Raw genomic sequence first — 72,089 nt, forward strand, 5'->3', positions numbered from 1 at the left:
GTCGATGTGGAGTGATTGTGATTGTGATTGTGTTGTGAGGTCGCACGTGTCGTAGAAGTAGCCAACGTGTTGATGACCCCATATGTGGTCGGTGCGCCCGACGTATGGGGAGACATGTGATATTGTGTTGAGGTCGCACGTGTCGAGGAGTAGCCGGCGTGTTGAGACCCCACGTGGCCGGGTGCGTCCTGACGTATGGGGAGACATGTGATATTGTGTTGAGGTCGCACGTGTCGTAGGAGTAGCCGGCGTGTTGCAGACCCCATCGTGGCGGGTGCATCCCGACGTATGAGGGGAGCTATGTGATTGTGTTTGGTGAGTTATGATGGATAAATCGTAGAATGTATGAATTTGTATGGCTGTAATGGTTTATTTGATATTAGGAGCCAGGATTGATATGAAACTACGTGTGGCTTGATCCCTTAGTAGGGTACGTAGGCAGCCTGAAGTTATTAGGTGCAGCCACAGATTAGACTCCACTTAGGTGGTTTTATTGAGATTGGTTCGGACATCGTTGTTGGTCCTGAAACTTGGTTGAATTGAGGCTTGTTCAGTGGACTAAGTGAGCGGATTAGATTTAGTTAGGTTTGAAATCCTTGTCGGATTGTTGCACGGTTTAGGCCTAGGCCCCAAACTATTTGTGATAGTGATAGGAGGTTAAAACCTCGCGGGTTGGATTTTTGGGAAGTTAATTTATGTTATGTGAAGGCCAGAGGCCGATTATTTTGGAATTGTGTGAAATTATATTGTGCATGCTGCCCGCTGGGATATTAAAATGTGTTTCATGCAGGTGGAAATTTTGGGGAATATTCAATTTACAGGAGAGACTCTGAAATTTGGGCAGAAAGTCTCGTGCCCTTAATCCTTCTTGGTAAAAGAGGACATAGTTTTAAGGAGTGAATCCGGCATGGGTGTGATGCCGAGGTCTCCGCAGGATTCGTCTTGGGTTCTGTGAAATTCGGGGTGGGTCCTGTCAGTGTTCCCATCAGAATATAAAGTATCTGAATCTGCCCCGTCATCAGAAATCTCTCCTGGCCCTTGTGTTTCAGTCTCAACATTCAATTCTTCATCACAAGGCATATTGATGTCTACATTACAATCTTTGTTTGCCTCATCATCTTCACTAAACTCATAATCACTATCCACAAACTCTAACTCTTCTTCTTCTGCATCAACTACAGCTTCACAATCTCTAAGCGAAACAACATGCTCAACAATATCTAAAGCCTCATTAACCTCCTTCATTTGGTCTTCATTAAACCTCCCATAGTTGTATTCTTCACTCTGCAAACTAGGCCATTCTACAGATGTTTGAGTCCATGTCTTTTCACTTGTTTTTTTTGTTAGTTTATAACACTAACACTCTGTTACTTGTTATGCAGCCAACCATGTCACATATAACACTGTCATTGTTAATGAGCTTTATATTAGTTCAAGCATTACTGTCATACATCTTACAATATATTTGCAAACCAATCTTCTTCTTAGTTAGGTCCACTTCATATCCTAACGCTATACTTATTTTCCTTAAATCCAAGAGTGATAGATAATCATCCACACAGTTGTCCAAATAGCACAATGTCCCCCCCTTATACACCCCATCTTGTACAACACCCCTATTGTGAATTTCCAAAGTGCAGAACTCACCCTTATTTGCAAATGAAACAGTAATCTCAGTTTAATATATTCAACACCAATTTTTAAAATCTTTGCTCACCTAAATAAGGACAAATCACACTAAACCCTATCAAATGTGTGCAACTGTGCAATTAATTGACACAAATCATATCAGTAGGACCACAAACCCTTAAATTCAACAATGGATAGTAGGACCAAGTATGCATTCAATGTCTGACCAAAACACAAGGTATGCGTTCAATGTTGTTGAGTTGACCAAAAAGTCAACAACCAGTCAAAAACTGAACTGGACTGGTTTGGATCAATTCTGGTTCCCGTTCTATGCCTTCAAAAACCAGACTGGATCGAATCAGACTGGTCAAAGTAAAAAATATATAATTTTAATATATAATTATATTGTTAGACCTTTCCATACCAAGCCCAAGTCCAAAAGTCAAATAAATAAATAGGCCCAACTCCATTTCTTAACCATCTCTGCAGGCCCAACTCTATTTCTTAACCAAGCCCAACTCTTTATATTCATTTGTACCACTCCCTCAACCATTTCTCATATACCCTACCCATCCCCTCCATCATCTCTCTTTCCAAAATTCTTCTTCTTCTCTCCTCTGGTTGCCGACTTTTTTTTTTTTCCTTCTTCTTCTTTTATCTCCTTTGTGCTACCGACTCTTTCTTCCTTTTTTTTTTCCTTCTTTCTTCTTCTTTCCGCTCATCACCATCGCTCTTTGCAGTCTCTCAGCCCAACGCCACTGTGTCTGCCTCTCTCTTCTCTCAATCCAAAGCAGGTCAGCGTCTCTTTCTCTCTCTAATCCTTTGTATAGATTCGTATTTTTTTTCTCAACGATTTGTGTTTCTTTTGATGCTTTTATTTTACTTTTTCTTCTCATATAGGTATTGATATTTTCTGTGATTTTGTGCTGATGTTGTTACTCAGATTTGAATTTTTTTTTCGTTTGATTTTTTCTATTTTGTTTTGACAGAAGTGTTCTTTATGCCAGATATCATTCCTCAGTGGCATCTAATTCTTTGGACGTTGTTGTAAACTTTAGGTTGGAGTTCATTCATTCATTATTAGGGTAAATTACTCGAATGATCCTCAAACTTATACCTGATTTACATTTTGGTCCCTCAATTAAATTATTAGTGCAATTGTTCATTAACTCTATATTATTTGCTCCATTTGTCCTAATGTTACATTCTGTCAATATTTCCATTAAATGTGAGGGCAAATTGGCCATTTCGTCCATTAACTCTCTCTCTCTCTCTCTCTCTCTCTTTTCTTCTTCCTCCTTCCAATCTGACAACTGGGTTTCTTCTTCTTCTTCTTTGTCAAATTTCTTCTTCTTCTTTGTCTTCCCAATCTGACAGCTGGGTAGCGTAGGGCATCAACTCCTCTCCACCAAGATGGCTGGGCAGTTTGTATTTGCAAACATTGTCCCATAAATGATCAAATTACTGTCCCATAAATTGTCCCATAAATGATTAAATTGTCCAAACAAACCCACCTGACTCTAATTGCCAACAACATTAACGTCTCACCACAATTTCCATGCTATCAAAAATCAAACACCCCAACTTCCCCAACCACCCATCTACAGCTCCATTCGATTTTCTGCATCAAGGGTTTGGTGTTGGCTTGCTTTGGGTGGCGGCTGCTCTTGTGTTCTAAATCTAGGGTTTTTTGTTTAAGTTTTCTGGGCTTTGTTGCTTTTTTGGTTTTGTATCTTTGGGCCTGCTGTATTTGTTGGTTTTGGGCTGCATTTGGATTGAATTTTTCTCATTTTGTAATGTTTCCCATTATATATGAATAGAGTTTCCCTTGACCAAAAAAAAAAAAACAAAAACAAAAAATCGGCCCAACCCAATAGTTCATCTGTGAAAAAGATCATTGCTTTACGTTGTTGGACAGTCTAATTGACCATGGTGGAGACCTTACCACTCGGGCGGTTCCACCACCAAAGACTGGACTTGAAGCACTGGTTCTTGACCTTCTTATCCTCGCACGAAACGGTCTTCACTGTGCTTTGGATCGGGGCATTTGCATCAGTTTTTGTGTGGCTGAGGAATATTGTAGATGGGTTTTCAATATTTAAGCGAGTTCCAGTGAGACCCATGCCAAAACTGAGACATGTGGCTTTTAATTTGACTGATTTTGGGGCAGTGGGTGATGGGGATACTTTGAACACTGAGGCCTTCGAGAAGGTTGTGTTGGCTATTTCCAAGCTGGGCAAAAAAGGCGGTGGTCAACCTAATATGCCACCTGGGCGCTAGCTTACAACACTATTTAATCTCACCAGTCACATGACTCTATTTCTTGCTGAAGATGCTGAGATTCTTGGGAGAATGGGAGGAGAAATCGCAGAAGGAAAGAGGATGAGAGGGGGGGTGAGTTCTGGGTCTGTTCTTAGTTTCTCCTTTTCTTTAATTTTTTAAATTTTGTATTTATTTTAACCCTATTTTATTTGTTAATTATGAAAAGTCATATTTACCATAAAGTTTGGTTAAATCTAACAGAAAATTAAATGGTAGGACCAATGGAGCGATTAATATATAGTTAATGGACCATTTGGACTAATAATTTAATTGAGGGACCAAAATGTAAATCGGGTACAAGTTTGAGGACAATTTGAGTAATTTAGGAAAAGAAAATGAAATTACAACAGTTGACAATCTGTTGCTCTTTGGAACAAGTACTGAAGCCGCATGGATAAAAAGGAAGACGAAAGCAGAGTTAAAAATGAAGATGTTAAAGAAAATTGAATTGTTCTTTCAATTGAAGCCCTGTAGAAGAAGCAACAAAAGAACAAAAGAATGCAGTTATAATTTTAAATTTGTTTGTAATTTAATTTGTTTTAGTGTGTGTATTTTGTTGTTGGGTTGTAATTTTAAATTCAATATTGGATTGTTTTATTATTTTTGTCAAAGAATAGTGGTTGTTTCAATATGTGAATTGGGCCAATTCTGATGTTTAAGCCCAAATTTTTTTAAAATAAGATGGGCTTGAAGCTTAAATACCCAAAAAACTAAAATAGGCATTACAGCAAGCCCAAAACGTGAGAATCGGGAACCGAACTGGATCCTACAAGTCTGGATTGGTTCGGTTTTACCTGTGGATTTTTGTCAAAACCGGATCAGACCGAATTGGTCTTTATTTTCAGTTCAAGTTCTAATTTACCGTGCCCAGCCCTAATTGCTGCACAATTCGAGCAGATACAAACAGAATTCCAAAACAACAAAAAGCAATTAACATATAAAAAAGCATTTCTTGTATTGCCATTAGCATCGCATACCGTATATTGGGGGGGGGGGGTGTCTCCAGACGTCTTGAATTCAAACTCCATCAAAGTTGTTGACAACACCTATCGACCCCACAATGAGATAACCAACACGTATCGACCTAGACGACCTTATACACAATGACCCAGACAAAATCAACTCAAACTTGTCGGCCAATTCTTCAGCCTTTTGGCTTTTGTCTGAAAGCTTTAGCAGAAACCCTTTTGTCTGAAAGCTTCGTCTTTTTACTCTTCAACTTTTTCGCTCTTCTTTGGTTCGTACCTCTGGTCAATTATACTCGTATCAGATATCTAAAAGAGTAAAAGTCTTTTTTTGTCCCTCAAAACCAACCTGAAAAGACCCATCTACCCCTAAATGTAACGAAAAAATTAACAGAAGTAACGGTGGGACTAGTGATCTAAACGAAACTAAAGTTGAAGGACCGTGGGTACCATTTTGAAATTGAAGTACTCAAATGCAAATTCGGTCAAAGTTGGGGAACTAATAAAACGATTAACCCTATAATAAAACTCTTTCCCCCCTTTTTCCCTTCTTTCTGTCTTGTTTATTATTATTATTTTTTTAATTTTTGAATAAAAGCGATAGTCTAAAAATTACAAGGGAGAGGGGAGTTTCTCAAACATACACTACCAATGTGCCATGCAGATTCGGACCTAAAACCACTAGTCTGCGAATCAAGTCCTTTTCCATTGGGTTAGACCCTGTTGGCTCTCTTGTCTTGTTTTGACATTTTTGTTGTTATTTGTTACATGAATGGACAATAAAGATGCGCATTGTATGACACATGACACATCGCTGAATGCTTGCATTATTCAGTCTTATCTTATTGAGTGGTTGTTTCCTTTCTTCCTTTTGCTATATTGAGCGTGGGACTGTGTAATTTATTAATGGGAACCAATTCTTTTTGTTTTGAACTTTTTATTTGAAAAATGAGTTATTTTTGTAATAATTGATGGTTTATTTAGTAATCTTATGATTTAGGGTTTGGGTTGTCTCCTCTGCAAATTAAAGAAGGAAGAACATCTTCTGTTTTGTTGCTATGGAATATTCACCTTTATTTAGAGTATGTTAAACGAACTCTAAAATTAATTGAGTGCACCATACTACCAAACTATTTATCGAATTACTAATTTATCCTAATATAAAATGACCAAAAAAGATATATTTAACACAACTTTATCTTCTTCATCCCCATATTCGAGCACGTAACCAATCCTGGCAACCAAACACACATCGACATGGCTTCTTCTACCTTCATCGACGACAAATAGTTGGATAAGACCTGCTAGATGAATACCCCGGAAGCACCTGGGTTTATAGTAAAAATTCTTATGTGTTCCTACCAAAAGCATTATTAACAGGGATGAATTACCTGACAAGGAGGGGTGGATCTTTTATATGCCAATAGTTTGTCAAAGTTGGTGGTGTGTGAAATGCATTTTCTATTGGGAATTGGGTTTAAGATTCAATACAATTCAACCAATTTACATTCGGTTCCAAGGCACTAGGTGAAGTTAGTTTTAAACACTTTGAAAGTGGTTTTTGTTCCATGGGGTTAACTCCTTGTGTGCCATGAGAATCATTTGATTGTGAAATGAAACCCGAGCCATGCGAATTTTCAACACAAATTAATCCCCCATTTTGCTACGGGACCATAGCTATCAATTTTGTCCGCTGTGTCGCTCATAATTTAACTCGTTTTTCTTTGCGTGTTTTATTAGCTGGAGGATGGTGTCCTTTTTGGCCGACAAATATTAATTCAGAGGTGATAAATTAATTTTCAAGAAAAAAGCTTGCTAAAAATATGTTGGCCACCAAAAAAAAAAAAAAAAAAAAAAACTTTAGAGGAGCAATTATTTGAGCCCAATAATTGTACCTTGCTGGATGTATATATACAAGTAGGGCTAGGGACTCTACTCAGAACAAGAATAAAAGCCCTAGATAACATTATGATTTAAATATTAAGGTGTACTTAGATCATAGGGTTTACTCAATTAAAATTTAAGGATTCGTTTAACAACACCCTTTATTTATCAGTATATTATTAAAAATTGAACTTAGTTGATTTTTAAGGGGAAAAAAAAACATTTAGAGCATCTGTAATGGTTGTTCAATAGTTCAATGCAATAGTTAAATAAATTGAACTTTTTTGGAATCCATTGAATTGAACTGTAATTTTACTTGCAATGGTACAGTTCAATAACTTTATATCAACAGTTATATCTGCTTACACATTTTTTTACATACTCAAATAAAATAAAAGGGATAAATTTAATAAAACTAAAAATTGTACCATTGCACTTTTCTCAAAGAGATCTTTAAAAAGAGAGCAATTTTTAATATATTTGAAAGAAAAAAAAAGATGTATTTTTTATATTGCATTGAACTAATGAACAACCATTGCGGATGCTCTTAACAACATAATACATAATGCATGATCGTAGGCAAACTTTTCTTAAGTAATTGCATACATAATAATAGTTATAAAGAAAATTCTCTTTATTCAAGTTGATACAGCGATTCATGAATGCACTTCCGTGGGTCAAAGATCGACAACAAACATTAACTTTATAATAACTTTCTGAATTGGGAAAAGCTTCTAAACTGGCATTCAAATCAAACCTCATGCATGTGCACATGGTTTTCCAAGTACTCCACACATTTGTCCATGTATCTATCATGGAGATCTTATCTTTGAATACCTCACTATGTTCTTTGGCTCCATCTCTGTAAGATCCACCACAACCAAATTCAGAGACTCGGCCAACCATTTCCTGGTAAATGATCCATCTTCTTCATTTCTTGGAACTTCAATTCCAATCTTCTTGTCCCAAAACCTAGCAATTAGGGTCATACAAGAAGGGCAACATGATAAGAGGACGTCCATATTGGAGTGCCTCTATGAGTGAACTCCAACCGCAATGAGTCAAAAACCCCCCAATTGAGTCGTGAGCTCTTGGTTTGAGGTGCCCAAGTTGTCCAAACTAGTCCACGACCCTTGGTTCTCCTCGAACCCATCTGGTAGCTTCACTCACTGTCTCTGACCAACTTGGTATCCTCAGGACCCAAAAGAAGGGCAACCCAGATAGCTCCAATCCAAGAGCCAACTCGGTGAAGTCTTCTTGGCTTAAGTTAAGCTCACTTCCAAGGGCAATGTAAACTACAGTTCCATTCTCTTGTTTGTCCAACCACTGATAAATTCTAGACCAATCTTCTTTGTCTTTTCTAGTTTGAACCAAAGGTGGCAATAAGCCTACTGGAACCACAGGTTTTTGTTGAAGCTCTTGTAGCAAATCGAGCCACTCACCCTCAATCTCTCTACAACTTCGAATCAAATAGACTTGACAACCTTGGAGTCGACTGCACACGAAACAAATCCGAAACACCAGAAGCGTTTTGTTTCGTACTCAAACAGTTTCTTGGCCTCAAAAGACCTAAAAACCAAATTTTCCATTCGGGAGGGACAGTGAAGTGCTCTGGTAGTGTTCTAACACCATAGCGATCTAGTTCCGGTGATGTTGGTCCAATGAAACATAGAGTGGATGCGTTGAAAATACTGAAATGTGCTCGTGAAATGCCTAGGCTAGAAGCTATAGGTGGTAGCCAGTGAGGAGCAAAGTCGTGAATAATCCAATCCGGCTTGTGAGTTTGTAGGAAATTGGAAATACTTGTTCGAGTCCATCATGAGCTATTTTGAGGTATGGGATTATGTGGTATGGCACGTCCATAGTGGCCTCTGCATTCTCCGGCAGATTTTCGACATGTGGCAGCGGGATCTGCACTAAATTGATCAAAGGGGTTAAGTGTTGAGGGATTTTGGGGAGGCGTTGGATGTTTCGTGGGGTGGATATGTAGGAAACTTTGTGACCTCTTCGAGCTACGTGCTTGGCAACCTCAAAAAAGGGAATTATGTGACCAAAGGCAAGCCATGGAAACAATGCTATGTGAAGCTTCTTAGGCTCAGTTGTGGAGCTCATGGTGGTGGAGGTGCTCATATGGGAACCTCTCTCTGTGCGTCACAACTTGTAGGACATCATCATGCATTGATGAATTTGTAGGCCTGACCCTGAGAGTCTGTTGTCTTTCGTTACATTTTTTTATATAAAGTTTTTAAATGGATTTTGGTACAACAAAAACTACGATTCTGTGTCCACACCATCTCCCCTCTTACTTTTTATTTATTTATTATTATATATTTTCTCTCAATTTTGTTTGAATATTATGTCTTTTTCCCCCTTGTCTTTGTTCATATATATATTCAACTTCTGGAAGTGGCAAATGACGAAAATAATCAAAACACAATTTAAATACTTTATGTTTGTCCACACAAAAATATTTTATCATCACCTTCATCATCATCATATAATAAAATTCTATTGCCTTTTTATAAAAAAAAATCATCGTATAATATGAGGCCGGGCACCTAAGATGTATTCCATATCATTAATTATTTCTTCACTCATTGATATAGAAGACAAAACTCTACCAATAAAATATATAATTACTGTCACATTGATGAGTCAAGCACATGCCATGAACATTTTATGTCTTTGGTTTTAATTCACAATTTGTCAATATAAAAAGCATTACCGTTTTTATATTTGTTTTCGGGTGTCTACAATTTCCCTTTCTAGCTACCTACCTTTCAAGACCAAGAAACATGTTCCTACCTACCCTTCCTAGCTATTGTCATAAATTGATCCTATGTATCGATGTTCCTACTTTTCCAAATAACCATCGATGTTGCCATACTTTTCCAAATAAAAGCCCTATTAATATTGGCAATGTTCGACATCTCATCCCTAGCTATATGTGTATTGAGAATTATAATGTGTGGTCAAGACAGCAGTTGTCCTCGTGTTGGACCGTTCATCCCCAAAACTAGTCGGTGTGGTTTGTGTCTTTCGATCTATGTACTTATATAAGGAAAAAGTTACCTTGCATGTTTGCATCTGGTGTTGTTCCATAGATGGTATTTGGTTATTATATGAGAATGCTCAAGTTATTCGCAGTATTCTTGGTTTTCATTATATAAACGAGTATACAGTGCTCATGAAGAAACCTCGAAGGGAGCCTGGAATCTCTTGATGCGAGAATTTCATGGAGACAAACAGGTTAGAGGTGTAAAATTACAAAGTCTACGAAGAGATTTTGAATATACTAGGATGAGAGATGTTGAATCTTTGTCTGCTTACCTTGCAAAACTATTTGATCTTATAAACCAAATGAGAAGTTATGGAGAAGATTTATCTAAGGGAAGAGTAGTGCAGAAATTGTTGATTAGCTTGCCTGCTATGTATGATCCTATATGTTCTGTGATTGAGCACTCGAGGGATATAAATACAATTGAAGTCCAAGAGGTTGTTGCCTCATTGAAAGGTTTTGCACAGGGATTGGAGAGACACACTAAGCCTAAAACTGAGAAAGCATTTGCTAGTCTCAGTGTGAATTCTAAAACTGATAAATCTACAGGAAAACAAAGTGGTAAAGATCAAGAGAGTTGAAAGCCAAGAGACAAGAAGTGGGAAAATAAATCCACTGATGGTGCTAAGAATCCATGTAAGCATTGTGGAAAATTGCATTATGGAGAATGTAGATTTAAAGGAAAACCAAAGTGTTACAACTGTGACAAGTTGGGACATATTGCAAAAGACTGCTACAGCAAGAAACACACAACAGCTGAACTATGCAACTCAAGCTCCTACTACACCAACTATGTTTTTTTGTTAACAATGCATCTGATAAAAGGCCTATGGAAGATTTGTGGTACTTAGACAGTGGTTGTAGTAACCACATGACTGGCAGGGAGGATGTTTTGGTTGACATTGATAAAAGCATAACGGCAAAGGTTGCAATGGGAACAGGACAGTTGGTTGATGTCTTGGGAAAAGGAAGTTTGGTAGTTGACACAAAGATGGGAAAAAGATATATAAAGGAAGTGATGCTTGTATCTGGTCTTAAGGAGAACTTGCTCAGTGTTGGACAGATGATGGAGCATGGATATTTTCTGATCTTTGGAGATAGCAAAGCAGATATCTATGATAATGGCTCGCTGTCTAATCTGGTGGCTAGAGTACAGATGAAAGGGCCCTTGAATCTTCATACTGAGTTACAAGTAGCACTAAGAGCAAGTGTATGTCAATCAGCTTTGATTTGGCATAGGAGGTTGGGGCATTTAAACTTCAACAGTTTAAAATTACTGCAAAATGAAGGAATGGTGTTAGGACTGCCAGAGATTAAAGCCACAAGTCATGTGTGTGAAGGGTACACTTTTGGAAAAAATTGCAGGGAACCTTTTCCAAAAGAAGCAACAAGCAGAGCTGCTAGTCCACTTGAATTGGTACACACGGATGTTTGTGGACCAATGCAAACTACTACAATGTTAGGAAATAGGTATTTCCTTACATTCATAGATAATAGCACTAGAATGTGTTGGATCTATTTTTTGAGATACAAGTCTGAAGTATTTAGTGTGTTTAAAAAGTTTAAAGCTATGGTTGAATTGCAAAGTGGCTATAAACTGAAAAAATTAAGAAGTGATAGAGGGGGTGAGTATACTTCTACAAAATTCAGCAAGTTTTGTGATGACATGGGAATGGAAAGGCAGCTGACAGTTGCTCATTCTCCGCAGCAGAATGGTGTAGCTGAAAGGAAGAATAGATCAATTGTTGAAATGACAAAATGTATGATGTTTGAGAAGAAAATGCCTCTGGAATTTTGGGCTGAAGCAGTTAACACTGCTGTATATGTATTGAATAGATGTCCTACTAAAGCTTTAGAGAAGAATACACCCTTTGAAGCTTATAGTGGAAGAAAACCAGGGATCAAGCATCTAAGAGTGTTTGGTTCCTTGTGTTATGCTCAGATTCCAGAGCAGCAGAGACAGAAGCTTGATCAAACTAGCACAAGGTGTGTGTTCCTTGGTTATGGCAGCTGTGAAAAAGGTTACAGGTTATACAGTCTTGAATCAGGCAAAGTGATCATTTCTAGAGATGTTATTTTTAATGAGGAAAGTAGTTGGGATTGGAATGCACAAAAAGAATCCAGCATTTCAATTCCACTCACTGTTGTTGTTGCTGAGAATGGAAAAGAGACTGATGAGGCATATGGAGTTCAAACAGAAATGGCTGAAGAAAATGAAGCCGAACACACTAAAGCTGTCACAGGTCCTCAGGAGTTTGATCATACTCCTAGAAAGTTTAAAAGTATAGCTGAAGTCTATGAAAGATGCAATGTGTGCATCATTGAGCCTGAGTCATTTGAAGAAGCTATCAAAGATGATTCTTGGCAGAAAGCAATGGCAAATGAGATTCACCTGATAGAGAAGAATGACACTTGGGATTTGGTTGATAGACCATCGGATAAACCAGTTATTGGGGTTAAATGGGTGTATAAAACCAAGTTAAACTTGGATGGTTCTGTTCAGAAGAATAAAGCAAGGCTGGTGGCAAAGGGCTACTCTCAAAAGCCTGGGATAGACTTTAATGAGACGTTTGCACCAGTGGCAAGGTTTGACACAATTCGGATTTTGGTAGCTTTGGCTGCACATAAAGGGTGGAAACTGTTTCAGTTGGATGTTAAATCGGCTTTTCTGAATGGAGTGTTACATGAAGAAGTTTATGTTGATCAACCACCTGGTTTTGTGGTTAAGAACAGGGAGGATGGAGTTTACAGACTGAAGAAAGCTTTGTATGGTCTTAAGCAAGCTCCAAGAGCTTGGTATGAAGAGATTAACTTTTATTTTGAGAAGACTGGTTTCAAGAGAAGTCTTAGTGAGGCAACTCTGTATGTGAAGTCTGCAGAGAGTGGAATTCTTATTGTTTCACTTTATGTAGATGACATCATCTATACTGGAAGTTCTAGAGAATTATTGTTGGATTTCAAGACTGAAATGATGAAGCAATATGAAATGACAGATCTTGGTCTGTTACATCATTTTCTGGGGTTAGGAGTGATACAGACTGAATCTTATATTTTCTTGCATCAGAAAAAATATGCAAAGACACTCTTGGATAGGTTTGGTTTCAAGGATTGCAAGTCAATTGCTACTCCTCTTGCATTAAATGAGAAACTGTCTAAACAGGACGGTAGTGAATTGGCAGATGAAAGTTTATACAGGCAGGTAGTGGGAAACTTGTTGTATCTGACGGCAACAAGGATTGATATTATGTTTGCAGCCAGTCTCTTAGCTAGATTCATGCATAGTTCTACCAGAAAACACATGGGAACTGCTAAGAGAGTGGTTAGGTACATTCAAGGTACACTGGATTATGGCATAGTCTATGAAAAAGGAAAGGAAGCTGTGCTAATTGGCTATTATGATAGTGATTGGTCAAGTAGTGAGGATGATATGAAGAGCACCTCGGGATATGCATTTCATCTTGGCTCTGGTGTCTTTTCTTGGGCATCAATCAAGCAAAGCAGTGTAGCTCTCTCTCTGCAGAATATGTGAGTGCAGCTGAAGCAACTGCACAAGCAATGTGGTTAAGGTTTGTTCTCTCAGATTTTGGTGAAGAACAGATCAGTTCAACATCAATTCTATGTGATAATACCTCAGCTATTGCTATAGCAAAGAATCCTGTGCATCATCACAAGACAAGGCATATCAATAGGAGATTTCATTTTATCCGAGATGCCTTGCAGAATGAAGAAATTGATTTAATGTATTGCAAGACAGAAGAGCAGACTGCAGATATATTTACCAAAGCTCTAGCCAGAGATCAGTTCGAGTATTTGAGGAAGAAGCTTGGTGTTATTTCAGCTATACACTTAGAAGGGAGTGTTCAAATATAAGTGCATTTAGCTGAAATGTTCATTTAGGTTCATTAAACTTGCTTAGCTGTGTAATTAACTGTAAGCCATTGGATTATAGTTCAATGGACGGCTAGGATATTAAGTTGTAGTGAAAGTGTGTGTAGTTGCCATGTGTCTCTATCTCATAGGGTAGAGATTGGATGGTTAGATTGAGCTGATGTAAGAGAGGAATATTCTTATTCCTAACGGGTTTTATATCAAGCATGTAGTGTGCGTGTTGTTAATGGTAATGTAAGAGTGAGATAACAGACTCACATCTTGCAGCTGTCAATGTTGCTCTCTTCTCTCAAATTCTCTCTGTGTTCTTCATTCATTTTCAAACCCTGAGCTCCCTATACAAAATCCAAATAAAAGAAAGCAGATTATAGTATGGTATTTCAACATTTATTTGTTTTGAGACCTTAGGCCTTACACAAGCTGCCATCCCTCCGCCGATGTCTTCTCCCTCCGTCCCTCCCTCTCTTCTATTATCAAAAGTAAAATTGTGGAATTTATGGGAAAAACATAACGAAACAAAATTATGAGAAAGAACTCAATTGTGCTTGAACGTAACAATGCACAATATAAAAGCCGCGTTGTCATACAGTAGGTCTAGTTTTCTAGGCGTAACATAAATTTTCAAATAAAATTTTAGAAAAATAATGAGAATGCATATTTCTTTTCTACGCCATGAAGAATAATAGTAAGAATGCACCAGTCGAATTTGCCTTTTTTTCCCTTATCATCGTTTGAAGATTTGTATTTCCCCAAAAGGACTGGGTGCCCAAAATTTTCTGTTCAAAGAATGGATTTTCACACAAATATATCATAATTCCTGTTCATTTCATGCTTCCAACCTGAGTTTTTCCAATGTTAGATTTGATATTAGATAGAAAGGATTCTCCTAATGCAAGGATCAATTCATAGCCGATACAAACCTGTCACTCTTTTTTTCGGCAGACATGGGTCAAATAGGAAGAACATGTCAAGCCTTTCCATCCCACCAAAGTCTCTGTCAAAATTGAATTTCTCAGATTTCATGAATAAACCAGTACTAAGTTGTATTTGGTCTTCACATACAAGACTTCAACTTATACACTACTTCCAAGGTAAAAACATCACATAAGTTACCTGTACAGTTGCAACAGCTTCTATAGCACCAGCTGCTCCTAGCTAGTATAGGTCACCAATCATGGATTTTGTAGAGTTTTACTCTCAACTGTAAACAGTCGAGATGTTATCAAGCATGGCAATGCATGATATTAAAACAGATAATACATGTTATGCATTTTGGCTACCTCAGGAGTATTCTGGCCAAAACAATGAATTAGAGCATTATACTCTTTGAGGTCTCTGAACGGTGTGGATGTAGCATGTGCGTTGATGTAATTAAAATCTCCTCTAGACACCCCAGACTGAGCCAATGCCTTTTCTATGCAGAGAATAACACCAGCACCTGTTTCAGAGGAGACATTAATAATAGATTCATATTCTAGAATGTGATGTGATTCAATGAAACAAAGTGCAAGGTGACTCTGGATTTGAGTACTAATTACAGCCATAAGGATACTTTCAAATTTCTTAAAATCAATTGGCAAAAAATAAAGTAAAAATGAACGATACAAATAGTGGAATTTCTTTGGTTTAAGCGGAACAAAATAATGAAACTAGTAAACCAGCAAAAACAACTTAAAAGAAAATTTTCTTGATTAGCTCAACAAACTGTACTCGCCTTGACCTAGCATACTCAGTTAATGAATTGAGTAGATATACAAGCAATCCTGGAAGAGATCACTGGAAAGCGATTATTAGGGTTCTTAAGTATTTGAGCTATACTAAGAACTATGGATTGCATTACACAAGATATCCATATGTACTAGAAGGTTATAGTGATGCCAATTGGATATCAGATACGAGAGACTCAAACTCCACAAGTGGATATGTCTTTACGTTAGGAGGTGCAGGTGTATCTTGGAAATCTACAAAACAAACGTGTATTACTAGATCCACTATGGAATATGAATTTATTGCTTTGGATAAAGCTGGAGAAGAAGCTGAGTGGCTTTGTAATTTCTTAGAAGATATTCCAAATTGGCCAAAGCCTGTGCCCGCAATATGTATACATTGTGATCGTTAAGCGACGATTATAGAAGGGCACAAAATAATATGTATAAAGTCTCAACACATACGTCGAAGACATAATACTGTAAGACAACTGCTCTCAAGTTGTATAATTACTATTGACTATATAAGGTCAAGAGATAATTTAGCGGATCAGTTTACTAAAGGTTTGACGAGAGAGCTAGTTAACAAATCATCGAGGGGAATGGGGCTAAAGCCTATATCTCAATAGTTGCCATTATAGACACCCAACCTAGCCGATTGGAGATCCTAAGACCTAGGTTCAAAGGGACCTAGCCCGCAATATGTATACATTGTGATCGTTAAGCGACGATTATAGAAGGGCACAAAATAATATGTATAAAGTCTCAACACATACGTCGAAGACATAATACTGTAAGCCAACTGCTCTCAAGTTGTATAATTACTATTGACTATATAAGGTCAAGAGATAATTAGCGGATCAGTTTACTAAAGGTTTGAAGAGAGAGCTAGTTAACAAATCATCGAGGGGAATGAGGCTAAAGCCTATATCTCAATAGTTGCCATTATGGACACCCAACCTAGCCGACTGGAGATCCTAAGACCTAGGTTCAAAGGGACAACTAAGTTATGTTGACTAAAGTGGGAGCATTGTGGGGATTCCATCCCTTGCCCATTCCTATGATGATCCAATGCTCCCTGCATCGTGTATGGTTAAGTTAAGCTTTTAATGATTCTTATGACTTGAAAAACCAAGTGGAGTGTAGCATGATACTCTTTATAGGAAATCACCTATATTAGTACGAAATGAGGCCATTTATATGAGAATTGCAAGGCTCAATTCTCTAAAGTACTGACAAAGACCAGGACTGGTCCATGGCCGAAAGGACACAGCCTAGAACCAAATGTGTATGAAAAGCTATTATTGAGTAATATTGTTTCGATTTACACGACGGCAGAACAGTTCAAGACATCATGCTCACTAATTAGCTAGTAAATCCGATTTTACTTCATTACGGAAGGTTCGAGGCCAAAAGCTACCTATCTTGATGTGGTGCCTTTTCAACTGAATTCTCTCAAGTGTCTGCATTGTACATTTGCATTAACTAATTTCCATTCATGTGGGGAATTGTTAGAAAATTATAATATATATATATAATTTTTCAATAATTGAATGGAAATTGAATTGTGGGACCTGTAACTTTAAATACATGACTTTTATGAATTGGTATGTATCCATTGGGCAGTCCTGATCTCTTGGACTACAGGGGTCCATGAGATTTGTGGTTACTTACCGTTGGATGTAAATTCAACGGTTCACTCACTCTTGCACTCCTTTTACGAAACTTTTTTGAACCATTGGATTAATATCCAACGGTGGATGACCACAATCTCTTGGACTCCTGTGGTCCAAGAGATTGGGACTGTCCATTAGGAATAGTCATGTTCTTAACTGAGGAAAAATAAAATATTATTTATTTTGTTTGTGAATAAATAATAATACTTTATATGAAAAGTTCATTGTTTCATAGAAATTGAAACATTGCACTTCTTGGCTTATGGTTGCAACATGAAAAGACACATTTGTTGATATTTTTCAGTCACATCTTTTCTAAACAGAGACCTTGTTGCCTATAAATAGAGAAGGTCCTACAACATTTTATTCATCCAATTGTCATCCAACAATAGCAGTTTTTAGAGCATTCATAACATTATATTTTAGAAATATAGTGAGTTAGTGAAATTAGTACTTAGGAGACGAGGGGTAAATTTAACGACACAAACAAGACATAACAACATAACAATCTTCACACACTTTAGACCTTGACCAAATACACATATGACTAGTCAACTGCTAGTCATGAACAACCACAATCAAGAGAACACACAAAGTATGCCACAAAGTACCTGCAACCCTAGAAAATTACTAGTGACAACCTAGGCACTAAGAATGACCCGTCAATCTAGGCATCCCCTGTGCTAGCAACAACTATGGTGAAAGTGTGTGAAATCATCATTATCAAGTAAACACCAAACCGCTGATAAAGATGACTAGTCAACTACCAAGAACACAAACCCAGAAAAATTATAGATATGCAAAACAGAGTTTGTTCACCCAGAAACCCACCATTTGGAAAAACTGGGAGTTATCAACCGACCAGACACTCCACTAAGTAGAAAAAGATTCTTACAAAGGAAATACAACCAAGCTCAAGAAACACCTAGATCTATTTAGGAATATGAGCTATACCTTCTTCGTGCAATCTTCTTCTCCAACTTAGCAAAACTTGAAGCTCAGTTCTTCATGGCAATGACAGCTCCTTCTCCAGCTCGTTCATCCCATGACACTAGCTTGCAAGCTCCGACACAGACCGAAACCAAAATTTGGATTCAAAGGAGAATGACCAATTTCTTCAAGAAACCATACTCTTGAAGAAATCAGTCTTGAATTTGACCTAGATATAAATGAGAGAATGATTTAAGTAGCTAGATGCAGATTCGTGTTTCAAATGCATTTTTTCAAGTAAGAAATCAATTGGAAAAACTCATAGATGAAATATTTGGGTCTCTCTTGAGGAAGAAGAAGAGAAAAATAGCAAAACCAATCTTTCCAAAACATCCACACCAAAGAGATGGCTGCCCAAAGAGGAATTTCATAGCCTTTACAGACATAAATTCCCTTAGGTCAGAATCACACTTGGCAGCAGAGAGAGAAAGGTGAATAAGAAAAAGAGGTTGGTTATCCAGCTGGAAATCCAAAATAGCAAGGATGACTAGTCATACGAGAAACAGATGACCAGTCATCATTTTATAAAAACAGTTTAATGCAATGATATGCAATGCACACCTTACCTTTGTCAAATTGCTTGAACCTCCATAGGGTATAAGTTAGATAAGAGCACCAAGAGAAGCTTTTCTTAATCTAAACTTGAGCTTGATAAATAACAATACAAATCCTATTACAAAGTTGTCAAGGGAAGCCAAAAGAAAAACTCAAAAATGCATACATTAAAAGTTAGTAAAAGAGAATTGATACACAAGTTCGAGTTCAATTTTCTTGGGGATTGTAGTGCTACTTCAACAAGAAGGCGATTGTTGTATCCGAAGAGACATTTCCCAGGCAAATCCTAAAAGCACCTGTGAGGAGACAATTTCGTCTTGGGGAGATAGAATCAAGTTCTAGACTCTATCATCTGTAAAGTATTCTTAATTTTCCTAGTCGTTATTTTTTTATATTTATTTTGAATTTATAGTAAAATTTTATTTTCGAAATTCTGTAAATATAACAATTATCTTTATATTTTACTAACACTAGTTATAGGAATCGACACTCAAGTAACAACCTCCAGGTTTAAAATGAATTCTACCTGTGTAGGTAATCAGTGGGTAGTGGCTGATTTTCTAGTAGAATATCTCACCATTTCTTGAAAGCCATAATTAAAAAACTGGAAGAGCAAATAGATGGAAAAAAAATTTCAATATTTTCTCCCCAGAACATGCCAAGACAACAGAGGGAAAATTTTATGAAGTCCGAGAGAAGAAATTTGGATGGAGATGTGTGAGGTGGTCAATGTTTCTTGGAGTGGAGATGATGGATTGACCCTTTTGCACAATGACCTTGGCAAGTTCTAGTTTATGGAGAAATTTTTGTATGTTCTGGGTATACCAATTGGTTAGTATATCATCCAATATACATAGGATATATGGAAATATTTTATTCCTAACTGGCTGGTGTACCCAGAACATACAAAAATTACCATTAATTACTACAATATTACACTATTTTCTTTTGTGCTCTTTGAGCTTGAAGGCACAAATATTTGTGTTTATTTTCAATAACCAGGTGCAACCCCATTTTAATAGTTTTGTTTATAGGAGTTTCCATTGGTTATTGTCAATAAATCTGTTTAACTATTTTTACATGAGGAAAATGAATAATTCTTATCTTACTAAAAGGGTTGAGACAACTCTTGGTGTGTGTAGTATTATTGTCATTCTGTCACCTTGTGCTACTGGGAAAAGACAAGTATTATTGTCATTCTGTCACCTTGTGCTACTAGGTCCAATGGCAAAAGATGTATGCTAAAACACTACAAAGAGTTGGTGGGACTATTCTTCTGACTAGTTGTTAGCAAAATGTCGAGTTGAAAATTCCCTTATGATAAATGGACCCAAAGCAAAAGATATATAATAGTTATAAGGGTTAATGATCTAAATGGTCCCCCAACTATTGCTCTAGTATCATTTTGGTCAATCAATTAAAATTTTCATTTCAAACGTTCTTAAACTTTTTATTTTGTACCAAGACGGTCCATTCGTGACAGATTCCGCGATCACGCGATTGCCACGTGACTAAGTTTTGAAGGGTATATGCGACTTTTTGAGAAGCTCTATCGAAGGGTATGACTGAAATGGTCCCTCAACTATTGCTCCAGTATCATTTTATTCCACCACCTAAAATTTTCATTTGAACCGTCCTTCCACTTTTTTTTTTGGTATCAAGATGGTCCTACCGTCAAAGTCCGTCAATTTTATTGTTATTTATTATTGTATATCTTATTTTAAAATAATTTTTAATTAATTTAAACAATAGAGAAAAAAAATTACTTTTTAAGTCCATGTCATAAATAAAAAAAGCCATGTTGGTGGTGAGATTCAATGTTTTCAATTTTAAAAATAGGTACAAGTTCCTATAATAGTTTCTTTCAATTTTTAATTATTGTTTACTCTTTTAAAATTTGTTATTATTTTTTAATATTTATGTGGTTTTAATTAATTTAAAAAATAGAGAATTTTTTATTATTAATTGTTAGGTCGGTCTCAAAAAATAAAGAAAATTCTCTTTATACAAGTTGATACGGCGATTGAATGCACTTCCAGTAGGTCAACGGCAACATTAACTTTATAATAAAATCTTTAGAAAAGAGCCACGGCATACAGGTTTAGTTAAAGCTCAATTTGCTAATAAAGCATGATACCTGTCAAGCATGCACATGGTTTTCCATATACTCCGCACATTTGTCCATGTATCTATCATGGAGGACGTCCTTATCTTGAAATAGCACACTATATTCTTTGGCTCCATCTCTGTAAGTCAATATCTTGAGTGAACTCCAACCGCAATGAGTCAAAAACCCCCCAATTGAGTTGTGAGTCAATATCTTGGTTTGAGGTGCCCATGTTGTCCAAACCAGTCCACGACCCTTGGTTCGCTCCTCGAACCCATCTGGTAGCTTCACCGAGTCACTGTCTCCTGACCAACTTGGTGTCCTCAGGACCCAAAAGAAGGGCAACCCAGATAGCTCCAATCCAAGAGCCAACTCGGTGAAGTCTTCCTGGCTTAAGTTAAGCTCACTTCCAAGGGCAACGTAAACTACAGATCCATTCTCTTGTTTGTCCAACCACTGATAAATTCTAGACCAATCTTCTTTGTCTTCTCTAGCTTGCACTACAGGTGGCATTAAGCCTGTTGGAACCACAGGTTTTTGTTGAAGCTCTTGTAGCAAATCGAGCCACTCACCCTCAATCTCTCTACAACTTCGAATCAAATAGACTTGACAACCTTGGACCGTCGACTGCACACGAAACAAATCCGAAACACCGGAAGCGTTTTATTTCGTAGCGTCAAACAGTTTCTTGGCCTCAAAAGACCTAAAAAAAAAATCATCGTATAATATGAGGCCGGGCACCTAAGATGTATTCCATATCATTAATTATTTCTTCACTCATTGATATAGAAGACAAAACTCTACCAATAAAATATATAATTACTGTCACATTGATGAGTCAAGCACATGCCATGAACATTTTATATATTCGAAATTTCCTTTATATTATGTAATACGACAATGAAAAAGACTTTTAACGACATGCAATTTATGTTATATTAAAGGATATACATATTATATGCCGCAAGTTGTTATAAGTTTGTTTTTTAATTATAAATATTTTTGACAATATAGTAAAGCTGATTATTATTGATAAAATGTTGGTTTCAATTCACAATTTGTCAATATAAAAAGCATTTTGTTTTTGTCAAAGTTTCTGGCACAATCACAGTAACATTGTGTTTATATATATGTTATCTTATCGATTATATGCGCACTAGGTTAGAGATACTATCATTTGGATTACCTTTTTTTTAAATTTGTTTTCGGGTGTCTACAATTTCCCTTTCTAGCTACCTACCTTTTTATTTGTCTTGTTTATTATTATTATTTTTTTAATTTTTGAATAAAAGCGATAGTCTAAAAATTACAAGGGAGAGGGGAGTTTCTCAAACATACACTACCAATGTGCCATGCAGATTCGGACCTAAAACCACTAGTCTGCGAATCAAGTCATTTTCCATTGGGTTAGACCCTGTTGGCTCTCTGTGTCTTGTTTTGACATTTTTGTTGTTATTTGGCCGACAAATATTAATTCAGAGGTGATAAATTAATTTTCAATAAAAAAGCTTGCTAAAAATATGTTGGCCACCCAAAAAAAAAAAAAAACTTTAGAGGAGCAATTATTTGAGCCCAATAATTGTACCTTGCTGGATGTATATATACAAGTAGGGTTAGGGACTCTACTCACAACAAGAATAAAAGCCCTAGATAACATTATTGATCACCATGGATTCCAGTCATCAAAAGCTTCACATAGCAATGTTTCCATGGCTAGCCTTTGGCCATATGATCCCATACCTAGAGCTCGCCAAGCTCATTGCCCAAGAAGGCCACCAAATCTCCTTCATCTCCACTCCAAGAAACATCGAACGTCTCCCACAGCTCCCTCCGATTCTCTCGTCGTCGTTAATCACCTTCGTCAAGCTCCCGTTGCCCCGCGTAGATGACGACTTCCCAGAAGCCGCGGAGGCCACCACAGACGTATCGCAGAACAAAGTTATGAAGCTTAAGAAGGTATACGATGCTCTCCAACAGCCCCTTACTCATTTCCTAGAATCTTCCAACCCAGATTGGCTACTCTTCGATTTTGCAGCTTACTGGGCCCCAACTACTGCCCGTAACCTTGGCATACCATGTGCCTTCTTTAGCATATTCATCGGAGCATGCTTAGCTTTTGTTGGGCCCACTTCCCCGGAAATATCCCCGGATGATCGTAAGAACCCGGAGGATTACACCGTCCCGCCCAAGTGGGTCCCCTTCCCGTCCAACGTCGTGTTTCATTTGTTCGAAGTTCATCGAGTTTATCTCGACACCATTACCGGCGACGAAAGCAATGTTTCAGATATTTATCGGTTCATGGAGGGGATGAGGGGCTGTGATGTAATTGCAATAAGAGATTGTATGGAATTTGACCCTGAATGGCTGCGCTTATTACAAGATATTCACCGGAAACCGGTTTTACCGGTTGGTCAACTCCCCACTACAAATCATGAGGAGAATGATAGATGGGGGTCAATGAGCGAGTGGTTGGACAGGCAACCGAAAGCATCGGTTGTGTATGTGGCTTTTGGAAGTGAGGCCATGCCGAGCCAAGAGGAAATTACTACAATAGCCCTAGGGTTAGAGCTGTCTGAGCTGCCGTTTATTTGGGTGTTGAGAACCAATGTGGTTAAGTTGCCTCAGGGTTTTGAGGAGAGGATAGGAGGTCGTGGACTGGTTTGCAGGAGCTGGGCCCCGCAGTTGAAGATTTTGGGTCATGACTCGGTTGGGGTGTTCCTGAGTCACTCCGGTTGGAGCTCGGTGGTGGAGGCGTTGAGTTTTGGTAGAGCTCTTGTGTTGTTGACCATGTCCAATGACCAAGGGTTGAATGCAAGGCTTTTGGAGGAGAGGAAGATTGGGTATTGCATTCCGAGGGACGAGGAAGACGGGTCGTTTACCAGTGACTCGGTGGCTGAGTCGCTCAAGTTGGTGATAGAGATGGAGGAAGGGGAAGATTTACAGAGACAAGGCTAAGGAGTTGAAGCCGTTGTTTGGAGATAGAAAGAAGCAAGACACGTACGTGCATAATTTTCTAGAATATCTTAAAGCTCATGCACGAAATGCTTCCAAGAAGGTCTAGACTCTAGACTACCCAATGCTTCCAACAAGGTACATTATATGCATGTGATAATATCTCGTTGAGATGATACAAATATAATTACTCGATGGATAAATTTGTATGAAAATACGTATCTCGTATTGTATTTAATGGATATACTTTCTGGCATGTGTATTTTAAATCATTTATTTAGAAAGTCAGAAATATGAGGATATAAAATAAACTAGTCCTTCCTAATCAATCTAATTCCTTTAAAAAAAAAGAAAAAAAAAAGCAGAATTAGATTAGTTTTTCAGTCATGTGAGTGATGATGAGTCGAATGATTGTAGTTGTCAATTTCCTTTATAGGAGTTGACAAAGCTCATGAGGATTAGTTTTGCAGCGTCAGGCACAAATATTTGTGTTTATTGTAAATAGCCATGATGCAACCACATTTTAATAGTCAGTTTCGTTTATAGGAGTTTCCATTGCTTATTGTCAATAAATCTGTTTAACTATTTTTATACGAGGAAAATGAATAATTCTTATCTTACTAAGGTTTGAGACAACTCGTGGTGTGTATAAGTCCTTGTAGAAAAAAGAAATAAAGAAGACAGGTATTATTGTCATTGTATCCTTGTGCTACTAGGTCCAATGGAAAAAGATGTTAAAACATTACGAAGAGTTGGTGGGACTATTCTTCTTCTGACTAGTTGTTAGCAAAGTGTACGATTCATGAATGCACTTCCACTAGGTCAAAGATCTCGAAAACAACATCAACTTTTTCTGAATTGGGAAAAGCTTCTAAACTAGCATTCAAATCAAACCTCATGCATGTGCACATGGTTTTCCAAATACTCCACACATTTGTCCATGTATCTATCATGGAGGGCCTTATCTTTGAATACCTCACCATGTTCTTTGGCTCCATCTCTGTAAGCCTTCTCCTCCTCATCCACCACATCCAAATACTCCACGCATTTGTCCATGTATGTTAAATTGGAAAAAACTTAAATAGGGTGTAGTTAGTTAATTTTATATTTTGATTTAAATATTAAAGTGTACTTAGATCATAGGGTTTACTCAATTAAAATTTAAGGATTCGTTTAACAGCACCCTTTATTTATCAGTATATCATTAAAAATTGAACTTAGTTGATTTTTAAGGAAAAAAAAACATTTAGAGCATCCGTAATGGTTGTTCAATAGTTCAATGCATAGTTAAATAAATTGAACTTTTTTGGAATCCATTGAATTGAACTGTAATTTTACTTGCAATGGTACAGTTCAATAACTTTAGATCAACAGTTATATCTACTTACACATTTTTTTACATACTCAAATAAAATAAAATGGATAAATTTAATAAAACTAAAAATTGTACCATTGCACTTTTCTCAAAGAGATCTTTAAAAAGAGAGCAATTTTTAATATATTTGAAAGAAAAAAAAATGATGTATTTTTTATATTGCATTGTACTAATGAACAACCATTGTGGATGCTCTTAACAACATAATGCATTAATTGCTGTACTTATTTTATTTTATTTTTTATTGGCATGTGGGTCCCATGATCGGGTTCATCACATAGCACCCTCTATTGCAATTGCATCTATTGAAGTGAACTAAATCTCACCATTGCAAGTGAATTGTATTGTTTTAGTTCAATTTTATGCAATAAAATTGCATTGATCTTAAGCATTACAGATGCTCTTAGTCATATGCTTACCATATAGTGATTATTTCGACTGTTTATTGAAAATAACTAGTTGATTTATAAATTTGAAGAATTCAAACAAAACAAAAAAAGCGATAAATCACTCAATTAATTATGTCTTCTTTGTGTGGTGGTCCGTAATCTTTCCATTTTTAGAAACTACATATTCATACCGTCCCCACCACTGAAAACCATGAGACTCATTTGATTGCGAAATGAAACCAGAGCCATGCGAATTTTCAACACAAATCCCCCATTTTGCTATGGGACCATAGCTATCAATTTTGTCCGCCATGAAACATAAAAAATCTTAATAATTGTACCTTCATAATTCAAAGGACGAAAGACTATACAGATTGATAATTTGTTTCCCAACGACCTATCTTTGTGTGGATGTATATATATTTATAAGTCGGGCCTAGGGATCTGACTTTACTCACAACAAAAAACAAAAGCCCTAGATAACATAGAGCTCGCCAAGCTCATTGCTCAAAAAGGTCACTAAATCTCCTTCATCTTCACTCCAAGAAACATTGAACGTCTCCACACCTCCCTCCATGGCTAGTCAGTTAATGAAGTTATGTTTAATATATTATATAATCAAAATAATTTTTTTATAATATTTTATTTATATTTTACATTTACGTCTATTAATATGTTAGATTACCGCTTGATTAAATGTTTTGCTATAAATAACTCAAACATATGGAAAAATTCAAACAAAACAAAAAAAAGCGATAAATCACACAATTAAGTTTTTTTCTTTTGAGAAAGAGAATTCATTAATAGAATCAAAGTTGTGCATGGTGTTGAACTTGAATTTATGTCATCGGTAGCCTCTACTAATCTTACTAATAAGGTTAAACTTGAATTTAAATGTGTTAACAAATATTGGTGGGTGACTTGAATATTTACAGGGTTTAAATAATAAAACAAATTCTCTAAATATTATGATATGTCTGTAATCTTTGTTTTAAGTACAAACGAAATCTTGTTCTTGACTCATGGGTCCTAGTTATAGGAAGGAGTAATCGACACTCAAGTATCAAGCTCCAGGTTTAAAACGAATTCTACCTATATAGGTAAGCAGTGGGTAGTGGCTGATTTTCTTGTAGATATATCTCACCAATTATTGAAAGCCATAATTTAAAAACTGGAAGCGCATATGGAAAAAAAAATTCCAATATTTTTCTCCCCAGAACATGACAACAGAGGTAAAAGTTTATGATGTGGATTAGAGAGGAGATTTGGAAGGAGATGTGTGAGGCGGTCAATGTTTCTTGGAGTGGAGGATGGATGACCCTTGTGCGCAATGAGCTTGGCAAGTTCTAGCTCATGGATAAAATTTTGTATGTTCTGTTTATACCAACTGGTTAGTGTATCATCCAATATACATAGGATATGTGGAAATATTTTATTCCTAGCCCAGCTGGTGTACCTGGAACTTACAAAAATTACCATTAATTACTACAATATTACACTATTTTCTTTTGTGCTCTTTGAGCTTAAAGGCACAGATATTTGTGTTTATTTTCAATAGCCACGGTGCAACCCCATTTTAATAGTCAGTTTTCTTTATATAGGAGTTTCCATTGCTTATTGTCAATAAATCTGTTTAACTATTTTCACACGGTTGAGACAACTCAATTGGTGTGTATAGTATTTATTAGTCCGTGTAGAAGAAAAAAAAATTGGCAAAAGGAAAAGACAGGTACTATTGTCATTGTATCACTGTCACCTTGTGCTACTAGGTCCAATAATGGCAAAAGATGTATGTTAAAACACTACTAAGAGTTGGTAGGACTATTCTTCTGACCAGTTGTTAGCAAACTGTACAGTTAAAAATTCCCTGATGAGAAATGGACCCAAAGCATGATCGTAGGCAAACTTTTCTTAAGTAATTGCATACATAATAATAGTTATAAAGAAAATTCTCTTTATTCAAGTTGATACAGCGATTCATGAATGCACTTCCAGTGGGTCAAAGATCGACAACAACATTAACTTTATAATAACTTTCTGAATTGGGAAAAGCATCTAAAACTAGCATTCAAATCAAACCTCATGCATGTGCACATGGTTTTCCAAGTACTCCACACATTTGTCCATGTATCTATCATGGAGATCCTTATCTTTGAATACCTCACTATGTGCTTTGGCTCCATCTCTGTAAGCCTTCCCTTCCTCATCCACCACAACCAAATTCAGAGACTCGGCCAACCATTTCCTGGTAAATGATCCATCTTCTTCATTTCTTGGAACTTCAATTCCAATCTTCTTTTCCCAAAACCTAGCAATTAGCCCTTGGTCATACAAGAAGGGCAACATGATAAGAGGACGTCCATATTGGAGTGCCTCTATGAGTGAACTCCAACCGCAATGAATCAAAAACCCCCCAATTGAGTCGTGAGCCAATATCTTGGTTTGAGGTGCCCAAGTTGTCCAAACTAGTCCACGACCCTTGGTTCGCTCCTCGAACCCATCTGGTAGCTTCACCGAGTCACTGTCTCCTGACCAACTAGGTGTCCTCAGGACCCAGAAGAAGGGCAACCCAGATAGCTCCAATCCAAGAGCCAACTCGGTGAAGTCTTCTTGGCTTAAGTTAAGCTCACTTCCAAGGGCAATGTAAACTACAGTTCCATTCTCTTGTTTGTCCAACCACTGATAAATTCTAGACCAATCTTCTTTGTCTTTTCTAGTTTGAACCAAAGGTGGCAATAAGCCTACTGGAACCACAGGTTTTTGTTGAAGCTCTTGTAGCAAATCGAGCCACTCACCCTCAATCTCTCTACAACTTCGAATCAAATAGACTTGACAACCTTGGACCGTCGACTGCACACGAAACAAATCCGAAACACCAGAAGCGTTTTGTTTCGTAGCGTCAAACAGTTTCTTGGCCTCAAAAGACCTAAAAACCAAATTTGAAGGGAAAGGGATCCATTCGGGAGGGACAGTGAAGTGCTCTGGTAGTGTTCTAACACCATAGCGATCTAGTCCCTCCGGTGATGTTGGTCCAATGAAACATAGAGTGGATGCGTTGAAAATACTGAAATGTGCTCGTGAAATGCCTAGGCTAGAAGCTATAGGTGGTAGCCAGTGAGGAGCAAAGTCGTGAATAATCCAATCCGGCTTGTGAGTTTGTAGGAAATTGGAAATACCTTGTTCGAGTCCATCATGAGCTATTTTGAGGTATGGGATTATGTGGTATGGCACGTCCATAGTGGCCTCTGCATTCTCCGGCAGATTTTCGACATGTGGCAGCGGGATCTGCACTAAATTGATCAAAGGGGTTAAGTGTTGAGGGATTTTGGGGAGGCGTTGGATGTTTCGTGGGGTGGATATGTAGGAAACTTTGTGACCTCTTCGAGCTACGTGCTTGGCAACCTCAAAAAAGGGAATTATGTGACCAAAGGCAAGCCATGGAAACAATGCTATGTGAAGCTTCTTAGGCTCAGTTGTGGAGCTCATGGTGGTGGAGGTGCTCATATGGGAACCTCTCTCTCTCTCTCTCTCTCTCTCTCTCTCTCTCTCTCTGCGTATTATGGGCACAACTTGTAGGACATCATCATGCATTGATGAATTTGTAGGCCTGACCCTGAGAGTCGTGTTGTCTTTCGTTACATTTTTTTATATAAAGTTTTTAAATGGATTTTGGTACAACAAAAACTACGATTCTGTGGACCATCTCCCCTCTTACTTTTTAGTTTGATGTCTTTTTCCCCCTTGTCTTTGTTCATTCCAAGTATCATAATAATTAAATTTCTATCACTCATTGCCTTTTTATAAAAAAAAATCATCGTATAGAACCTAAGATGTATTCCATATCATTAATTATTTCTTCACTCATTGACAAAACTCTACCAATAAAATATATAATTACTGTCACATTGATGAGTCAAGCACATGCCATGAACATTTTATGTCTTTGGTTTTAATTCACAATTTGTCAATATAAAAAGCATTTTGTTTTTTTTCAAAGTTTCTGGCACAATCACAGTAGCATTGTGTTTATATATATGTTATCTTATCAATTATATGCGCACTAGGTTAGAGATACTATCATTTGCATTACCGTTTTTTTATTTGTTTTCGGGTGTCTACAATTTCCCTTTCTAGCTACCTACCTTTTAAGACCAAGAAACATGTTCCTACCTACCCTTCCTAGCTATTGTCATAAATTGATCCTATGTATCGATGTTCCTACTTTTCCAAATAACCATCGATGTTGCCATACTTTTCCAAATAAAAGCCCTATTAATATTGGCAATGTTCGACATCTCATCCCTAGCTATATGTGTATTGAGAATTATAATGTGTGGTCAAGACAGCAGTTGTCCTCGTGTTGGACCGTTCATCCCCAAAACTAGTCGGTGTGGTTTGTGTCTTTCGATCTATGTACTTATATGAGGAAAAAGTTACCTTGCATGTTTGCATCTGGTGTTGTTTCATAGATGGTATTTGGTTATTATATGAGAATGCTCAAGTTATTCGCAGTATTCTTGGTTTTCATTATATAAACGAGTATGCAGTGGTTTCTCTTGAAGAATTTCATGGAGACAAACAGGTTAGAGGTGTAAAATTACAAAGTTCTTTTGAATATACTAGGATGAGAGATGATGAATCTTTGTCTGCTTACCTTGCAAAACTATTTGATCTTATAAACCAAATGAGAAGTTATGGAGAAGATTTATCTAAGGGAAGAGTAGTGTTGTTGATTAGCAGTATGATCCTATATGTTCTGTGAAGCACTTTTTTTTTGGCCTCATTGAAAGGTCCATTTACTGGGATTTAGTCTCATGTGAATTCTTATTTGTTTTGAGACCCACTTAGAATCCATGCCTTATGGAGAATGTAGATTTAAAGGAAAACCACAACTGCATATTGCCATCCCTCCGCTCCTTAGCCTTATCGTTATGGTTCTTAACGGAAGGGTTAGTATGTTTGGTGTACTTCAGAACTCCCTCCGTTTTTATTTGTTTTGAGACCCTTACCCTCCATCTCCTGTCTTCTCCCTCCGTCCCTCCCTCTCTCCTATTATCAAAAGTAAAAGAGTAGTGATTTCCCCACTCATTTTTCTCCTATTTTATCCATTACACTCCTTTTTATAACTAAAAAAGGAGTGTAAGTGGATAAAATAAGTGAAAATCACTGCCCAAGAAAATTGTGGAATTTATGGGAAAAACATAACGAAACAAAATTATGAGAAAGAACTCAATTGTGCTTGAACGTAACAACGCACAATATAAAAGCCGCTTTGTCATACAGTAGGTCTAGTTTTCTAGGCGTAACATAAATTTTCAAATAAAATTTCAGAAAAATAATGAGAATGCATATTTCTTTCCTACGCCATGAAGAATAACAGTAAGAATGCACCAGTCAAATTTGCCTTTTTTTCCCTTCTCATCGTTTGAAGATTTGTATTTCCCAAAAAGGGCTGGGTGCCCCAAATTTTTTGTTCAAAGAATGCATTTTCACACAAATATATCATAATTCTTGTTCATTTCATGCTTCCAACCTGAGTTTTTCCAATGTTAGATTTGATATTAGATAGAAAGGAATCTCCTAATGCAAGGATCAATTCATAGCCGATACAAACCTGTCACTCTTTTTTTCGGCAGACATGGGTCAAATGGGAAGAACATGTCAAGCCTTTCCATCCCACCAAAGTCTCTGTCAAAATTGAATTTCTCAGATGTCATGAATAAACCAGCTACTAAGTTGTATTTGGTCTTCACATACAAGACTTCAACTTATACACTACTTCCAAGGTAAAGACATCACATAAGTTACCTGTACTGTTGCAACAGCTTCTACAACACCAGTTGCTCCTAGCTAATATAGGTCACCAATCATGGATTTTATAGAGTTTTACTCTCAACTGTAAACACTCGAGATGTTATCAAGCATGGCAATGCATGATATTAAAACAGATAATACATGTTATGCATTTTGGCTACCTCAGGAGTGTTCCCAAAAAAATGAATAAGAGCATTATACTCTTTGAGGTCTCTGAACGGTGTGGATGTAGCATGTGCGTTGATGTAGTTAACATCTCTAGACACCCCAGACTGAGCTAATGCCTTTTCTATGCAGAGAATAACACCAGCACCTGTTTGGAGGAGACATTAATAACAGATTCATATTCTAGAATGCGATGTGATTCAATGAAACAAAGTGCAAGGTGACTCTGGATTTGAGTACTAATTAAAGCCATAAGGATACTCTCAAATTTCTTAAAATCAATTGGCAAAAAATAAAGTAAAAATAAACGATACAAAGAGTGGAATTTCTTTAGTTTATGCGGAACAAAATAATGAAAATAATAAATCAACTGAAACAATTGTAGAAACAAATTCTTTTCATTTCACAAATAAGCACTGTTACATGGGTTTTATATAGTCCGTTAGTGGTGCAGGAGTTACAAAATGTTTACAACATAATTGTAACGGACAATTATGCAATTATAGGTATTAACAACTATAACGGAAAACTGCATTGATTGGCCTTTACTATCAAGAACGTTGGGGCTGCCTAACACTCCCCCGCAAACTTGGCGACTGAGGAGAGACAAGTTTGGATACCAAGCGGGAAAAGCGATCCATAGGAAGACCTTTGGTAAAGACATTGGTGAGTTGATCAGCAGAGGGGATGAATGAAACTTTGTGGCTGCTAGAGGCAATGCATTCCCGAACAAAGTGATAATCAAGAGCAACGTGTTTCGTGCAAGCATGGAAAATAGGATTGGCAGCCATGTGAGTCGCAGAGAGATTGTCACAATTAAGGAGAACCGGCCGGGAGAGCGGGAAGTGTAATTTGCAAAGAAGACCTTGGATCCAAATGGTGTCAGCACATGCACAGAAGAATGTACAATATTCCACTTCAGCAGTAGAGTGTGAAACCATATGCTGTTTCTTAGCACTCCATGAGATTAAATTTGCCCCTAAGAACATGTAATAGCCAACGGTCGAGCGTCGTGTATCTGAGCAACCCCCCCCAATCAGCATCCGAATAAGCAACAAGAATGGAGGAATCGGTGGATCGACAAAGTGGCAAGCCATGACCAAGAGTGCCTTTTAGGTATCGAAGAATGCATTTTACAGCCTCCATGTGAAGATCAGTAGGGGAGCCCATGAACTGGGACACAGATTGAACCGCATATGCAATGTCAAGGCAAGTGAGAGTCAACTATTGAAGAGTGCCAACCAGTTGCCGATAGATGGAGGGATCAGAGAGAGGAAGACCGGTGGTACGTGATAGGGAGCCTTTGGAGGCCATAGGGGTGAAGCACGGCTTGCATTCCAAGAGGTTACTGCATTTGAGTAAATCAAGCGTGTATTTGTTTTGGGTGAGATGAACACAATCAGACGAATAATTCACCTCCATGCCAAGAAAATAATTGAGTTGCCCAAGATCTGTGAGGTCAAATTCAATACCCAAGATACGGATGAAATCCAAAAGAGAGGAAGTACTACTGCGGTGAGAATAATGTCGTTGATATAAAGAATTAATATCATCATGTGAGAGTTGCTCTGAAAAATAAACATAGAGAAGTCGGCCCGGCTTTGGAGGAATCCATAACGAAGGAGAAAAGAACTTAGCTCAACAAACTGTACTAGCCCTGACCTAGCATACTTAGTTAATAAATTGAGTAGATATACAAGCAATCCTGGAAGAGATCACTGGAAAGCTATTATTAGGGTTCTTAGGTATTTGAACTATATTAAAGGTCAGTTTGGCATTGCTATGCTGTGAAAATAATCGCTGTTAGATTTGTTGTGAGAGAAATCAGCTGTGAGAGAAATCAATTTGGCATTTGGTAAACTTTTTGTTAAAAGTGTTATTGGTATTGATTCCCACATAATCATAAAATTATTGCCGCATAATCATTAAACTCAGCGCCTCTTCGAAACTAATTCCTGCATAATCAGAAAATGAAAGCACCTCATTAGCTGCTTTCCCTTATAGCTTTCTCTCATAGCAATTTTTAACAATAAGTGATTTTCTCATAGTTTACCAAACGGGCTGGGCTTCCTAATTTTTTTTTAAAATCACTTATAACCCTAAATAAGCAATGTCAAATTGGCACTAAGAACTATGGATTGCATTACACAAGATATCCATATGTACTAGAAGGTTATAGTGATGCAAACTGGATATCATTACGAAGGACTCAAACTCCACAAGTGGATATGTCTTTACGTTGAGAGGTGCAGCTGTATCTTGGAAATCTACAAAACAAACACGTATTACTAGATCCACTATGGAATATGAATTTATTGCTTTGGATAAAGCTGGGGAATAAGCTGAGTGGCTTCGTAATTTCTTAGAAGATATTCCAAATTGGTCGAAGCCTGTGCCTGCAATATGTATACATTGTGATCGTCAAGTGATGATTAGAAGGGCACAAAATAATATGTATAATGGTAAGTCTCGACACATACGTCAAAGACATAATATTGTAAGACAACTGCTCTCAAGTTGTATAATTACTATTGACTATATAAGGTCAATAGATAATTTAGCGGATCAGTTTACTAAAGGTTTGACAAGAGAGCTTGTTAACAAATCATCGAGGGGAATAAGGCTAAAGCCTATATCTCAATAGTTTCCATTGGACACCCAACCTAGCTGACTGGAGATCCTAAGACTTAGGTTCAAAGGACAACTAAGTTATGTGTGACTAAAGTGGGAGCATTGTGAGGATTCTATCCCTTGCCCATTCCTATGATGATACAATGCTCCTTGCATCGTTTATGGTTAAGTTAAGCTTTTAATGATTCTTGTGACTTGGAAAACCAAGTGGAGTGTAGCAGGATACTCTTTATAGGAAATCACCTATATCAGTACGAAATGAGTCTGTTTCTATGAGAATTGCAAGGCTCAATTCTCTAAAGTATTGACAAAGACCAGGACTGTTCCATGGCCGAAAGGATCCAACCTAGAACCAAATGTGTATGAAAAGGTATTATGTGAGTAATATTGTTTTGATTTACACGACGGCTGAACAGTTCAAGATATCATGTTTACATGATTAGCTAGTAAATCCGATTTTACTTCACTAATGGAAAGTTCGAGGCCAAAAGCTACCTATCTTGATATGGTGCCTTTTCAACCGAATTCTCTCAAGTGTCTGCATTATACATTTGCATTAACTAATTTCCATTCATGTGGGGAATTGTTAGAAAATTATAATATATATATGTAATTTTTCAATAATTGAATGGAAATTAAATTGTGAGACCCGTGACTTTAAGTACATGACTTTTATGAATTGGTATGTATCCATTGGGAACAGTCATGTTCTTAACCGAGGAAAAATAAAATATTATTTATTTTGTTTGTGAATAAAATAATAATACTTTATGTGAAAAGTTCATTGTTTCATAGAAATTGAAACATTGCACTTCTTGGCTTAAGTTGCATTGTTTCATAATAATTTGAACATTGCATTTCTTGGCTTATGGTTGGAACATGAAAAGACACATTTGTTGATATTTTTCAGTCACATCTTTTCTGAACAGAGGCCTTGTTGCCTATAAATAGAGAAGGTCCTACAACATTTTATTTATCCAATTGTCATCCAACAATAGCAGTTTTTAGAGCATTCATAGCATTATCTTTTAGAAATATAGTGAATTAGTAAGAGAGAATTCATACATAAGTTCGAGTTCACTTTTCTTGGGGATTGTAATGCTATTTCAACAAAAAGTCGATCGTTGTATCCTGAGAGACGTTTGCCAAGCAAATCCTAAAAGCACATGTGAGGAGGCAATTTCATCTTGGGGAGATAGAACCAAGTTCTAGACTCGATCATTTGTAAAGTATTCTTAATTTTCCTTGTGTTATTTTTTTGTATTTATTTTGAATTTATAGTAAAGTTTTATTTTCGAAATTCTGTAAATATAGCAATTGTCTATATTTTACCAACACCTAGTTATAGGAATCGACACTCAAGTAACAACCTCCAGGTTTAAAACGAATTCTACCTGTATAGGTAATCAGTGGGCAGTGGCTGATTTTCTAGTAGAATATCTCACCATTTCTTGAAAGCCATAATTAAAAAACTGGAAGAGCAAATATATGGAAAAAAAATTCCAATATTTTTCTCCCCTTAACATGACAACAGAGGGAAAAGTTTATGAAGTGGATCCGAGAGAAGAAATTTGGATGGAGATGTGTGAGGCGGTCAATGTTTCTTGGAGTGGAGATGATGGATTCACCCTTTTGCGCAATGAGCTTGGCAAGTTCTAGTTTATGGATAAATTTTTGTATGTTCCAGGTATACCAATTGGTTAGTGTATCATCCATTATACATAGGATATATGGAAATATTTTACTCCTAACTAGCTGGTATACCCAGAACATATAAAAGTTACCATTAATTACTACAATATGACACTATTTTCTTTTGTGCTCTTTGAGCTTAAAGGCACAAATATTTGTGTTTATTTTCAATAACCACGGTGCAACCCCATTTTAATAGTTTTGTTTATAGGAGTTTCCATTGGTTATTGTCAATAAATCTGTTTAACTATTTTTACATGAGGAAAATGAAAAGTTCTTATCTTACTAAAAGGGGGTTTTTTTTTGGGTCAAAATCTTACTAAAAGGGTTGAGATAGCTCTTGGTCAAGACAGGTATTATTGTCATTTTGTCACCTTGTGCTACTAGGTCCAATGGCAAAAGATGTATGTTAAAACACACAAAGAGTTGGTGGGACTATTCTTCTGACTAGTTGTTAGCAAAATGTCGAGTTAAAAATTCCCTGATGATAAATGGACCCAAAGCAAAAGATGCATAATAGTTAGAAAGAAAATTCTCTTTATACAAGTTGATACTGCGATTGAATGCACTTCCAGTAGGTCAAAGGCAACATTAACTTTATAATAAAATCTTTCGAAAAGAGCCACGGCAAACAGGTTTAGTTAAAGCTCAATTCGCTAATAAAAGCATGATACCTGTCAAGCATGCACATGGTTTTCCATATACTCCACACATTTGTCCATGTATCTATCATGGAGGTCCTTATCTTGAAATAGCACACTATATTCTTCGGCTCCATCTCTGTAAGCCTTCCCTGCCTCATCCACCACAAGCAAATTCAGAGATTCGGCCAATGATTTCCTGCTAAACGATCCATCTTCTTCATTTCTCGGAACTTCAATCCCAACCTTCTTGTCCCAAAACCTAGCAATTAGCCCTTGGTCATACAAGCAAGGCAGCATGAGAAGAGGACGTCCATATTGAAGTCCCTCTACCAATGAACTTGCCCCGCAATGAGTCAAAAACCCTCCAATTGAGTCGTGAGCCAATATTTGGGTCTGAGGTGCCCAAGTTGTCCAAACCAGGCCACGACCCTTGGTTCGCTCCTCGAACCCATCTGGTAGCTTCCCTGAGCCACCGTTTCCTGACCAACTTGGTTTTCTCAGGACCCAAAAAAAGGGCAACCCAGATAGCTCTAACCCAAGAGCCAACTCTGTGAAGTCTTGTTGGCTGAGATTAAGCTCACTTCCAAGGGCAATGTACACCACTGTCGCTTTCTGTTTTTTGTCCAGCCACTGAGCAATCGTAGACCAATCTTCTTTGTCTTCTCTAGCTTGCACTACAGGTGGCATTAAGCCTGTTGGAACCACAGGTTTTTGTTGAAGCTCTTGTAGCAAATCGAGCCACGCCCCCTCAGTCTCTCTACAACTTCGAATAAAATAGACTTGGCAACCTTGGACTGTTGACTTCACACGAAACCAATCCGAAACGCTGGAAGCGTTTTGTTTCATACTGTCAAACAGGTTCTTTGCCTCAAAAGACTTTAAAACCATATTTGAAGGAAAAGGAATCCATTCAGCAGGGACAGTAAATTGCTCTGGTAGTGTTCTAACACCATAGCGATCTAGTCCCTGCGGTGATGTTGGTCCGTAGAAACATAGGGAGGACGCGTTGAAAACACTGAAATGTGCTCGTGAAATGCCTAGGCTAGAAGCTATAGGTGGTAACCAGTAAGGGGCAAAGTCGTGAATAATCCAATCCGGCTTGTGAGTTCGTAGGAAATTGGAAATACCTTGTTCGAGTCCATCATGAGCTATTTTGAGGTATGGGATTATGTGGTATGGCACGTCCATAGTGGCCTCTGCATTCTCCGGCAGATTTTCGACACGTGGCAGCGGGATCTGCACTAAATTGATCAAAGGGGTTAAGTGTTGAGGGATTTTGGGGAGGCGTTGGATGTTTCGTGGGGTGGATATGAAGGAAACTTTGTGACCTCTTCGAGCTACGTGCTTGGCAACCTCAAAAAATGGAATTATGTGACCAAAGGCCAGCCATGGAAACACGGCTATTTGAAGCTTCTTAGGCTCAGTTGTGGAGCTCATGGTGGTGGAGGTGTTCATATGGGAACCTCTCTCTCTCTCTCTCTCTCTGCGTATTATGGGCACAACTTGTAGGACATCATCATGCATTGATGATTTTGTAGGCCTGACCCCGAGAGTCGTGTTGTCTTTCGTTACCGACTTTTTCCCATCCATTCAGTCCAAAAGAAAAGTCCAATATCAGTAATTTCTATCTTCATGAAAATTTGTAATTATAACTGTCACATCGATGAGTCAGGCACATGCCTTGAACATTTTATATCTTTGAATTTTCTTTTATATTTTGTAATAGATCGCTTGGAAGGGATAAAAGAAACATCTTGTTCTTTTTTCAACAATTTCTAATCTCTAATGGACCTCCCACTACAATGAAAAAGATTTTTAACGACATGCAATGTATGTTATTAAAGGGTATGCACACTATTTTGTCATATAGTAGGTCTAGTTTTCTAGGTGTAACATAAGTTTTCAAATAAATTTTTTTAGAAAAATAATGAGAATAATAGTAAGAATGCACAAGTCAAATTTGCCTTTTTTTTTTTTTTTTTCCTTCACATATATTACTGGAAAATGCCATAAGAAAAAGAAAAAGAAAACAGATCAAGTGTGTGGGATTTTGCCATGCTGGTGGTGGATGATGAAGATTGATGGATTTTCCAAGTTAATTTCAGTGGGCATTGGAAGATAGGGGGGATAAAAACAACAGAACCGTTTTTTGTATTTTATTATTGTTTTTTATATAAATAACAGAGTTTTGACTTCCGTTATGTTTGTGGACCGATGTCAAAATCTATATATATAAAGCAAAAGATAAAGAATGGTAAAACATTTAAAATACCAGAAAATACCATTGATTAATGTAAATTATTAATTAAATAAGGATAATATGGTAAATTCACACTTTTTTATATTTAAAAAATTAAAATTAAAGAAAAATCAGATAAGGAATCCTATTTTTATGGAATACAACTACCCACGATCTTTTTTAATTCTAAAATAAATTTTTAAATTTTTTTTTTAGAAAACCTCGCCTCGCCTGCAGAGAGGCTAGTATTAGATAAGTGAAGAAGTGCAGTGTATGCCACAGTTTGATGCAAATTAACGAAACAGTATAAGGGAGGGATGAAATTCTTATATCTTTGCTTTTATTTATCTGATTTATTTGCACTAATACCCTCTAGGATTTTTTATGTTTTCATATAACCCCTTGAGGTGCTAGAATCAGGTTTCAAAATGATTTCCCTTCACCCCATAAATCTTAAAAAACCAAAACTGGATGTAACAAGACTTCTGCAAATACTAAAATACCCTTCATGTATTTGAATATTTTTTGGATAATTTTTATCCATTATTAAAATTAAAATTAAAAAACCCTGACCCTACTCATCATCATATGCATCGTACTCCCGCCAAGAAAAAAAAAAAGATGCTTCCTACCCCATATCCTCCATCCATTGTTAATTTCTCTATCTAAGAAGACTATCCAAGCAGTTAATTTACGAATTGATTATAATATACGGAAGTGTCTGATGTCAAAGAAGACAAGCCCAAGAAGGAAGAGGAGGGAGATGTTGACGAGGTTGATGAGGAAAAGGAGAAAAAACAAGAAAATGGAAAGATATAGGTTCACGCACCATTTGATTTTGACAAATATTCCAATGATAACACCACCTCAGAAAGGTTAAAAAAAAAACACACTCAGTAATCAAATGAAATAAGTAAACAAGTACAAACACACATCATTTTCTTACCACAACTCAAATAAAGCAGCAAAACTCCAAGAACCTTCTTTCTAATATTTTCTTTTTGATTTTCTCTTTTCTTTTCATGACAAGTTTCATTTTTCTTACACTTAAAACAATGTTATTAATGCATCACATAAGTTAGTTTTTGTTTTCCAAATTTATCCTTATTAAATATATTAGCTTTATTTTTTTTTTCAATTGCTCTAAATATTTTTGCTACTTTCTTACTACCTTGTAAATAATTAAATATGAAAAAGCGTAATTTTGTTTTATAAAAAAAAGTATGTTTCATGAATCATGATATTGCTATCGTCTTTCTTTTGTGGAAGATTATGCTAACTCATGAAAAAGTTGGGTTCCCTAATAAAGGCTTGCTATTGGGGCACCTCCTTTGATCCAACTTGCGCCCAGGGAACAAAACATTACCGGCTAGGTATTTGTCCAGTCCTTTTCATCTTCTTGTCACCAAGTTCTAAAATATCAATGGTTTTAGAAATATTAGTGGTCTAAAACATGGAAATATTGGAAAATTATCGATATTGATAAAAATTGAATAAAAATCACGAAAATTGTAAAAGAAACTTAGAAATTTTTCTTGAAACTTCGGATGATGTTTATTTAGTCAATTATCTATTATTTTATCATCAAAAAATGGGAAGCAAATGCATTGCATGATGGGTTTAACTGATTAAGTTTATTATATAGCGAGTGTAAAAATATGTAGTAATTAATGAAAGAAGATTAAACACACCATAATAATTTATTTATAATGATTCTACAATATTTTACACTCTATACATTGCATGTTAAGATACATAAGTGACTTAGTATCACATAGAGTTCCCATAAGGTTCAAATTTGAGTTATTTATACTAACACCCCCTCAAGTTTTCAGCTTTTTCACAAAACTCCTTAAGGTTTTAGAAATCACAAGAACACTCCATGAGGTTTTAAATTGTTTTCACAAAACTTATTTTCATTGATTTTTATCCAAAGATTGATGATTTTATACAAAAACATTCTCCAAATGACAAAGTTGGCCTTTGAGATTAAATTGCATATACTTCGTTGAGGTTAATTTTGTCATTTGCATAAGCTTTTTTTCAATGAAATCATCAATTTTTGGACAAATAATAAATGAAAAGGGGTTTTGTGAAAACAAACTGAAACCTTAGGGGTGTTCTTGTAATTTTTAAGACTTGAGGGGGTTTTGTGAAAACACAAGAAACCTCTGGAGATGTTAGTGTAAATAACTCTTCAAATTTTTCATTGTCTTCATCATTTCGATATTATCGATATTATAGCGATATTTTAGCCAAATGTTGCTGAAATGTGAGAGAAATTATCGACATTGATATTTTTCGATATTATGGATACTTATACAATATATGTATTGATATGTTCCAAAATATCCTAGACCTGAAAAAACGATAATATCCTTGATATTTTGTTGATATTATCGATATTCTAGTCCTTGCTTGTAACGAATATGAAGGTAGTTTTTGAGATTTTTTTGCTGGTTGTGATACAGTATAGAGAAAAAACTTTGTTCAGTATACAAAGTTTGGCCGGATGTGACTTTGTATAGAGGAAAAACTAGTGTCAGCAAAGCATTTATCTAAGACTACCCAAAAGAAGTGCGGACGTGAACAGATCATTAAACAAGACACTTTTTTTTGGGATGAAATAAACAAGACACTTTGATGTAGGGACTTATTTGTATTTCCCAAAAAGGGCTGGGTGTCCCAAATTTTCTGTTCAAGGAATGCATTTTCACACTAATATTATCATAATTCTTGTTCATTTCATGCACCCAACCAGGGTTTTTCCAATGTTACATTTGATATTAGATAGAAAGGAATCTCCCAATGCAAGGATCAATTCAAAGCAAATACAAACCTGTCACTCTTTGTTTCGGCGGACATGGGTCAAATAGGAAGAACGTGTCAAGCCTTTCCATCCCACCAAAGTCTCTGATTCTAAGTAGTCGTCAGAGTTGAATTTCTCAGATGTCATGAATAAACCAGCTAATAATGCCTTCTCCATGCAGAGAATATATATTTTTTTTCTTTCTAAATGTAAGAACAAGGATATCATGTGCAAATCTCAGTTAAAAAAAGAGATATAAATAACATGGGTAAGGGATGGGTGAGTTACCAGTAGATATCATCGCAAAGTCGGAACTCTGAACCACCACAAAAGTTATAGTTGTCAACTTACGGCAGAGAGAGGTTCATAGTGTAGAGCTTTAATTAAAGTCTTTGTCTATGTCAGTAACTCTAATAAATTTATAGTAAATTTGGGTTTTTTCCATTCAAATTCATTTTTTCTTACCTACAATCTATTTTTTTATAAGTAAAACTCGATAACTAGGATCAATCTAAGCAAGTTACCTAATCAAGCTTAACATATTAAATGTTATATTTTTGAATTCCTAAAATACCCCTAATTGCATTTTAACCTTTTTTTTCCCCTACAAATTGTTTGCTATTCAATGCCATAATGGTGTTTCAATTTTGCAAAAGTTTTGTGGGTCAGTTTTATTTATTTATTTTGCGTATAATTAAAACTTGGTGTGCAATTAGTGTCGTATGCTTTTGAAATTGATTTTTTAAATATATCAATTATGTTTTTTTTTTTTTTACTATGTTTGGGTATATTTTGTAAACGAAATATATAATTAGAACTTGGTATGTTTTTCCAAATCTGATTACCTGATCATATTTTGTTTTAATATTTTCACATTGATTGGTTAGTTATTTCCTTTTATTTATATCAAAAATTCAAATTTAATAATTGTTATGGTTTGAAATTAATTTCAAATTTAAGAAACACTTGTTCTTGCTCTTTATAGGTCTTGATCCCTATGTAGGTACATTAATTTACTTACATTTTTCTTAGGTACATATGTCTCTAGGTACATTGTCGAACTTGCAAAATATAGGTACATTAACAGGTACATCGTAAATTTTTTTACCTTATTGTAAATAGTTTAACTTCCGCATTGTATTTCACTAATGCAAAGCGTCTATTCATTCAAAGATCATCTCTATAAAAAATTAATTGAGTCCGATATCATTTGACCACTCAATTAAATTATTGAAATTTTAGTACTTTTTTGAAGCACCGTGTTCATTAATTTTGTAGGATACAATTAGATGTCTAAACAATTTCCGATTTGTCTAATTTTTTGTAAGGATGATCTATGAATGAATACCTAAAACATAGATGCTTTGGATAGTTGAAAAACAATTGTAGGGTACCCTAAAGGGTGTCCCTCAATAAAAGGGGGATGTATATGTATATGTATATATATATATATATATATAGCTTCTATTGAGGGATCCCTCAAATAAGCTTATTTGAGAAACACTCTTGTGTGGCCCACTCCACATTGTATTTTACTAATCCAAACAATCTACTTTTTAGATAATCATTTAAAGATCATCTCTACAAAAAAATCACTTGAATCCGATATAATTTGACCACTCAATTGAATTATTGAAATTTTAATACTTTCTTGAAGTACCGTGTTCATTGATTTTGTAGGATACAATTGGATGTCGAAACAGTTTCCGATTTGTCTAATTTTTTGTAATGATGATCTATGAATGTAGATTTAAAACATAGATGGTTTGGATTGTTGAAAAACAATTTGTAGGAGACCTTAAAGGGTGTCCCCTAAATAAAACTATTTGAAAGATTCCTCAATAGAAAGGTACTGATATATATATATATATATATATATACTTTTATTATTTTTATAAGTACATTATTCATTGGATATATAATTTAGGATTTTTTTTTTGGTTCAAAATATTTTATAAATTGTTGATGGGTTAGAGGGAGTGCCAACCAAAAGAAATGAGGTGTTTGATATGCTATTAGTAGGAAGAATAAATTCTGACTAAGACAATTAATGACATGTTGAAACTTAGTAGGATGTTTATTTAGTCAATTATCTATTAGTTTATCACAAAAAATTGAAGGAAATGCATTGTATGATGGGTTTAACTAATTTAAGTTGATTATATAGCGAGTTGACAAACACTGTGAGTGTAGAAAATATGTAGTAATTAAATGAAAAAAAATTAAACACACTGTAATTATTTATATGTAATGATTTACTAGAATATTTTACACTTTATACATTGTATGGTAAGATATGTGAGTGACTTAGAACCACATAGAGTTCCTATGAGGTTCAAAATTTTCACTATCTTCATCATCTCTATATGTAGAGTAAGTGTATTGTGAAGAGTAGTCATCAAATGATAAATCCCCAAAATAATTTTGTATGTAATTGTTAACATGCCATCCATATGGATCCGAGATTGGTTGACGTTGTCCGTAAGTAAAATCATTTGAGGATTGAGTCTCAAATTTTTCCATGAGCCGCTCGATTCCATCACAAAATGAAAGGTCAAAGACTCACATTCTCATGTGAAAATCTGATTTTGCAAAAACAGCTCAAAACAAAACAATATAAATATACATATTTTAGCATATTATCACAAAAATATAAGTAACATGGTGGTTAAGGTGTTGAAGGAGTAAAATGGTAGGGGTTTGAATCCCTTTTGAGTGTGTGATTTGTGTTTTTTTCTTTTCTTTTTCCATTACATTGATATTTTCAATATTAGAGCGATATTTTGACAAAATATTGCTGAAATGTGAGCGAAATTATCGACATCAATATTTTCTGATATTATCGTCGATATTATCGATATTTATACGATATGTGTATGGATATGTTCCGAAAAATCAGTGACTCGAAAAAACGATAATATCCTTGATATTTCGTCGATATTATTGATATTTTAGATCATGGTTGTAATGGCCTATATTGGAACAACCCATAAATTTAATCCATGAGTTCGTCACAAAAGGCCCATAAATTTGTTTTGTTGATCACCTACCTAAGTGTCGCTTCAGGTTTTGGCCCAAAAGGAAGCGGGTCTATGTAATAAGGCAAGGCAATGAGAAGTCGACACATATTGCCTGCTCGCTTATATGGACACTACTAAAACGACTTCATATAACGGGTATGATAACTTGTAAGAGGCGTTCTTCAAAGGAGAAAACAAAGGTTTTGTAGCCTTTCTCTTTAGGACAGTCGTTCTCTTACTATCTTCTGCTTTACATCATTAATCTCTCTCACTTTCGTCATTCCACATGACAGTAAATGAAGTGAAGGAAGTGTTGTACTGGTGTGTTTTTCTTTCACTTTTTAAATTTTTTAAAATTTTAAATTTTTGGTTCTTGAATATTTTAGAATAGATAAGATATTGTTTTAAAATATTTTCACAATAAAGAAGAAATTGTTTCTAAATCTTATTAGAATAAAGAAGATAGATCAAGTAGATTAGGTCCGCCATTTTTGGCTTCATTTTTATGCCAGTTGGCGATAAGAAGAGAAAGAAGGCAGATGTTGAGGGAGCCATCTCCATTCATGAGGAAGTTAGTACGTTGCATGTATATGGAACCATGCCGGATCACCTCCTTGAAAACATAAGAGAGCAGATACTGCCTTGCTAGATGACTAGTCACTTTTGAGGTTTAAGCTTCAATCAAATGGTGGTTGTCTATGATAAGAAAACATGAGTTGGCGATGCAACACAAAGATATGAGGGCCAAACCCAAGTACCTCTTGCTAATCACTTCATCCTTTGAGGCCCACATGAAATTTATTTTTGCCGTATTGATAGGAAAAAAAACTATCTAAAAGTCTTCGCATTTGGTTATAAAAAAACACATACCAAGGAAAAATAAAGAATGCAGGCAGCTGTATAAAATCCTTATACCATACCAAGGCAACTATAAATTTAATCCATATGTTCATTACAAAAAAGGCTCATTCATAGTCCCATAACCTCATCGACGTGCCATGGTTTGGTTTGGTTTTGTTTGATTGTCCGCTCGAGTGTCGTTTCGGGTTCTGGCTTCGAGTGGGAAATCGAAAGGAAATGAGTCGCTGTAATAAGGCAAGGCAATTAGAAGATGACACGTATTACCATCTCGCTTATATGAACACTACTGAAAGATAACTTGTAAGAGGTGTCCTTCAAAGGAGAAAACAAGGGCTTTGCAGCCTTTCTTTTTAGGACATGAGTCGGTCTCTTACTATCATTCGCTTTAGGATATTAATCTATGTCACTCTCTCTCTTCGCTCCACTTGACAGTGAAAGGAGTGAAAGATGTGTTAAACTGGTGCATGTTTCTAAAGAATATATTATTTTTAACTCTTTTTAGAATAAAGAAGATATTGTTTCTAAATATTTTTAGAATATAGAAGATATTCAAGTACATTAGGTCTGCCATTTTTGGCTTGATTTTTGTGCGGGTTGCTTCCTTTTATACATGCTTGAGTAAACATTTATCTTTGGACGAAGAGAACAAGTAGGTGATTGATAGGGACGGCGATAGGAAGAGAGAGAAGGTAGATGTTGAGGGAGCCATCTTCATTCTTGAGTGAGTTAGTACATTGCATGTTTATAGAACCAAGTCGGATCAGAGCAACGATTTGAATAAACCTAACCAAGCACAAACATCACCCTAGCAGCATAGTCATGGGTGACAACACCGAAAAGAAGTCAACCGACACAGGCATGCCTTCAAAGCCAAAATGGGAAAACCCCAACCACCCGCTCTACCTTCATCATGCGGACCAACCCGGCGTAATCCTTGTCCCACAGCCTTTGGTAGAAAATAACTACAACACATGGGTTCAATCCATGAGCATGACCTTAACGGTCAAGAACAAGATTGACTTCGTTGATGGGTCAATCAAAGAACCAAGGGGGGATAAACTTGATGAATTGCAGCAATGGAGGCACTGCAACAATTTAGTCAAGACATGGCTATTGGGGTCGATGTCGAAGGAAATTGCTGGCAGCGTCATTCATTGCAAAGATGCGAGCCAGATGTGGCTTGATCTCCAAGAGCGATTTTCTCATGTGAATACCGTTCAGCTTTTCCATATCGAGAATGAAATCTGTGATTGCATACAAGGCAACATGACTGTGAGTTCATACTTTACTAAACTTAAGAGCCTTTGGGATGAACGAGACGCGTTGTGCTCAATTCCAGCTTGTAGCTACGAACAACCAAGGAGATTGCTTCATACATAGAGACTCAGAAAACAATGAAATTTCTCATGGGTCTAAATGACTCATATGCCACTGTTTGTAGTAACATACTTTTATTGGAACCATTACCCACAGTAAACAAAGCGTATTTGCTGGTCATTCGACATGAAAGGCAGGTAGAGATTCTAATGGAAAAACTTCTACCCAACCAAAAGCAGCCATGTTTGCCGTAAATAACCCAAGTCATGAGTCTGAATTAGAAGAGAGAAGCCTTCAGTGTGCAAAGTGCAACAAGACGAATCACAACACCAAGAATTTCCGTGCTCATCTCAAATGCACCATTTGTGGCTAGAAAGGTCACTCATTCGATTACTGTCGCAAAAGAGCAGCGACATTAAAGGCTGAGCAAGGTAGTCTCTCAAAGGGCAACCAGGTTGCATCATATGCATCTGACACAAAAGGGACAATGTCCAATTTCCCTTTTTCACAGGAGGAATGTAAACAGATTCTCCACATGTTGAGCAAGAAAAAATCCTCTATGGCCAATCAAGTTGGTAATTCTTCCAATCACGAAGAACTTTCAGGTAAAGCTTTTTCCCTTACTTATAATGGCAAGAAGAACACTTGGATCTTGGATAGTGGTGCTACGGATCATATGGTTTGTAGCCTTGATTTGCTTACACATTCAAAGACGGTTGAAAACAATACTGTTGAATTACCAAATGGTTCTTTTGCTCAAGTCACCTATATTGGACATATTGTTTTTTCTCCCAATTTCATTCTAAATAACGTCTTATGCGTACCACTTTTTCGACTCAATTTCATTTACATTAGCAAGTTAGCTTTAGATTCCTCTTGTATCACAATGTTTCTAAGCCAATTTTGTGTCATACAGGACCTGCGCTCGGGGAAGATGATTGGGATGAGATTTGAGCGGGAGGGACTTTACTATCTCGATCAAGCAAAGAAAGGAACATGCAACTCCGTTCAAACTCTAGCCTTTACTCTTTGGCATCAACACCTCGGATATCCTTCAAAGAAATTTTTTCAATTATTTCTCTTTTCCAAAAATACATCTTGTGATACAGACAAGTGCCTAATTTGCCCATTGGCCAAACAAACAAGGTCACCGTTTCCATTAAGTTCCATTTCCAGTAAAGTATGTTTTGTTTTGATTTGATACATGTTGACATTTAGGGTGGTTATAAAATTGCTTCTCTTTCTGGTGCAAAATATATTCTCACTATCGTAGATGATTTTACTCGGAGTACATGGGTTTATTTGATGAAACATAAATATGATACAAGGGATCTTCTAGTTAAATTCATTCACATGGTTGAGACTCAATTCAATTCTAAGGTCAAAATAGTGCGTAGTGACAATGGCCCTAAGTTCAAACTTGAAAATTTTTATGCCCTCAAAGGCATTGTTCATCAATCTAGTTGCATCAACACACCACAACAAAATGGTGTTGCTGAGTGCAAACATAGGCATTTGCTCAATGTGGCACGAGCCTTGCTTATTCAAGCCGGTCTTCCTAGACAGTTTTGGGGAGATGCAATTCTTGCTTCAGCATATCTCATAAATAGAACAACAACTCCTCTTCTTCATGGTACAACGTCATATGAGAAATTGTTTCATCAAACTCCTAATTATTCTCACTTAAGGGTATTTGGTTGTTTATGTTTTGCCTCCACCCACGCACAAAAACCTTCCAAATTTGACCCTCGTGCTACTTATTGTATTTTTCTTGGATACCCTTATGGTCAGAAAGGGTATCGTGTGTTTAATCCCATCCTCAAAAAGGTTTTTGTCTTATGGGATGTTACTTTCTTTGAAGAAATATTCCCCTTTAAAAATCATGCTCATTCCGCTGTACCACATCCATTTTCACAACCTCATGACCCCCTTTTGATGTTTGATGTTAACTCTTTCCTAGAGCCACAATCTTCAGCCCACATATCAGATAAGATTTCCTCTTGCCCAACACCACAAGAAGACATGATCACCACCCCACCTTCCGTAACCCCATCATCTGATACTACAACCAATGTCATCACTCCATTTTCATCGTCACCCACATCTTCTTCTTCTTCTTCAACACCACCACCGTTACGACGTGGTGTACGTCAAACCAGGCCACCATCATTTTTGCAGGACTTTCATATCGAGGCAGCCCTCCCATCCAGACCCGCACTTTCATCTTCTACAAACGTGGTCACATCTTCAAGTACTACTTATTCTCTTTCACAATTTTTGTCCTATGATCGACTTTCTTATGCTCATAAATCTTTCACCACTCATCTCACTTTTCTCAAAGAACCCACAAGTTTTCCACAGGCCATTACAGATCCAAAGTGGTGAGATGACATGCAACATGAAATTGCAGCTCTCCAAGCCAACAAAACGTGGACTCGCAAGCCCTTGCCCTCTCATAAACGCCCCATTGGATGCAAGTGGATTTACAAAATTAAGTTAAAACCAGACAAGACCGTTGAGCGGTACAAAGCTCGGTTAGTGGTGAAAAGGTACAGTAAAATAGAGGGTGTTGATTACAAGGAAACATTTGCCCCTGTGGCGAAATTGGTGACCGTTCGTGTGCTTCTTAGCATTGCAGCCTTATAAGGATGACACTTGCACCAACTAGATGTGAATAATGCGTTCTTGCATGGTGATCTTGATGAGGATGTCTACATGACCTTGCCTCCTGCTTTCGGATGAAAGGGGGAGACTCGTGTGTGTAAATTAAACAAATCCTTGTATGGACTAAAACAAGCCTCGAGACAATGGTTTCTCAAATTGTCAACCGCTCTCAAAGCTGCTGGATTTCATCAATCATTGTCAGACTACTCATTGTTCGTCCGAAATCGTCAAGGTAGCTTCATAGCGTTACTTGTCTATGTTGATGACGTGATATTGGCAGGCAACAACTTGTAGGACATTGAGGACACTAAGCAATTTCTTTTGAGAAATTTAAGCTAAAAAATTTGGGTTAGCTTAAATATTTCTTGGGGATAGAGGTTGCAAGGTCAAAACATGGTATTACTTTATGTCGATGAAAATATGCATTGGAAATATTGGATGATGTCGGGTTCCTAGGTGCTAAACCTTTACAGTTTCTTGTAGAACAAAATTTGTCACTGACACAAACAAATAGGAGGCTACTGAATGATCCATCTTCATACAGAAGGCTTGTAGGTAGGTTAATTTATTTGACCATCACAAGACCTGATCTAGTTTATGCAATTCATGTATTGAGTCAATTCATGGATAAACCCCGACAGCCACACTTTGAAGCAGCACATAAGGTTCTTAGATACATCAAGCAAATGCCTGGGCAAGGAATTCTCTTACCGTCAATAGGTTCATTACAATTACGGGCATTTTGTGATGCCGATTGAGCTCGATGTGCCGATACAAGAAGGTCGATGACTGGTTATTGCATTCTACTAGGCGAAGCACCAATTTCTTGGAAAACGAAGAAGCAAAGCATTGTATCTCGATCAAGTGCAAAGGCAAAGTATCATTCTATGGCTACCACTTGTTGTGAGATTACATGGCTGAAGAACATCTTAAAGGATTTGAGAGTAAATCACACACAACCAATTATACTCTTCTGTGACAATCAAGCTGATATGCATATTGCATATAGAGATAGATTGTCACCTAGTGCGTGAAAAGATTTAAGAAGGGATGATACAAACAGCTTACATATGAACCATGAATCAATTAGCTGATTTGTTAACTAAGCAATTTAGTTCAACATAATTTGAAGTATTGCTCAGCAAGTTGGGTGTCATAAACATACACTCCAATTTGAGAGGGAGTGTTAAAGGAGGTTGCACAAAATAAGCAGTCAATATTGTAAATTGATTCTTTGTTATTTACTTACTTATTTTGTATTTGGTTAGTCGTAATTGTAGGAAATAGAATAAAAATATCATGTACAATTCTATTATAAAGCTGTAACTCTTGTTTTGTGAATACATAACGAAATCAATTCTTCCACATTTGTTTCTCTTGATTGTTCTTAAATCTTTTTAGAATAAAAAAAAATATTGTATCTAAATCTTTTTAGAATGAAGATGATAGATCAAGTAGATTAGGTCCGACATTTTGGCTTGATTTTTGTGCGAATTGCATTCTATTTTTATAGACTTAATTAAGTATCTATTAAAAGAACAAGAAGATGATTGATTGGGATGACGATAAGAAGAGAAAGAAGCCATATCCATTCTTAAAGGAGTTAGTACGGTTGCATGTTAATAGAACAAAGCCGGATCACCTACCTAACAACATAATGGAGCAGATACTCCCTCACTTAGATGTCAAGTCCCTTTTGAAGTTTCAATCTTAATCAAAAGAGTGGTCGTTTATAATAGAAAACCTAAGTTGGCATTGCGGCACAAAGAGATGAGGCTCAAGCCCAAGTACCTTTTACTCCTCACTTCATCCTCTGAGGCCCGAATAAAAATTTGTTTTGTTTTATTTTTTTCCCTATGGAGGGAAAAAATTGATTCAAAACTTTTGGCATTTTGATATAAAAAAAATACATACCAAAGGAAATATACAAAATGCATAAAATTCACATCTCATACCAAGACAACAATATATTTAATCAATGAGTTCATTATTAAAAGACTCATTCATAGTTCATAAACCTCATTGATGCGTCATGGTTTTGTTTTGTTTAATCGTCCACTCGAGTGTCGCTTCAGGTTCGAGTCTCGAGTGAGAAATAATAAGGAAGCGCATCGATGTAATAAGGCAAGACAATGAGAAGATGACACGTATTGCCTACTCACTTATATAGACACAATTGAAATGACATCGTATAATGAATAAGGTAACCTATAATAGATGTTCTTCAAAGGAGAGGACGAGGGTTTTGTAGCCTTTCTTTTTAGGACAGTAGATTCTCATACTATCTTTTGCTTAAGACATTAATATATTCCACTCTCTTTCGTCACTCCACAGAACAATGAAGGAAGTGGAGGTGTTGCGCTCGTGCCTTTTATTTTATTTTATTTTTTGTTCTTGAATATTTAATAAAAGATAAGATATTATTTTTAAATCTTTTTAAAATAAAGAAGATATTGTTTCTATGTCTTTTTAGAATAAAAATGATAGATCAAGTAGATTAGGTCCGACATTTTGGCTTGATTTTTGTGCGAGTTGCATTCCTTTTTAATATGCGTGATTAAACATCTATTTTTGGACAAAAAAAAACAAGAAGATGATGATGGGGACGACGATAAGAAGAGAAAGAAGCCATCTCCATTCTTGAGGGAGTTAGTATGGTGCATGTTATTGGAACTAAGATGGATCACTTACTTGACAACATAATTGAGTAGGTACTCCTAAGTCACTTTTGAGGTTTCGGCCTTAATTCAAAGAGTGGTTGTTAATGATGGAAAACCTAAGTCAGCGATAAAGCACAAATAGATATGACTTAACCCCAAGTACCTTTTGTTTTTCACGTCATCCTCCGAGGCTCGATTGAATTTTTTTTTTCTTTCCATATTGTTGTGCATCCATATGGAAGAAAAAAATAATCCAAAAGTTTTGGCAATTTGATATAAAAAAACCACATACCAAAGGAAAAAATTACAAAAATGCAAAAAATTCGTATCCTATATCAAGATAACAATATATTTAATCCATAAGTTCATCATAAAAAGACTCATTCATAGTTCCAAAACCTTATTGATGTGCCATAGTTTTGTTTTGTTTAATCATCCGCCCGAAAGTTATCTCGAGTTCGGGCCTCGAGTGAGAAATTGGAAGAAACCTCGTCGATGTAATAAGGTAAAGCAATGAGAAGAGGACACATATTGCCTACTCACATGGACACTAATGAAATCACATTGTATAGTGAGTAAGGTAACTTCTAAGAGACGTTCTTCAAAGGAGAATACAAGGATTTTGCAACCTTTCTGTTTAGGATAGTCGATCCTTTACTATCTTTTGCTTAGGACATTAATCTCTCCCACTCTCTTTTGTTGCTCTATGGGACATTAAAAAATGAAGGAGGTGTTGTACTATTGCGTTTTTCTTACCTTTTTTGTTTTTCTATTTGTTCTTGAATATTTTGGAACAAAGAATAATATTGTTTTTAAATATTTTATAGAGGATAATGTTTCTAAATCTTTTTATAATAAAGAATATAGATCAAGTAGATTAGGTTCATCATTTTTTACTTTATTTTTTGTGCCGTTGTGCTTCATTTTTTATATGCTTGAGTAAACATTTATATTTGGAAGAAAAGAACAAGCATGTGATTGATGAGGGATCCAGCTCCATTCTTGAAGGATTCAACACGTTCCAAGTTTATGGAACCAAGCCAAATCACTTTCGTTAGAAAATAACGGAGAAGATATCGTCTTACTTAGATGCAAGTCACTTTTGAGGTTTTAGCTTATATCTAAAGGGTTGATGTTTATGATGAAGAACAAAAAGATGAGGTCAAAGCCGAAGTATCTTCTCCTCATTACCTCAGTCTTTATGGCTCGACTTGAAATTTGTTTTGGTTGTATTGAGGTGCATCCTTATGGAATGAGAGTTAAGCACGAGATTATTTTGTAGGTTACACATCACATTACGGAACAAGAAATTAGACTTTTATCGGATGCTTTGATTACATTTAGATCTCAAGCGGTCAATATGTTAGTATGCACATTTGGATTGAATGGCCTTATCTATAAGGTATATATATGCTCAATGCTTATATCAAAAGCCTACTCACTAGCAAGATGGTCCCCCACAACGTCCTTACTTGCAGTCCCTTGATTCTAGCTATTGGATTTGATCCAAACCAAGAAGAGAATAAAGTATTGAAAGCATAATAGACTTTTGAATTGCCACAAAATTTTACATGAAGATGAGTATAAATTTTGAGTTGCATCATCTTCTTTTATTCAAATTGGTCTTAATTACCTTACAAATCCTCCCACTCTGGCTGCGACCAAAGAGTACGAGTTTTTTGACAATACCTAGAAGTCTTTATTCGTGCGAGGAAGTGGAAGTATTTATTGTCTGCATGGAGATTTCATTTTGACATTTCACGTCTGGCAGAATACCTTTAGCTTAATCTAGGTGCCTTAATCATTTAGCTATCTTTGGTGTTATTTTTCAAAATTAGTTTGGTTAAAATTGAAGAGAGTCTTGTGTTAACATCGATTCATAGGCATTGTAGTTGGGAGACGAAGAAAAAAGATTTGATTTCCTATTGGTAATCAAGTTTTTATAAAAGTCTTTTCGGGGTTTTTCACGTCATCCTCTGAGGCTCGACTGAATTTTTTTTTTTCTTTCCATATTCTTGTGCATCCATATGGAAGAAAAAAATAATCCAAAAGTTTTGGCAATTTGATATAAAAAAACCACATACCAAAGGAAAAAATTACAAAAATGCAAAAAATCCATATCCTATATCAAGACAACAATATATTTAATCCATAAGTTAATCATAAAAAGGCTCATTCATAGTTCCAAAACCTTATCGATGCGCCATAGTTTTGTTTTGTTTAATCATCCGCCCGAAAGTTATCTTGGTTCGGGCCTCGAGTGAGAAATTGGAAGAAACCTCGTCGATGTAATAAGGTAAAGCAATGAGAAAAGGACACGTATTGCCTACTCACATGGACACTAATGAAATCACATTGTATAGTGAGTAAGGTAACTTCTAAGAGACGTTATTCAAAGGAGAATACAAGGATTTTGCAACCTTTCTGTTTAGGATAGTCGATCCTTTACTATCTTTGGCTTAGGACATTAATCTCTCCCACTCTCTTTTGTTGCTCCACGGGACAATTAAAAAATGAAGGAGGTGTTGTACTATTGCGTTTTTCTTACCTTTTTTGTTTTTCTATTTGTTCTTGAATATTTTGGAACAAAGAATAATATTGTTTTTAAATATTTTATAGAGGATAATGTTTCTAAATCTTTTTATAATAAAGAATATAGATCAAGTAGATTAGGTTCATCATTTTTTACTTTATTTTTTGTGCCGTTGTGCTTCATTTTTTATATGCTTGAGTAAACATTTATATTTGGAAGAAAAAAACAAGCAGGTGATTGATGAGGAATCCAGCTCCATTCTTGAAGGATTCAACACGTTCTAAGTTTATGAAATCAAGCCAAATCACCTTCGTTAGAAAATAACGGAGAAGATATCGTCTTACTTAGATGCAAGTCACTTTTGAGGTTTTAGCTTATATCTAAAAGGTGGATGTCTATGATGAAAACAAAAAGATGAGGTCAAAGCCGAAGTATCTTCTCCTCATTACCTCAATCTCTATGGCTCGACTTAAAATTTGTTTTGGTTGTATTTGAGATGCATCTTTATGGAATGAGAGTTAAGCATGAGATTATTTTGTAGGTTACACATCACATTACGGAACAAAAATTAGACTTTTATTGGATGCTTTGATTACATTTAGATCTCAAGCGGTCAATATGTTAGTATGCAAATTTGGATTGAATGGCCTTATCTATAAGGTATATATCTCCTCAATGCTTACATCAAAAGCCTACTCACTAGCAAGATAGTCCCCCACAACGTCCTTACTTGCAGTCCCTTGATTCTAGCTATTGGGTTTGATCCAAACCAAGAAGAGAATAAAGTATTGAAAGCATAATAGACTTTTGAATTGCCACAAAATTTTACATGAAGATGAGTATAGATTTTGAGTTGCATCATCTCCTTTTATTCAAATTGGTCTTAATTACCTTACAAATCCTCCCACTCTGGCTGCGACCAAAGCGTACGAGTTTTTTGACAATACCTAGAAGTCTTTATTCGTGCGAGGAAGTGGAAGTATTTATTATCTGCATGAAGATTTCATTTTGACATTTGACGTCGGGCAGAATACCTTTAGCTTAATCTAGGTGCCTTAATCATTTAGCTATCCTTGGTGTTATTTTTCAAAATTAGTTTGGTTAAAATTGAAGAGAGTCTTGTGTTAACATTGATTCATAGGCATTGCAGTTGGGAGACAAAGAAAAAAGATTTGATTTCCTATTGGTAATCAAGTTTTTATAAAAGTTTCTTCGAGATAACTCCTACTTTGATAATTGCCTCAGGTTTATCCAAAAACAATTGAAAGGTTATAAGAGGTTCTAAATGTGCCCACCAAAATAACTTGGTTATATTAGTTAGATATCTCGACACCTCTTCAATGTTCTCGACAGCAATTTGTTGAATCTCAAAATCAATGTCAGCATATAGAGGTACATTTTCCACCTGCATGATCCATCATGCATTACATGTTGTGCGAAAACACTTGTCATTAATGGACTACGCAACTAGGAAGCACGAGCCATGCAAAGATAAGGCACACAAACCAACCGAAAGTAAACACGCATATACAAAGAACATGAGAAATTTATAAAGGTCTGATGTTGTGCCTTCATCCTCTTGACAATCCCTAAGAAATTCATTAGTATGAAATAATCCATTTGATTATAATTAATAACCCTATTTTGTTCTCTCACAAACTCTAGCTCTCTTTTCCTTCACCCTCGCTCAAACCCAATTTGATCCCTTTGTTTTTTCTCTTGAACTTGTTCTTTAAAATTCTTCGAGAAAATACTAGCACTTAATTGCTCATAAGACCATGAGGAATTGGGGCTTAACAGATAACATCTGTAGACAGTAGAGGATTCAACTATTGTCTATTTAAATTCATTTAGTACATAAAAGAAGGAAAAAAAGACAAAAACAAAAAATTATATAAGAATAATCAACTGCATTCGTTTGAGAGCGTGCAACTCTACTCGGAAAAGTATATCCCAATCAATTGGTAAATCTTAAAGTGTTATTCACATATCTCATTTTCCTCCATAAGTCCAATTAAGAAACCCAATTATTTTATTGACTAACTCTGATCGAAGAAAAAAAAAACACAAGTAATGAAGAAAAAATAAAACATACAAGAATCAAATGCATTCGTTAAAATTGTTTCAAGATATGTCTATGTAACATATTTTATATAACAAAACCTAATAGAGATGATAAGGAAAAAAAATCATAAAACTAATAAGATCTACATGCACATCACAACTATTGCTTAAGCGCGCCTTTAGTCAGCTCAAGCGCCTGGGTTTGAGGAAAAAACACCTATTTGTTACTCAAGCACCTCTAATTTCCAATTGAGCTCCAGAGCCCAATCATGTAGTTTGCAACCCTTTGACTGATCCGTTTCCTCTGTTCCTTCCGCATCTTTAAAGTGAGCCAACATCAATATTACAAAGAATTTTTTATGATATCACAAGCAACATCAGCACTAGAAGACCATGTCAACTTTATTTACCTTCAAAATTCTGTTGTTAATACGATTATAAGATGTTACACTTTCTTATATCTAAGACATAACTTCTTTCTTTCCATAATGACGCAAGATGCATGAAGGCCTTGGAAGAAAGACCTTACTTGCAAGAGATTGAATCTCAATAGGGTAAGTGTGATTGATTACCTTATATTGGCGATGGATCACTTGGTTGCAAGAGAATGACAGAGAATATTTGCAATCATTCTTCTACTATTGTTATTTTATACTATCTATTGGAGGATTCATTCATAATACGTGTTCATGACATGACATCTTGAACCTAACAATATGCTAGTTTGAATTTTATAGCTTGAAATTATTTGGTTACTTGCATCCAAAATTTTAATTTTTTTTATTTATAGTATCTCAATATTGGAATTGCCTATCAATCATGTATGCATGGCAGCATATTCCTATTTCCATAATGAGGTTGTGCCTTTAGATCTTATTTTTCTCTCCTAAGGCGCATGCCCTTTCAAGGTCCAAAACTACGGAGCATGTAGAGTAAGTGATAGGACGGGTGACAATTTCTGACACAACCTGATACTAGACTCGAAACGTGCATAAAAAATTAAAGTCAACCCGCATGATTAAATTTTTGTGTTAACCCGCCATGACTCATTTAATAAACTGTGGGTTTTGGGTCAATTCGTCAACCCGTTAAAATACCTACGTAACCTGTTTAACAAAATGGGTCATGGCGAGTCAACCCCCTTACTCGCTAAACTACATATTAACCCATCAACCCGCTAAAATACTCATGTAACCCTCCCCAACCCATTTCTTTGTTTATTTTTCATTTTTCATTTTTCATGTCTTTTAGTTGCTACCACTTAGCATGTCAACCCAATACATGACTCGAAACCCCAATGGGAAATTAGCGGGTCAACCCAACGGAACACATTTATTAAATGAGTCGGGTTTGAGTTAAGCTTTCTTGATCCATATATAATCCTGACACGATACGACCCATTGCCAACCCTGAATCTTGATTCTGAAGTAGATGCGTATTTTACTTATTAATAAAAATTAGAATTCAAATTATAAGATTTTTGAGGTATCGTGTTGGTGATCAAATTAGAAGTTGAAAGAGTTTGACTTATATTTTGGATTGAAGGAAAAAAATTAGAATGCAACAGCTGTTCTGATAGCATAAGAAGTTATAAAATTTGATTTGTTTGTTTTGATTATTTGTTTGTTTGACAATCAGTTGTTAATTGATGGATTGTCAGTTAGTTAGTTAGTGCCTATGAAAATTAGACATGTGATTGCCTCAAGTTCCTTTAACTGGAACTTGGGAGGAGAAGAGAGATACCAGCTATAGCTTCATCTTTAAGATCATTTTTAGAGAGTCTGCCTCTATTTTCTAATTGTATCATATATATCACCTATGTTGCACGGATACAGTTATGGGGACACGAAAATTTGACACGGCGACACAGAAAATCTCAAAAAACTAGGACACTGACATGAAAATTAAAATAATAATAAATCTTGATAAAATTATAATAGTATATACTTATATATATTTAAAAATAATAATTCATTCTCAATACTTCAATATCACATAATTCTATAAAACAAAACAAAGTACTCATGTTCATCATCCATACATAATAATTAATACACCACAAAATAAATTATAAATGATCTAAACTCTCAATCTTCTTCAAGCATCTATATCTTCATTATTGTTGTTATTAGAAAACAATACGCCCTCTAATTCCTATTCATGAAGTGAAAGGTTTGCAATTTCAAGCACACCCACATTTTCCAAGTTCATAGTATCAAATCCATCCCTATCAACATCCTACTCTCACCTTTGGTGTAAACCAACATCTTTCTTGATAGAAGACGGAGATTATTATGCATGAACACCTAATTTTGGCTCTTTGTGGTGCTATCTTGTTCATTCTAAAGAATGTACAAAATTATGTGTATTCCAATTTCTTTCACAACAAAAGGAGGAACATGGTTGGCCAAGTAACTTCAAAGCCAAACGTTGAATGATTGGAGGAAAAGCTCAATAAAAAATCCACCATTTCACCGGTTGCATACGATCTCTATCGGTTAAAGAATCCGTATTTGAAAAATAGTCAATTCCACCGAAAAAATCTGCATACTCTTCTCTAGCATGCATCCTCTCCAAATCATTAGGAAAGAGTCGCTCAAAGCATTTTTGCCTTTATAATGTAATTTCTTGATCTTGATGTGGAGCAACACAATTTGGAACAAGTCATTCGGTGGTATAATACCTAAAAGTGATTAAATAATATAGATTAAAACATTATAATGACTAAACAACTAAATGAATTTACTAAAAAGTTACCTCGGATTTAAAGAATGTGAAAGGCAATGGAGTGGAGTGTTACTTTTGGTCCATCTTTGCAATAAAACCTCATGCACTATGTTAAAAAAATTCCGAATGTTCATGAAGTTGCTTGCCTTCTTTTTTATAAATAGCCACCTACACATCTCTTATCATATAATCCCACAATTCATAAACCATGTGAAGACAAGACATATTTGTGTCACACTTTCTAAGCATGTCATAAATGGGAGATGTAAAACTAAGTATCTAATCAATTTTAGACCAAAGTACATCATCCAATATTTTCTTTTTGATAGATCTTGCTTTTTCAACATTATCTTCTTGATATACATCTCATTTCTCACTAACCATCATTCTTTGTAATTCAACATTTATTTCCCTATATCTCTTCCTTATCATAATTATGGAAGCAAAGCGGGTATCGGCAATTGAAAGAAACTTCAATTTTGAATGACGATTAAAAATGGCCAATCTCATTTGGTTGTTCATGCTGTAGTTTTTCATCGCCAACACTCATCGGCAACATCACTAATCCAAATGCATTAACCCCACACATCATTATTGGGACTTGCTTTCGGTGTGCAAATGTTCTTCAAAGCAACGTTTTGTGTGTGCACAACATATGGAGTCCAAAAAATGTGACTATATATTTGGCCTCAATAATTTGCCCCGCCACTTTGCAAGCACTTGCATTATGAGTGATTACTTGGACAACAATTTATAGACCAATTTTAGAAATGCACTCATCAAGCAAGTTAGCAATGAATGATGCATTTTTTGTGTCACCTTCACAATTGATAGCTTCAAAAACATAGGCCCATTATCACAAGTAAGCACCATATTGATAAGAGGTCTTCTTTGTGAATCTGACCATCCATCACTACACATGCTTACACCATTAACTTTCCATGCATTCTTTATCGGTTCTAATTTCATATCAAGGTGACTTTTCTCTTTTTGGAGAAGTGTAGTCCTCAATGCATTATAACCCATAGGGCGAAACTCATTCATGTCAAAATCCAAATCAAAAGCTCTAGCACTCGAAGAACCGGCTCTGCTTGATGTGGGCAAAGAAATGGTTCTTCTAGCTTGGGTAGTTTTTATTTTCAACTTCACCTCATCTACCAAACGTTTCATTTCCAATACATTACTTTGTGTAACTTTGTTGCAAGATCTAATCCCACCTCCTTTGATTTTCAACAAATGATATTTCACCCTAGAACATGACCATTGAAAAATGCTTTGACAATAATGATACTTGAAACTAATGTTTCCTCGGGCTTTCTTATTTGATTCAACCTTTGTAACATACTTCCATAAAGGAGCATTATCATAAATTGATTGAGTATGAGAAGAGTCCCCAATAGAGTTAGTATTAGAGTTACTCATCTTTCCCTTAAAAATATAAAGCATGGTACACATATTCATTATGAACCAAATTTCCAATTAATAAGCATACCCAAAGTTGTAAAGTCTAACTTGGGTTCACAAGAAAGAATTGTCACCACCAAGTCCAACTCTTCAATTGTTGGGGAGGGAGATAAGAAAAAAAAACAAAGAAAATAAATAAATGCATTTGTAAACAAAGAAAAAAAATTGCAAAGCGACTCACCTACTACACCAGGAGAGGGAGAGAAGAAGAAAATGGACTGTTGTTTGTGTGCACAAATGAGATGTGCGGCTGAACAGGTGAATTTACGTTTAGAAAAGTTTCGTTTTACACTTTTAACTCTTTTTTTAAAACATATTTCAAATCTATCCACCACAATTTCAAATATTATGTTTTGACCCTTATTTTTATTTTCAAATTTTCAAATTGGTCCCTACTGTGGATTGATTGTGTCCAATCCGTGTCTTGACAATGTCCAACACATGTCGGGGGCATGTCGGCATCTCTGACACTCCAACAATTTGGAGTGTCCGTGCAGCATAGTATATCACTTACCTATGATATGGATGGGATGGGATGGGATGAGATGCATGGTGTAAATGCATGCCAAGAATTGAGCATTCTACTAGCTAGGTTGGGTAGCAACTCAAGCCAAGAGCTTGCTTAATTAATTATACTGAACATGCCAAGAAACTAGTGTATGTCGGCCGGATGATATTACATGGGATGGAAGGCGTTGCTCGGCGCTTGAATTGAAAGAAGAAGAAAGCGAACATGGAGATTTTGATGGAGTTGGCTGGCTAGCTCCTCATGATAGTTGATCATCCTACGTATGTTAACTGCTTTCTCTCTCTCTCTCTCTCTCTCTCTCTCTCTCTCTCTCTCAAACTTGTACGCATGCAAATTGCAATGCCTCTCTAGGAAAGTGGGATGAGAGATTGTTGCAAAGGTCAGATTGTTTTGCTCATGAAGGATATGAAACTTAGAAAGGACCGGGAGGTAGTTGGATTGCATTGAGCTTGATGGAGAGTGATTCACGAGTGAGTTTGTAGTGGAGGGAATTATGGAAGACGAATCACATCCAACAAGTAAAGTAGTTGAGCTTAGAAGGCCATAGGCCACGTGTCGCTCAACAAAAACAATGTTCCTCAAGAAATCTATTGTAGTTTTACTCACTTCAACATAATTATGGGGATCCTTCCAAAACATAATATTACGGATGCCAAGGTACATGCCAATTGTAGATTTATGCTGAATTTGGAGGATATTACTAATGTTGTTTTTGACAACATTAGAAACGTTAGGAGAAATCGTCTAGCATTTTCCTTACATTTCTAGCAACTAAATGGGAAGCCTTTGGAGTAAATTTTGAATACTAAGTTGAGTCCGTTGGAGGTGAGGACTGTTTCAGGGTACAACCATTATAATTGTAGAAGATTTTTTTTACATGTAGCCTAACCCTCGACAATAAATAAGCATCATTCCGTTGTTATATTTTCATTGATCTTTCTAGCCATTGGCCCTTAACTCGCTTTTTTCATACCATTTGAGGATGATGAATTTACTTCTAAAGACTAAAACTATCATATCATAGTGCCTAATTTCAATCTTTCATTTTGAAGGATGTGTGGGCCTTCCATTATATTGGAGTAAGTCTAGTGTAACTGGAATGCCCAACCATGTCCTATCTTGCTTTCAAAGCCCCCCAAAGTGGCTAAGGAGTTGAATCTAAATTGTAGGAAATTTATGTTGGGTAGTGATAATATTTCCCGTGTTGCTGGAATGAGGTTTGCATCCCTAAAGAGGTGGGAGGTCTAGGTATTCGTTTGGTTACCTAGTATAATAAAGCAGTCTTAGCCAAACTATGGTGGAAATGCCTTACTGATAAGAATAGCTTGTGGTCCGCTATTGTGATCCAAAAATATCTCAGACATGATCCTTTCTTCAGTCTCAAAAAGAAAACAACTCACTCTATGGCCTAAAGTTAAATTATTTTCCTGGCTCTTAATGAGGAAAAGATTCCAAATTAGAAGTCGTATGCACAAATTTATGCCTCATATTCCTCAAGATTGTCATGTTTGTAATTCTAATCATGAGACCATTGATCATCTTTTCATCTCTTGTTCCTTTGCCAGCAATATTTGGAGTTGTGTGCCCGATGCCCTTTTGAAGCCTCCACCCAGGTCTGATCTGTTAGGAAAGAAATCCCTTAACTTCTGTAATTATGTATTTACTTATAGTGCACACCACGTTCTGTGGGTCATACCAGATTTCTAGCCTAGATTAGTTAGTTACTTAGAATAGCTCCTCGTGTATCTTTATATTCCTTGTATTGTCTTGTTTGATCATTCATTCAATAGAGAAAATATTCTCCATATTTCACTTTACATGGTATCAGAGCACCATCCTGGTGACTCTTGATTTATTTTCATGGGTGAGAAAGAAAGTTCCTCCGCCGACGAAACTTCGGTTATGGAGTCTTCCAGCCGTCTTTTTATTCATTCTTCTGATCACCCAAGCCTTCTGTTAGTTTCCAAGAAGCTTAATGGTGACAATTATGCAACCTGGCAGCGTTCCATGGTTATTGCCCTCACTGCCAAGAACAAGATTGGATTTGTTGACGGCTCCATCGAACGACCATCATCTACCAAGAAGTCCGATGATTACACTCTTTGGGACCGTTGTGACAAGATGGTTCTTTCTTGGCTATTAAATTCAGTTGACTCTGACTTGGCAGATAGCGTGGTTTACGCAGCAACCGCAAGAGAAATTTGGCAAGATTTTGAAGACAGATTTTCCCAAGGTAACGCTCCAAGAATTTTTCAGATCCAAAAGATGATTGTTTCTCACACTCAAGGAACCATGTCGGTATCCTTATATTACACCAAACTCAAGGCTTTATGGGACGAGCTTGCTTCTTATAATCTTTCTCCTACTTGTTCTTGCGGTGGTATGAAAACATACAATGAACAAAAGATCGAGATCACATCATGCAGTTTTTAATGGGTCTCAATGATTCTTATAACACAGTGCGTGGTCAAATTGTACTTATGAATCCTCTCCCAAGTGTCCGCAAAGCATATTCTTTGATTACTCAAGAAGAGAAACAAAGGGAAATTGGCTCATCCACAACTGAACACTTCTCCATTGCTGCAGCCGTCCGAAATACCAAAAGTAATAATTTTTCTCAAAATCGATCTCGTGGACACGACGCCAACGGCAATCCTCTCCATTGTAGTTACTGTGATCGCGACTACCATACTGTTAAACTTGTCACAAGTTGCACGGGTACCCACCCGGGCACAAACTTCATCGTAGTGACAGAAACGCTGCTTCTTCGATGGCGGTAACTTTGGCAGCAACCGTATCTCTGGGCGCAACTATGGTGGTAATTCTAGTACGCGACAAACACCAACAGCCCATCAAGTGGACGCCAATTCCTCTTCAGTGCAACAGGCCAGTCAGCTCCCTTCCACTAGTCCAAGCGGTCCAATGGCAATGGGTCACACCTTGCCACCAATCCAGTCGACCTCCAATTTGGAATCTGTTCTCTCTGGGCTCACTGGTGAACAGTGCAAACAACTTACAGCTGCTATGGTAAAATTTTCCACCCCTTCATCATCCAACAACTCCACTGCTTTTGCTAATGCGGCAGGTCTGTTTAATCCTTCTCTCCCTTCCATTAATTCCATTTTTTCTCATCCTTGGATTCTTGATAGTGGAGCTACGGATCACATTACATCTGACTCCTCTTGTTTTGTTGACAAGAATCCCTCACATGTACCCTCCGTTAATTTACCTACCGGCTCATCTGTACCCATTGATTCCACAGGCACAATTCTTTTTAATAAGGACATTACTCTCACAGATGTTCTTCATGTTCCATCTTTCAATTTGAATCTTCTGTCTGCCAGTAAAATTACTAAATCATTGCGTTGTTGCATCATCTTATTTCCTGATTTTTGTGTCTTGCAGGACTTGGCTACGGGGAAGATGATTGGTTGGGGTAAACAAAGTGGTGGTCTATACTACATGTCACCGCTCTCACCATCACCAATTTCTTGTCACATCCCACCGTCTTCTCATCTTTGGCATCAACGGCTTGGCCACCCATCACCTGCCCGTCTCCAACTCCTCCATAAATTGTTTCCTTTATTTCTGTTCCTTTTGACAATACTTGTGATGTCTGTCCTATGGCCAAACAAACTCGGATTCCTTTCCCTTCAAGTAATATTACTTCCAGGTTTCCTTTCAATTATTACATTGTGATATTTGGGGGCCGCACCGCATTAAATCTCATTGCGGCGCTCGTTTTTTTCTAACTATTGTGGATGATTTTAGTAGATGCACTTGGCTTTTTTTAATGAATCAAAAATCTGACACTCAATATCTTCTCAAAAATTTCATTGCTTTTGTTCAAACTCAATTTAATCTCTCCATTAAAACAATCCGTTCTGACAATGGTTCTGAATTTCTTTCCATGCAACCTTTATTTCTCTCCCATGGCATTGAGTTTCAACGCTCTTGCGTTTATACTCCACAACAAAACGGTGTGGTAGAACGCAAACACCGCCACATTTTAAATATCGCCCGTGCTCTTCGTTTTCAATCCAATATCCCATTACATTTTTGGGGTGAATGTGTTCTTACCGCTGTCTACATTATAAACCGTTTACCCACTCCTTTATTATCCAATAAAAGTCCTTTTGAACTTCTCTATAATCGTTTACCTACCCTAACTCACCTTCGTGTTTTTGGTTGTCTTAGCTATGCTACTGTTGTCCATCCATCTCATAAATTTGATTCTCGTACTCATCGTTGTGTCTTTATCGGGTATCCCACAGGTCAAAAAGGTTACAAACTTTATGATATGGATCACAAAAAATTTCTTGTTAGTCGGGATGTCCACTTCTTTGAATATATTTTTCCTTATCAAACTCATTCTCCTACTCCTTCCTCTGTCCTGCCACTACCCCAAACTAACTTTCCTCCTTCCTCTGGGCCTGCCGAGCCTCCACCAATGCCACATAACCCCCAAGCCTGCAACCAACCAGCACCCTCTGCACCTGTGGACCCACCATCTCCTACTTCTTTCGACTTTGCCTCTGTAGACCCCTCATCTTCCACTACCTCTGACCCAGCTCCCACCCCACTTGAACTAGGTTCCTCTCCCTAACTCGACACCACCACTGCTCCTCTTCGTATCTCTACTCGCACCAAACATGCACCTGCGTGGCATCATGACTACCATCTCTCTCATGCTATTGTTTCTCCCGGCCAATCTTCTGAACCGACGTCAATTCCTACAGGTACAAAATATCCTCTTTCTAACTTTCTTTCTTACTCTAATTTTTCCCCATCCCATCGTTCCTTTTTAGCTCACATTTCAGGTCACATTGAACCTGCCACCTATGATCAAGCTGTTTCGGATCCTCAGTGGTGTGCCGCCATGCAAGCTGAGTTGGATGCCCTTGCCCTCAACAATACTTGGTCCCTTGTGCCCCTTCCTACTGGTTACAAACCCATCGGTTGCAAATGGGTTTATCGTATTAAATATCACTCTGATGGCACCATTGAACGCTACAAAGCGCGTCTCGTTGCCAAAGGTTATACTCAAGTTGAAGGTGTGGATTATTTGGAAACCTTTTCTCCCACTGCCAAACTCACTACTCTCCGCTGCTTACTTGCCATTGCCGCTTCTCGTAATTGGTTTCTCCATCAATTGGATGTCCAAAACGCCTTCCTTCATGGCGATCTTGATGAAGAGGTTTATATGGTTCCTCCTCCCGGTCTTCGCCGACAGGGGGAGAACTTGGTATGTCGGCTCAACAAGTCACTATATGGCCTCAAACAAGCTTCTCACAATTGGTTTTCTAAATTTTCCACTGGTATTCAGAACGCAGGTTTTCAACAATCCAAGGCAGATTATTCACTTTTCACCAAAGTAAAAGGTACATCATTTGTTGGCGTATTGATTTATGTCGATGACATACTTGTTACAGGGAATGATGCACAAGAAATCCAACTTCTCAAAGATTCTCTCTTGCGTCAATTCCGAATCAAGGATCTTGGTAATCTGAAATACTTTTTGGGCATTGAAGTGTCACGTTCTCGAAAAGGCATCTTTATGTCTCAACGGAAATATGCCTTGGATATATTGCAAGACGCAGGCCTATTGGGAGCACGACCTGAAACCTTTCCTATGGAGCAGAATTTGAAACTCTCACCTACAGAAGGTGATTTGCTTAATGATCCGACTAGATACATGAGACTAGTTGGGAAATTAATCTATCTTACAGATAACCAGGCCAGGACTTGGTATATTCAGTGCAGACTTTGAGCGGTTTATGCATCAGCCAAGAAAACCACACTTAGATGCTGCACTCCGAATTTTGAGATTTGTTAAAGGCACACCTGGCCAAGGTTTGCTCTTCCCTTCTTCCAGTAATCTTAAGTTGAAAGCTTTTTGTGACTCTGATTGGGCAGGATGTCCTACCACCAGGTCTGTCACAGGATCTGTATTTTTCTGGGTGACTCTCTAGTTTCATGGAAATCCAAGAAACAAACTAATGTGTCACGATCATCTGCAGAGGCCGAATATCGCGCTATGGCTACAACTTGTTTGGAATTAACTTGGTTGCGTTATATTCTACAAGATTTGCAAGTGTCACAAGATGAGCCTGCACCATTACACTGCGACAATCAGGCTGCATTATACATTGCCGCGAACCCTGTGTTTCATGAACGAACAAAGCATATTGAGATTGATTGTCACATAGTTCGTGAAAAATTACTAGCTGGCATAATTTCTACTTCACATGTTCCTTCACGTGCTCAACTAGCTGATATTTTTACGAAGGCATTGGGAAGAAATAACTTCCAGTTAATGAGCAGCAAGTTGGGACTTCACAACATTCATTCTCCAACTTGAGGGGGAGTGTTAGGAAAGAAATCCCTTAACTTCTGTAATTATGTATTTACTTGTAGTGCACACCACGTTCTGTGGGTCATACCAGATTTCTAGCCTAGATTAGTTAGTTACTTAGAATAGCTCCTCGTGTATCTTTATATTCCTTGTATTGTCTTGTTTGATCATTCATTCAATAGAGAAAATATTCTCCATATTTCACTTTACATGATCTTCTGTCTTGGCTCAATGTGTTATCTTGTGACAATAATCCTCAGGGCCCTAATCATTTGTCCAAAGCCATTATGATTTGCTCGCAAATTTGGGAAGCTCGGAATAACCTTTTATTCAACAATGTTCCCCTCATCCAACTCTATGTCTTCACATTGCTGCTCATGTTGGCTTGGATTACTGGAACCTTAACCACCTTAGTCCTAAGCCTAAGAATCCAGTCCTTGATATCAAGTGGAAGCCTCCTCGCACTACTTGGATTAAACTAAACTCTGATGACTCTGTTCAAAATGGAAATTCTTCTATACTCGCTTTGTCCTAAGAGATAGTGATGGTCATGTGGCACTTGTTTGTGCTAAGTGTTTGGAGGACCAATCAATTACTGTTGCCGAAGGGATGGCCCTCTAAGATGGCTTGGCCCATGCAATTCACCGGGGTTGGAAAAAGATTTTGATTGAAGGGGACTGTAAGCTCCTTATTGATTGTGTGAGGGGTCAGGTTAGTATTCTATGGATCGGGGTTGGAAAAAGATTTTGATTGAAGGGGACTCTAAGCTCATTGTTGATTGTGTGAGGCGTCAAGTTAGTATTCTATGGACTGTGAAGATGCTCATCTAGGACGTGTGGCACTTGGACCTCCTTATGTGATTCCTTCAAGATTTCTCATGTGTCCAACTTCTTGGCTAATGCTTTAGCTAGCTGGTCATGGGTTAGACCCGTCCTTTCTTTGGAGGTTGGTTCCCCTTTGTCTGCTTGCTTTCTTTTTGACCTTTTTGGACCTATGTGCCCTAGTTGTTTTTGAGATGTAATTTCTTTTTTCGCATTAAAAAAAAATTCTCACTTTCAATGTTCAACACTCATCATTTTAGCATTCAAGCCCATCCGCCATGACGACAAAGAATTTGAATGGGAAGGAATGATGTAAAGGTCCCCAACCATGGGCCTCCTTTTTTACTATTCAATCTCATGCCACTGCATCTAATCAGACCACTTTGTCGGAGCCCAACCTTCGGCAAACTGAAAGCGTGCTTTTAATTGTTTTGCTGATTGTGCAGTACTTCATGTTTATGTCAAAAAATTGTTAATATTGTCAATGGTGTAGCAAAGTCGAATAGAGTCTTAACTTAGGTTTAAATTCTCACGGTATCATAATTTAGACTATTACTTATATTAAAAAAAAAAAAGATTTTCTATTTAAACCCCACACTTCTCTTAGTTCACCCCATGTTCTAAGTTCACCCCAACTTTTAATTTAAATTTTCACAATTTCTAAGTAAACCCCATTATCTTCCCAAACTACCCTTAAATACACCCAAGCTAAAAAAATAAGAAATAAAAGAGATTTTCTATTTAAACCCCACAAGCCTAATCGTAGTAGAAATAAGAAATATATAAACTTCATGCTCATCAAATTAAAAGGTATGACGCACCCAGCAAATTGTAGGACCATTGTCAAAGCTTGGGATTCTCTCCCCCTTCTCCGCAGGATAATAAAAACCCAACTTAACAATATTCCCATGAATCTCTTGGTTTCGTGCCTTTTGAATGTGTATGTCAATTAATATAATATGAAGAAAAATTCAAGTTACCCCATACTTTCTAGAGAAAGAGAACAGTTTTACCAAAACATCAGGTATAAATTTTAAATCAAAAATCAAAACAATCAAGCAATCAACAGCCAAGAGTACCAAAAAAAAAAAACAATCAACAAAGGGAAGAGAATAAGATCATTATAGCGAAACGATCAACAAGTCTTTCCATTAGCTTTTGCGCAGATTTCAAAGTGGTAGGCTCGTCAATGTTCAACGTCTTTAAAAGAGAAAAGTAATCTGGCATAGGATGTAGAAGAGTTTGTATTTTTTTTAAACTTAATTTGAAGAGTTGTGGGGTGTGTGGGATGTGTGTATAGATGTATTAGAGTTAAGTATTAAGTTGGATGACCTTTTTTGTCTTTTTACACAATAATAAAACTTACAGCTTAATGATTTAAATATTGGAGTGAACTAAGAGAAGTGTGGGGTTTAAATAGAAAAAATCTAAAAAAAATACATGTTAATATTATCTCCAACTGTAATAAGTTCGGTAACACATTCGTCAAATGAGCATTCTATCACACAGATAATAGGCATAATTGATTTTTCCGACTTTTTAGTAACCAACCATTAAAAAAAAAAGGGAAGAGACCCGGGCCGTTGGCTTGCCCAAGCTCTCGAATTTGCTCGTAAACCATGAAATGACTGTACCCAGACGAAGCCAACTTAACCACCTCAAGTACTTGACATCTACTGCTCAAAGTTGCTTTGACGCCTCCTTCAAGAACACAAGACTCACAGAGGCCTCTCAGTTTTATTCTTCTCTGATTCAACAATGTCTACACACAAGGTCGTTACTAGACGTGGGAATTGTTCAAACCCATATGATCAAATCCGGTTATATACACCTCCATATAGGCAATAAGCTTATTGATGCCAGTTTAAAGTGTGGTAGCATTAGCTATGCCCGCAAACTGTTTGATGAGTTGCCTAACAGGCATATAGTCATGTGGAATTCAATGATCTCTTCTTATATTAGCCATAAAAAGAGCAAGGAAGGAATTGGGTTGTATGAGAGGATGGTCTTAGATGGAGTGTACCCCGATGAATACACATTTTCGTGTGTTTTCAAGGCTTTTTCTAACCTGGGACTTATAAATGAAGGGCGGAGAGCTCATGGGTTGTCAGTGGTTTTGGGTCTAGAGGTTTCAAATGTGTTTGTTGGTACTGCCCTTGTTGATATGTATGCTAAGTTTGGTAGAATGAAGGATGCCTGGCTGGTGTCAAACCGTGTTGTGGACAAGGATGTTGTTTTGTTTACGGCGTTAATTGTTGGTTACTCTCAGCAAGGTGATGATGATGAAGCTCTAGAGGTTTTTGGGAACATGATCAACCAAGGAATTAAGGCTAATGAGTATACTTTGGCTAGTATCTTGATCACTTGTGGGAATTTAGAGGATTTAACTAATGGTAAATTGGTCCATGGTCTTGTTTTCAAGTCTGGTTATGAACCCGCTGTGGCTTCACAAACTTCACTCCTAACTATGTATGCTAGGTGTGGGTTGATTGATGACTCTCTAGTGATTTTCAAAAGATTTCCAAATCCAAACCACGTAACTTGGACATCTCTTATTGTGGGACTTGTACGAAACGGCAGAGAAGAATTAGCTTTGACAAAGTTCAGAAAAATGATCCACAAGTCAATAGTTCCGAATTCTTTCACATTGTCTAGTGTTCTCCAGGCATGCTCAAGCCTTGCTATGATTGATGAAGGAAAACAAATCCATGCCATGGTGACAAAATTTGGATTGGATAGAGATGTATATGCCGGTGCTGCTCTCGTGAACTTGTATGGGAAATGCGGAAGTACAGAGATGGCAAGGTCTGTTTTTGATGCCTTAATTGACATTGATGTGGTATCCATGAACTCCATGATATATAGTTATGCCCAGAATGGATTTGGGCATGAAGCACTTCAACATTTTAATAGTATGAAAGAATTGGGACTTGAACCAAATGAAGTAACAATTTTGAGTGTTCTGTTGGCATGCAACAATTCGGGATTAGTTCACCAAGGATGCCAAATCTTTGCTACTATTATGAATAATCAAACTATCGAGTTGACAAGAGATCACTATGCTTGCATGGTTGATTTGCTGGGCCGTTCTGGGAGACTTGAAGAGGCCGAAGCGCTAGTAAAACAAGTCAGAAATCCGGATGTAGTCTTATGGAGGACACTGCTAAGTGCATGTAAGCTTCATGGAGAGGTAGAGATGGCAGAAAGAGCTGTAAATAAAGTGCTTGAACTTGCTCCAGGTGACGAGGGGTCTCATATCCTGTTGACAAACGTTTATGCTTCAACTGGTAATTGGAGTCAAGTTATTGGGATAAAAAGCACAATGAGGGATTTAAAGTTCAAGAAGAATCCTGCAATGAGTTGGGTTGATGTGGATAGGGAGGTCCACACTTTCATGGCTGGAGATTTGTCCCATCCAAGATCTAGAGAGATAAATGAAACTATAGAAAAATTGATTGAGAAGGTAAAACTATTGGGTTATGTTCCTGATACAAGATTTGTGTTGCAGGATATGGATGAGGAGCTAAAGAAGAGGTCTTTGTACTATCACAGCGAGAAGCTAGCCATTTCGTTTGCTCTGTTGA

The 72,089-nt window shown here is 36.7% G+C and overlaps 4 protein-coding genes, 1 long non-coding RNA gene and 4 pseudogenes across 7 annotated transcripts in view; 4 read left to right on the forward strand and 5 right to left on the reverse strand.

Moving 5' to 3' along the window:
• Positions 1 to 287: 287 nt before the first annotated feature.
• On the forward strand, positions 288 to 4,582 carry LOC103335086 (uncharacterized). Of its 2 annotated transcripts, none has more exons than XR_016123231.1 (2): positions 288 to 2,423; positions 2,619 to 4,582. It is a non-coding gene; the product is annotated as an uncharacterized LOC103335086 (long non-coding RNA). The 2 variants fall into 2 exon arrangements; XR_016123232.1 differs by having other exon boundaries at positions 2,637 to 4,133.
• Positions 4,583 to 7,279: 2,697 nt separating this feature from the next.
• Positions 7,280 to 8,940, reverse strand: LOC148920982 (putative UDP-rhamnose:rhamnosyltransferase 1 pseudogene; annotated as a pseudogene).
• A 5,773-nt stretch (positions 8,941 to 14,713) lies between these two features.
• LOC148920983 (putative UDP-rhamnose:rhamnosyltransferase 1) lies at positions 14,714 to 21,293 on the reverse strand. The gene is made up of 4 exons (XM_089047631.1): positions 20,849 to 21,293; positions 15,027 to 15,184; positions 14,860 to 14,901; positions 14,714 to 14,740 (listed from the first exon to the last, which is right to left on the reverse strand). The coding sequence occupies exons 1-4, from the start codon at positions 21,291 to 21,293 to the stop codon at positions 14,714 to 14,716; spliced, it is 672 nt and encodes a 223-aa protein (XP_088903757.1).
• A 1,074-nt stretch (positions 21,294 to 22,367) lies between these two features.
• Positions 22,368 to 23,988, forward strand: LOC103335096 (UDP-glycosyltransferase 91A1-like). The gene is given in 2 exon segments (XM_008238102.3): positions 22,368 to 23,708; positions 23,710 to 23,988. Coding segments are annotated over 2 exon segments (1,392 nt in total). The 5' UTR covers positions 22,368 to 22,448; the 3' UTR covers positions 23,842 to 23,988.
• A 3,445-nt stretch (positions 23,989 to 27,433) lies between these two features.
• LOC103335932 (putative UDP-rhamnose:rhamnosyltransferase 1) lies at positions 27,434 to 29,074 on the reverse strand. Its single transcript, XM_089055594.1, has one exon. It carries the CDS (start codon positions 28,998 to 29,000, stop codon positions 27,570 to 27,572), a length of 1,431 nt encoding a protein of 476 aa, XP_088911720.1. The 5' UTR covers positions 29,001 to 29,074; the 3' UTR covers positions 27,434 to 27,569.
• A 7,244-nt stretch (positions 29,075 to 36,318) lies between these two features.
• LOC103335106 (putative UDP-rhamnose:rhamnosyltransferase 1 pseudogene) lies at positions 36,319 to 37,964 on the reverse strand (annotated as a pseudogene). Its single transcript, XR_016123359.1, has one exon. The product of XR_016123359.1 is annotated as a putative UDP-rhamnose:rhamnosyltransferase 1 pseudogene (transcript).
• An 8,226-nt stretch (positions 37,965 to 46,190) lies between these two features.
• LOC148920984 (uncharacterized) lies at positions 46,191 to 47,642 on the forward strand (annotated as a pseudogene).
• An 11,862-nt stretch (positions 47,643 to 59,504) lies between these two features.
• LOC148920985 (uncharacterized) lies at positions 59,505 to 60,506 on the reverse strand (annotated as a pseudogene).
• A 9,509-nt stretch (positions 60,507 to 70,015) lies between these two features.
• The window catches only part of LOC103335949 (Tetratricopeptide repeat (TPR)-like superfamily protein), a 2,289-nt gene continuing 215 nt past the window's right edge, over positions 70,016 to 72,089 (forward strand). Inside the window, exon 1 of the mRNA XM_089042129.1 lies at positions 70,016 to 72,089. This exon is cut by the window's right edge and continues 215 nt beyond it. Within this exon, the coding sequence (XP_088898255.1) occupies positions 70,130 to 72,089 (1,960 nt within the window). The 5' untranslated portion in view covers positions 70,016 to 70,129.

The sequence above is a fragment of the Prunus mume genome, linkage group LG1 (assembly GCF_029339155.1).
Source record: "Prunus mume cultivar Tortuosa linkage group LG1, ASM2933915v1, whole genome shotgun sequence".
NCBI classification, from domain to species: domain Eukaryota; kingdom Viridiplantae; phylum Streptophyta; class Magnoliopsida; order Rosales; family Rosaceae; genus Prunus; species Prunus mume.

Excerpts from the sequence above, each read along its gene's own strand:
- LOC148920983 (XM_089047631.1), bottom strand. The coding sequence starts at position 21,293 with ATGCCACCTGTAGTGCAAGCTAGAGAAGACAAAGAAGATTGGTCTAGA. Across the intron at positions 15,185-20,848 it reads TGATAGATACATGGACAAAT|GTGCTGGTGTTATTCTCTGC; the intron begins GTGCGGAGTATA and ends CCTCTGAAACAG. Across the intron at positions 14,902-15,026 it reads TTGGCCAGAATACTCCTGAG|CTAGGAGCAGCTGGTGCTAT; the intron begins GTAGCCAAAATG and ends GACCTATACTAG.
- LOC103335932 (XM_089055594.1), bottom strand. The coding sequence starts at position 29,000 with ATGAGCACCTCCACCACCATGAGCTCCACAACTGAGCCTAAGAAGCTT.